This window comes from Arachis hypogaea, chromosome 20 (genome assembly GCF_003086295.3).
Source record: "Arachis hypogaea cultivar Tifrunner chromosome 20, arahy.Tifrunner.gnm2.J5K5, whole genome shotgun sequence".
In the NCBI taxonomy this organism is placed as follows: domain Eukaryota; kingdom Viridiplantae; phylum Streptophyta; class Magnoliopsida; order Fabales; family Fabaceae; genus Arachis; species Arachis hypogaea.
Genome location: NC_092055.1, coordinates 14,736,060 through 14,808,148, shown reverse-complemented (window position 1 = coordinate 14,808,148; position 72,089 = coordinate 14,736,060). Strand labels below are relative to the sequence as shown.

Here is a 72,089-nt window from a genome sequence, read left to right as displayed (position 1 = left end):
GGACAAGTCAATTAAGAAGTCAATGGAAAAAAGGAAGAGGAAATCACAACCAGTATGTGTCAGGAGTGACGTCTATGTTAAATTTTTTATACCCAATGGTGTTCCTGATTCATATATGTCGTTCTCTTCGTGTTGTGGATCTTGTAGGATGTTGTTGACCTTCAGACAGATAATGATCGTCATGGTTCTGTAAACAACAGACTTGGGGATTCTACTATATGGAATTCATCAGATGGTGGCAGATTCATGGACCTGTTGAACTCTTTTAGGCATATATAGTCAGGTTTCTTGGCATGAGTAATTTGTCATTCTTAGCTAGATTTATTGTTCCTTTAGACACAACTGAATAAACTCTTAATTTTTCTGTTTTGTCACTTTCATTTATCCTGTTATGAAGTATTCATTAAAAGAATCAAAAGTACAACTGTTGTTATTGTTCCCCAATCTTTGGTTAGTATGGTTTTAAGAAAATGAGGTTTCACTTATTTGTTCGCAAAAAAAGAAATGTATTAAATTAAGCCCGAAAACTGCCATTTAGAAAAAAATAAACGCCATTCATATCTCAATGGAATGCACACTGTCGTTAATGCGTAACATATGAAACATAGAAATCATATCCAAAACCATCCAATTTACAAGAAAAAGAAACATCTGTGTGTCTATCAGTAGCAACATCCAATTAAAATCCTGGTTAAAGTCACCAGTGCCACCATAAACGAACGGGCCGTGTAGACTGATTATGACTGAAGTCCGCGCAAAGCTTATACTTCCAGCAATGTCACAATTTCAGCAACAGAAAATATTCAGAAAAAAATATTTAACGCCTCCACTTAGTTAACACCACGCTAGTGAATGGAAAGAAGTGCCACTTAAGCATAGGCATGAACAAAAGGGTTGTATACACCAATCAGAGTATCCTGAAAACTAACTGTTTGATAATCCTGAAATACCTAACATTTGAAACCTGCTCAGGAGTATATAACAAAACACGAGCCACACACTTCTAAATGAAGTACACACAAGTTCAAATGCCTAAGATATTATAGTTGACAAAACAGATTCAGAACCATCCAATTTACAAGAAAAAGAAACATTTGTGTGCCCACCAGTAGCAACATCCAATTAAAATCCTGGTTGAAGTCACGGAAGCCACTGTAAACGAACAGGCCGTGTAGACTGTTAACGACTGAAGGCCGTGCAAAGCTAGTACTTCCATCAACGTCACAATATCAACAATAGAAAACAGTGATAAAAAAATAAATAAATAATGCCTCCTTTTAGTTAACACCACGTTAGTGAATGGAAAGAACTGCAACTTAAGCATAGGCATGAACAAAAGGGTACTGTACACCGATCAGGGTTGACGTTGTAGTATAAATATGAAGTGCATTTCTTAATGAACCAGTGATATCCACAGATTGAAAACTAATTGCTTGAGAATTGTGAAATACCTAACTTACGAAACCTGCTGAGGAGTATCTAACAAAACACGAGAAACTCACTTCTCAATGAAGTATATGCAAGTTCAAATGCCTAAAATATGATAGATCAAAAAATAAATTCAGAACCATCCGATTTACAAAGAAAAGAAATATCCTAATGCATAGCATGAGCACCATCCATTAAGAGGTTTTGTCTTGATTGTCACCATCAACTTGACAAAATCCGCAACATGAAATCATGAACCTGCAGTGAAGCAGGCTTTATTAGGCTCACACAAAACGAATCTAAGTCGTCAAATGGTTATATGAACGCCTATAACTCTATCAGGAGGCCATGGATAGACTAAGGTATGTATATTGATTTTTTCTTACCAAGGAAACTGTCTTCTTCCGTTGTCTCTCCCCTTGTTTGGCTTTCTAATCGGTAACCCCGCACGCTGCAGCATGCTCTTCGTGCTTGGTGCTGTGAATGGTGATTTCACAGCCTTAGTCTTTTTCCTTGGCTGGTTGTGGCGCACAGGAGCGCTGTTCAATGCCTGCAGCGTTGTCCCAATTTGTGAATTATGAGGACCCAAGACTATGTCTAGTATGATCTCCTTCCTAAACTCCTGTACAACGTCCTGCATGACAATTTCGTGTTAAAGGGTAATTTTAAATCCGAGAAAGAAACTGACTAGAAAGAGTTTGAAATTAATTGTTATAACATATTTAACTTCACCTTGTCCCAATGCTGCAAGGGTTTATCTAAACTCCAAAACTGCATGAACTTGATGACGAATACACCACAATCACAGCTATATGTACAAAAAGAGAATATTATTTCCAATCATGTTATCATTATCAAGTGAAGTGCTGTTAAGAGTATTCTTAGGTGGCTTTTTAACTGACCCGTTATCTTGTCTTGGTACGCTGGGATAGAAACGAGGTAGACCGTCCTTCGTGTGCTCATATGCGGGCATCGTAACTTTTGCCATGTCTTCAATGATTCTCCCCTGGAAAGCAGCAACACGTTAGCAATGATACATTTTGAGTTACCCAGGCTAACGGTGATCTAATTGACTGAGGTATACTTACCGCATAAGCATGTATTTTTAATCTTTCATTACTAGGTTCTCCTATATACATACTATCCAGTACCCACAACCTTTTCTGATATATCTCAAAGGCATACAGCCACCAATGACGATCGATACAGACTGGGGCAAACCACTGTGATGGAAACATAGATATCAAATCAGTTACACGATCAATGGAGTCACCAAATACAGATATAAGCGAAATTTCTAAAACATTTAGCATGTTGAGGAACATATAATGAAACGAAAGCCAATCACATCTCAATTAAGTACACGCTGATTCAATTGCCTAAGACGTGAGAACTAAAAACCAAATACAGAACCATCCATTTGGCAATTAAGGGGAACATCCCGTTGCCTATCACAAGCAACATCCAAGTAATAAACACGGTGTTGTAAGCACTTAAACCAAAAAATCAACCTTCAACTAGCGCATTAACTTACCCATTTTCGCTTGGAAGCTGCTATCTTGTCAAAAAATATAAAATCATCACCGAAGTGAGGACCCAACCCCACATAACTAACAGTAGGAACCTCCCTGAAGGAATCCAAGTTCCTCTTTTGCAACACAGTTTCCTGTATAAAAAGCACTATTTAGGATCAGACCTCAAAGATTGATCGATAAGAAGCCACAAATTCGTGCATACCAAAATTTCTGGAGGAATACAGTAAAAGTCATTCTTAAACCGCAACGATTCTGGGTCATTAAAGGTTGAACACATCCAATGAACGATCTGCATAAAAAAATTTAAATTGCGTTAGGGTCATCTGTTTGTGCCACGATATATATTAAGAAACATATTCATTCTATAAATGTGTTAGTGTGTTCTACTTACGTTGCTGGTGACCCAACGCCAGGGTAGCAATGAGCAGATGTCCTCTCGGACCAATGATAGATGTTGTTTTCCTTCATATGCCGCCACAACCTGACTCTGCTCCGACGAACGATTGGCAGCCCATCGTCGCAATCGCTCCTCATCATCCTCGTCCAGCTTCCGCCTTTTTAGCAGTGGATGCACCTTTATAGGAGTACATTGGGTAAAGATTTGTTCCGTCCGAGTCATGCACGGTGAAATCTTCTTGCTTGGTGGGCTAGGAGTCTTACAAGATGGAGATGCTGGCATCACGGTCTGCAGTGGCCTCGTGTTCTGCAGTTGCTCCAAGTATTGCCATATTCATTCACTCTCGGGATCTCGGTTTGACAGAAAATTGGGATTACTGCAAATAACTCAACCTATGTTAGAGAAAAGGCAGTTGTATACGGATGCAATCCCTAATTCATTAAAAAGCAAAATAGACCACAAAATGAAATAGTTTTGCTTAGGAGACTTACCCGTCGAACTCCCATTCTTCATGTTTCACCAACGCAACCGAGAGTGTTCCTGCATCGGGCAAGCTAGAGACAAGTGTTGCTTGGGGAGCGTTATCCTTATTGAGGTCCCCTTCGGGTGGATCAGCACTTGGTTTGTGTTGGTCAAATCTCGGGTTATACAGTCGGCACATCCTCTTGGCAAGAGGCTCATTCTCCTCATCATCATCTGTGCTAATTGGGGGATCCTTTTCCTCAGATTATTTTCAGTTGGACCTACATGATCGGTCCTTCTTAGCCCCTCCATTTTTTTGCGCACCTCTCCTGCTAGGCTGTTTTATTCATAACGATTATGTTGGATAAAGAAACATCCAATTACATTGAAAAGAACCTAATAAACTTATGCAATGCTAGTCGATATACTCATTCTCGGGCTAGTTTTTTATCTGTCAGTGCGGCGTGAAGTTCTTCTAATTGGAGGTGTTGTGCATCCACTTGGTCGTCTTTCCTTTGATACCTGCCTACTCTCTCCACCGATTGAGCTCCCCTGTTTGAAGTAATAGCATGAACCATATTAACCATAGCGAAGTAAATTTGTTAACATGCTAAAGCATCGTGTTTACCCTCGACGGCACCGAATCCGTTCGCCCACGCTTCTGTGGTGCTTTTTTTCCCGTTTTTTTCCTTGCAGCTTGCGGTGAACGACCCTTTATGTCCTCAACTTCACCCTGTCTTGTCAAAAGGCGCCCCTGATTTAATAAACGAAGAGAATCAATGATCTTAGTCGAATCTCAAGGCACCACCAAAAGAGAAACCAGAAACAGCATGATAAAAAAAGCAAAAAACATACTTAGAGTCAACCAAAAAAGGAAAAAATAAAAAACATCTTGACTCATTTGATAGGCATTTTCGACTTTCATAGTGGCATAATTTAACCGTTTACGAGAGTGAAATGAGTACCTCGGATATAATATACTGCGCCTTCTTTTCTAGCCTCTCCGAGCTCCACGAATCGAGCCATGGCTCATGCTCAAGACAGTTGTCGAGCAGACCGTATTGCAATCGCTGAAAATAGAGGATCTACACAGAGGACGGGCACAAGTCATGTTATGCATGAAAGAAAACCAAGTTGAATATATACTATTAAGTTGAACAGTTAGCATGAGATATGGTACAAGATTCTATAAGGCTGGCAGTCAATTGAAATATATCAGGCGACACAGAATTAGTTATAGGAAACATTCAGATGAAATCATACACCGAAGCATCTAAAATTAGTAAACAAAGATTCAAGTAAATCATCAACATATCAGTAAATATCATACAAATAACATTATTAGAGCCTGAACTCTCCAAACTAGTGTAACGCAGATAACTCTTATACAATTTATTTTGTTCATAAAAAAATGGCATACTGAATTCGGTAATGGTCATCGCGTCATACCAAAATGACGAACATGCAGCCTTCACACGTTTTATTCCCTTTCAGCTTATACTTCTCGACTGCCTTGTCAAACCACTTCAAAATTTCCAACGGCCAGTTGAATCTGCGCAGATCAGAAACATCTAACACGGGGTAGATGTGCCATGGAGAGAGAACCTATTGAGTGGTGGGGCACAGGAACATTTTCATCACCACCAGTAGAAAGCATCTCCTGAACTCCATCCTATCTGATTCGGTGGCTATTGGACAACTGTAAACTAAATCCCGAAGTTCGGTTGTTGTCCGTCTATGGAACCTTTTTTGAATGGCCACGTGGGATGGATTACTGTCATCGAGAGCTGGAAATGGATCCCCTACAACATGTTAATGTGTTATTGCATGGTAATATTTCCATACCCAAAGATATTTATGCCAGCACGCCTATGCAAGACTAGGTAATTAAGATATCGGAACTTACCTCGAGACGGAAGGCCGAAGACCTTCCCGATTAACTCGGCATTGAGGCGGATGTTGCCTATGTCGAGTATAAAAGTTCTCTGCTTTACTTGATACGACTCAGCTAGGTGAACCATGATGGCTTGCTTTACAAACCAATTTGGAACAAGCCTCAAGAATCCGAATCCGATTTCATCAATCTCCATAAGCTTATCAACGGAGTTGTTTTTAGTTAGCGTTCTCATCATGTTATGTATGTAGCTGGGCGAGCATCGGGACTTTAACAATTTCTGTTAATTGTTACACAAACGGTAAGTCACACATACGATATTATGGAATGGTAATCTGTGAATGGTAAACATCATGTTACCTTTTTTCCCATGTTGGTTGGCTTTGCTACAAATCAATCCTGCTACGGTCTCACAAGAAACAGCCCCTAATCCTTTAACGGAAACTGCCAATAACCATCATGGGCAACATCAAAAGAGTTCTCAATTAAACATGGTTGATGATGCAACATGAAACCAACATCAATTAATACCATATCAAACCAACATTAGAAGTAGTAATTCTAACTACAGAAACATCCATTCGCTAGTTATAGCAATTCAGCAACATCCAACAAAGTAGCAAAAGTAAATTACATTGACTACAAGCATAGTTCCTGAAGATAATCATAGATTACAAAACAAGAATAAACCATTTCAAATTCTACGTTCTCGGTAACTAGTAAACACCAAGAGATGTAGTAACACCACCAACAAATATTAGCAGAAAAATCAAATTTTCTTGCTGGTGGTTTATAAAATCAGTTCAGACCCAATTTTAGTTAGAAAAAAAAAATCACAATTACCAGTGCAGTACGTATCTTACCCCCTATGAATTCAAAAAGAAAAAACACTGCTTAACCAAGGATTACAAAAATAACACCTGCTAAAATCACAGTGAAGACATGCATACAGCAATGTGTATTGTTCCTTTAAGAAGGCCATGCTCCATAATAGGTTTGTATAGGCATATATATCTATGCTTTTTTGGCATAGCTGTGCTCCAAATATAACCATTACCTTTTTGTTATATTATCTTTTTAATTAATTATTACCTCTGTTTTTCTTTAGGCCTTTATTATATCAACGGAGGAACACTACTTTTCTTGCTTCATAATGCTTATCACTTTGGAAAAAAATAGATTTGAATGGTATCTATTAGCTTTTTAAACTGCTACACATATATACAATATAAAAGAAGTATAATGTGACTTATGTATATACCATGCATTAAATGGGGAATATAGGAAGAGAGGCACAGAACACTAATTAGAGTAGGTGCTTGAAAACATACATAAATTTGTGTCTGTATGTATAGTGTTTACTTATAATGATACATTTTAATATATGGGGTAAAAGGAAACATGTATGGTTCAAATAAGCCCATAGCATAAAGCTCCAAGGAAGAAACACCGTTCAACAATAAAACATGTATAAAGAAAGACATGGTCTTTAAATAATTGATCCACTTGGTAACGAACAACATACACCCAAAAAGGGTCAAACATAACAATTTCAAAAACAACAATAGCACCATTCACGTGTTCCTCATCAGCTTCTTTGGATTATCATCAAAGTTCTAATTTTATGATTCTTGGTAACTTACAAACTCCAAAAGATTTCATCTAAAACCTCGTATAAATGTTAATCAGAAAATCAAACTTCTTTCGATTGGGTTTCATCTATTAAGAACAGGCCCAAATTTAATTACGGATAAAAAAAATTACCTGTGATCAAAATTCTGAATAACAGGAAAAGATGCAGCTGATACGCTTGACAACCACCTGTGATGCACCGAGATTATATTACCTGAGCAAAAACAACATAGAAGAAACACCCACTCAATTAAAATTCACCATAACCACTACACAAAAAACCACGTCCAATTCTGTTTTTAAAACATGCATAAGAAATCAGAGGAAACATCTACTATACCTGATAATTGGTGAGACGATCAGAAGATGCTGGGCTGGAGAACTGGAGGAACACCGGCGGAAGGCGCAGCTGCAACAGGAGGCTTCCGATGCTCCGGGGATACCTGCATGCAGTAGCAGATTTCCCAGAGGCGTGGAGGCGCGAGGCGGGTTGATGCTTCAGCGCGGCGTCGCGGCGGCCGGAGAAGACAAGGAAGAGGGTTCCGCGATTTTTCCAGTGGTGTGGCGCGTGTGAAGATGTTTTTCAAACTTTTGGTAAAACTGTGAAAGTAGGGTTTTGGGTGATGGTTAATCTGGTTTACCGTGGATTAATTTTTTGGATGTTGGAGCCAATTGGGCTTCCGGTTTCAAGCCCAACTGCATTTAGCTTATTCTTGGCTTATATAAAGTTGGTTCCCTGGCATTATTGTTTCATATATCATAGCTAAAAAAAAGGTTTTTACATCAATAGAAGCAAAATAGATGATTGTAAACATTTTAAAAAAAAAAAGAAAAAAAGAAAGGAATTGTCACAACAATGGCAATACTTGGAAAATAGATTACTTTTAAAAGAAATATATATATATATATATATATATATATATATAATATATATATATATATATATATATATATATATATATATATAGTTTCAGAGATAGATTAACATTCAGTATAAAATGTTTTTGGAGTATAAATAAAGCTATGGAGTAGTACCTGAATTCATAGGAAACAAAGCTTTGATTTTGAAATAAAAGTGGAAGTATCAGTTTTTAGTAGCAGCGTATAGATAAAGAATGGGATTTTTTTGAGTTAAAGGAGAGAATGGTGCATGAAAGTATTAAAAGAGGAATTAGAGAGAGTCGAAAAAACCTTTTTTTTACTAAACGCGAAAAATGTAAAGTTGAGTTGTAATTCAGTATCTATAAGTAAAGAAGCTAAAGAGATGAAGCATTTTATTTTCGTTTTGAAGAGAAAGAAAGCGTGAAGTTAGTGGGAAGATGTGCGTGATGGGATGCGCACTTAAAAGACATGATAGTAAGAGCGGTTACCAAGATAATGTCAGTTGCAGAGTTTTGATTTTGCGAGATTTGGTTAGTAGTGGGTCGAGATTTTAGAATCGACAAGTTCATTATATAGACCAAAAAATGAATTGTCAATTCAAGGGGGTATTTGTTACTTGACCAACAAAGTATTTGTGGTATATAAGTAAAAGTTAATTACATATTTGAAGGAGGCCGAGAGAGGGATAATCAAAAGAAGAGTTCGAAAAAAAGATTTCAAATTCAAGGAAATTGGCACGAGGTTATTTTTTGGGCTGATGAACAAGTCCACAAAAGAATTGAGATAGTTTCGACAGCATGGTATTCGAGCAAGGAGTTTCGATTGGTGGCCTTTTCGATTGAGGGCGAGACGAGTATCAAGATTTGGTGAACATAGTGTATGAGACAATTATCATACATAAATTTAGCAAGAACAATTATTCTTGAGTCCGTTTTGAGGTCGACACATGACACCACGAGATTGGTGGAAGATGCCTATATATAAATAAAGTAACAGTGACGAACAAAGGGTTAGAAATTCTCTCTAGAAATACACTTTTATAGACTCTCATATCCCAGTGATTTTTTGAGATTGTCTTGAGTCAGTTTTTTGTAGGTTTTCTTCCATCTTCTTTATTTCCTCTTTACAAATTCTGTACTTTTCATTCATGGAATTTATCTTTATTGCAAAGTTAATTTCTTTTTTTTTGTACTTTATTAATTTCATCATTTTTATTTGAAACCTTTGAGATTCTGTGAAAGTCTCTTTATTTTATGTTTATAGCAGTTTTATTTTTTGAAAAATATTTTCAGTAAAGTCAGTTCAATTTTATGTCATTTATTAATTCTAAGAAATTCTTCTTTTTTTTATCATTGACAAAGTAAATATTTTGATACATATAAAACTGATATTCATAAAAAGGAGTAGGTTTCGCTCCCAAATATTAGATTTCGAACCGCTTGAATTAACTGCAATTATTGATCATTACTTTGATTGCTAAAAATCTGCATATCATCTATGATTTATGTGAAAAAATTTTACACTAAATTTATGGTTATATTCCATATTTATGTGTTTTTTTTTTAAATTGTAAATAGAAGAGCATTTTACTTGAATAAAATGAAAGGGAGAATTTTTACTCAATTGCAACAATTACAATTTCTTTACTTGTGTATCCTGATTCATTATTATATAAATCGTGGTAAGTTACTACGTTTTACTATTTACACATAAACCGTGGGAGGTTGGTACAGTTTATGACTGAGACACAATGAACATAAACCGCGATAAGTAATCACAGATTATGCATGAAAAACTTGGGTGAAAAACCATTCTAGGTTACCACGGTTTATGAGTAATCTGTGTGATCATAAAACCTCCTAAGTTACCACGATCTATGCTTGGAGGGATATAAATAATAACAATAATCTATAACAATATATAAAGCCAATACAAAAGGTTGACTATGATTTTGGTGTCCAATTTTTTTAGACTATATTAACCTTATAATAAACCATTTCATAAAGCAAATTATAAGGATAAAATAGTCATAAAATTTGTTTTCAAAAATTCAATAACTTCCCACTCAAATAAGAACCGTTTTGTTACTCCTATAACTATAATAACACATTTCCAAAAAAAAAATGCAGACAAAAATGAATATCAATATTTTCACATTCTTCACCATCTTCATACTTTATTGTTTAATTCTATGTTAGTTTGGTTTCTACTTTTTTGTATTTTTTTTGCTGTTCGTTCTTCTCATTTCTTCAATACCCTCGCCTCCATCATCTTCTATTGCCTTCAGTTGCAAAATTTTGGACGATTTTGCAGCCGTTACTGTTTTGACACGCATAACATTCACTTATATTTTTTTTCTCTTTAATTTATTTATCTCATCTATATTCTCAGTAATTCCTCTGTCTTTTTAATTTATTCTGAACTTTTTACGTATAAAAATAGTACTATGTCTTTTTTTATCAATTTAACATAAAAAGAAACAATTTTTTTTATCTTATCAATTTGATGTAGAAAGAAAATGGTTTTTTTATTTGATATGTGTTTTTATTTTTTTGATATGTCTTTATCTATTAATCATTGAATGAAAAAAGTCTCATAAATATTTTGTTAATTAATTTTTGTTTTTTAAATTACTTTGTAATAATTTTTTTTATCTTCTAAAATATTGATTATGTAGAGTATTATATTTGATATTTGAATACATAAATATTTACTTTGAAACTAAATTAAATTATTAATTTTGTCTATTACAATATTATTTGTTTTGAATATTGGCTAATTTATTTTATTGGCATATATATATATAAGACACAAGAAAGTTCGCTTAAAAATATTAATATGTTAATTTCCTAAACTATCTAAACTATTAATTATGTAGAGTATTGAATTTAATATTTAATTATAAAGACTACTTGATTTGACATTTATTAATTTTCTAAATTATATTACAAAAAAATTAATTAATTTAATATTATTCGTTTGTCACATGATTAACATATAAAAGATACAAAAAATCTACACCTACCAATGGTAGAATAAAAAATTTTCACGCATATTTTGTTAATTTTTTTTTTATTTGTAATCTATTTTACATTGGATAATATTATTTTTTATTGATTATTAGTTCAACATATAACACAATAAATGTAGCAATATAAGAACTTTGTTAATTGATTTTTCAAATAAACTGGTGACCTAAGATAAGAAATTTGTTAATTGATTTTGTTAATCTCTTTTTTTATTTTTAATCTATTTTATATTAAATAATATTATTTTTATTGATTATTAGATAAATATATAATATTTAAATGTAGTAAGATAAGAACTGTTTTATACATTTTTTATTGTTTCGATCTTAATCTATAACAATATATAAAGCCAATACAAAAGGTTGACTATGACTTTGGTGTCCAATTTTTTTAGACTATATTAACCTTATAATAAACCATTTCATAAAGCAAATTATAAGGATAAAATAGTCATAAAATTTGTTTTCAAAAATTCAATAACTTCCCACTCAAATAAGAACCGTTTTGTTACTCCTATAACTATAATAACACATTTCCAAAAAAAAATGCAGACAAAAATGAATATCAATATTTTCACATTCTTCACCATCTTCATGCTTTATTGTTTAATTCTATGTTAGTTTGGTTTCTACTTTTTTGTATTTTTTTTTTTTGCTGTTCGTTCTTCTCATTTCTTCAATACCCTCGCCTCCATCATCTTCTATTGCCTTCAGTTGCAAAATTTTGGACGATTTTGCAGTCGTTACTGTTTTGACACGCATAACATTCACTTATATTTTTTTTCTCTTTAATTTATTTATCTCATCTATATTCTCAGTAATTCCTCTGTCTTTTTAATTTATTCTGAACTTTTTACGTATAAAAATAGTACTATGTCTTTTTTTATCAATTTAACATAAAAAGAAACAATTTTTTTTATCTTATCAATTTGATGTAGAAAGAAAATGGTTTTTTTATTTGATATGTGTTTTTATTTTTTTGATATGTCTTTATCTATTAATCATTGAATGAAAAAAGTCCCATAAATATTTTGTTAATTAATTTTTGTTTTTTAAATTACTTTGTAATAATTTTTTTTATCTTCTAAAATATTGATTATGTAGAGTATTATATTTGATATTTGAATACATAAATATTTACTTTGAAACTAAATTAAATTATTAATTTTGTCTATTACAATATTATTTGTTTTGAATATTGGCTAATTTATTTTATTGGCATATATATATATATAAGACACAAGAAAGTTCGCTTAAAAATATTAATATGTTAATTTCCTAAACTATCTAAACTATTAATTATGTAGAGTATTGAATTTAATATTTAATTATAAAGACTACTTGATTTGACATTTATTAATTTTCTAAATTATATTACAAAAAAATTAATTAATTTAATATTATTCGTTTGTCACATGATTAACATATAAAAGATACAAAAAATCTACACCTACCAATGGTAGAATAAAAAATTTTCACGCATATTTTGTTAATTTTTTTTTTATTTGTAATCTATTTTACATTGGATAATATTATTTTTTATTGATTATTAGTTCAACATATAACACAATAAATGTAGCAATATAAGAACTTTGTTAATTGATTTTTCAAATAAACTGGTGACCTAAGATAAGAAATTTGTTAATTGATTTTGTTAATCTCTTTTTTTATTTTTAATCTATTTTATATTAAATAATATTATTTTTATTGATTATTAGATAAATATATAATATTTAAATGTAGTAAGATAAGAACTGTTTTATACATTTTTTATTGTTTCGATCTTAATGATTATTTTCTTCTCTTTATTTTTCTATCTTATGGACCACGTAAATTTTTCATGCATAATCCGTGGTTACTTACCGCAGTTTATGTTCATTGTGTCTCAGTCATAAACCGTGGCAACCTCCCACGGTTTATGTGTAAATAGTAAAACGTGGTAACTTACCACGGTTTACATAATAATAAATCAGAACACACAAGTAAAGGAATTACAATTGTTACATTTAAGTAAAGAATTCTCTCAATCATTTTATTCAAGTAAAATGCCCTAAATAAAATATACAAAAATGTAAGCAAATTTATTTTAAAGAATTTATATAATTTTCTGTTTTTTTATTTTATTTGTGAAAAATATCCTAATACTTTGTGTTTGTTTAATTTTGGACAACATGCTTCGTTGATTAGAAATATAGGCCCAGATTGAGACAAAGACGTGTGACATAGTAAAACTTGTGTGTATGTGTGTTTATTTTTTTTTTTTTTAATTAATGTCTGATGATTGTTTTATATGGATTTTTTTAAGAATACACATATATAATATTTTTAATACATTCTACTATTTAACAAATTAAATATTAATAACATGTCAACTAATCTATTTTATATTATTAAAATATAATCTATTTTACTCATGTATAACAATACTAAATCTATAAAAATGTCTTAATTATAATTATATACTCAATTATTTAAAAGAGGAAAACAATAATACTAACCTGAAAGTCGATCGTTCTTGCAATGTGCTAAGTTATACTAAGGCGGTTGATGTCATTGTCTCGTACATCTGCATGCACCATAACATCTGAGTATCTCAAAAATATATAAAATAAAAAAAAAAGATCCGACAAAGAGAGAAATGAAGGTTAAGAGGTAATGAGAGTGACACTTGAGGCATTGTAAATGAATTCTTTATATAGGCCTGTCTAAGTCTTATCTCGCTTACACTATAAACGAGATAAGACATGTGTCATAACACGTGTGCAAATGCGATACTTAAAACACGTGTCTTATCTCATTTACACTATAAACAAGTTATGTAATGCAATGCAAATCGATAAAATATTCTAAATTATCTATAATCATAAATAAAATATTTATTTATTTATTTAAAAAAATCAAGTTTTATATCTGTATAAATATATAAAAATAATATTAGATAATTAATATTTTTTAATCAATATCAGTTAATTATTTTAAATTATTTTATTTATCTTAAATTTAAATTTTAAAATTGGTTAATGATAGTTAACTAAAAATTATTCCCATATTTTCTCGATATATAAAATATAAGAGTTTGACCAATTTCAATTATGATTGATCCATACACAATACTTTATTAAGAACTTCCATAGTTCCATGTTAGATGTTACATGCCTTTCAGAATAGTCACTAATTATTCCTCTGCTGGCTTATATAATAATAATAATAATAATAATAATAATAATAATAATAATAATAATAATAATAATAATAATAATTAACGTAACATAACGTGAAAACTGATGTCAAGAATCATGCTCAAACCTAACATTTCTTCCACGACAAAAAAAAAAAAAAAAAACTAGTATTTCTTTATAGAGAGTTGGACATCGTTGGTCAACCAAACAAGTGATTAAAAGAATAAATTAAATAAATAACAGGTAGTACGAAAGAGATAAAATTTAGTTTCACATTTTCACACGGAAGCTAATTTCCAACTCAACTGAATTTATATATAGATAAATAAATACGAATTTTGAATCAGTAAACATGATAAACATATATACGGGTAAAAATGAACTTTGAACAAAAATAAATATACTCTCTTTCTTTTATATTTGTACAAATTAAATTAACTAACATGATATACATAAACAAGTAAATATGATTTTTCTTTTTTAAAAAAACATGTTTTACTTATATACATAAACAAATAAACATTTTTTTCTTTGTACTTGTAAAAATCAATTAACATGTTATACGTTGGAAGTAAATAACAAAAATAAAAACGTTTTTATTTTTTATTTGTACAAAATAATGGTTAGACAAAAAATATTATTATTTAAGAAAAAAATGTTATTTAATTAAGGGTGTATTTGACAAATGCGTTGAAAAGGAAGAAACACATTTAAACTTCTTAAGTTTCAATTTTTGGTTTGACAAACTTTTTTATTTATGAAGGTAGAAGTAATTTTACACTCAAAATCACGTTTACAAGAAGCAACCATTCTTATTTTCTGTGTTTTACTAACGGACTTTTATCCATTAACACTAAATTTTTATTTACCTTTTACCAACTTTATCCTTTATGCATGTTATTATATTACTTATGGAATTCTTATTATTTTTGTTTATATGAACTCTCTTCTTCTATTATTTATTATTTTTATTTTTTTTGTTAAATATTTGTTTGACATTATACATTTTTATAATTGTGATTTTTGTATATTATTTTTTTATTATCTTTTTATAATATAATTTATTGATCTCATTAGGTAAAGTAAATTAAATACAAAATTAATCGTAAATAATAATAATAGTAAAAAATTATAACATACTAAAAAAGAGTACTAAGAGTACTAAAAATATACTATATAAAAAACATCATAAAAAATTTGTTGATTTATTTCAATCACTACCAAGATAAATATTTAATTTTTTTATTATTTTTAATACTCTCTAAAATTTATAATTTTTATTTTTAATTAAAAATATATTTTACTAATTTTTATGTTATTTTTATTTTAGTAAATAAATATTAATTTTATTATAAAATTAATTTATAAGTTCTATTCAAATATCTAAATTAAAATTATAAGATAATATATAAAAATTATTTAAGTTGATGTCTATTTTACTAAATTTTTCATCTAAAAGTGATTTTAAATATTATAATTTAAATAACATTTATTTTATTATAATCTATTTTGATATAAAGATTGTCAAATATAAATCACTTTAACACAAACTTACTTTTTATTAAAATTAAATTTGCAAAATCAATTTTATAAATTTTAAACTAAATTCGAATTATGGAATATGTTATATTTAATATGTAACTGTCAAATAATAGCAGTACAATGTCAAGGCAAAAGAAATGAAAACATCTATTAATTGAGGTTTGAAAATTGACTAAAATATCTGAGGAGTAATAGTTAATATTATATGCGTTGGTTAGACTTGACGCTAAAAGCAGTTTGTTGTTTGTAGAGTATTAATTGATGAATAAGTGAGTTATGCAGTTACAATGTCTAGTCAGCAATACATGTGCAAGTTGGTAATTATCATAGGGGAATAGTGTAGTATATAAGTAAAGTTAGTTAGTAGTAGCGAGTGTGATTTGTTCCTGTAATGTTCATTTTTTATCTCTCAAAAAATTATTAAAAAAATGTTGGACAAACTATTTTTCTCTCTTCTCTCAATCTATTTTTTACTTAATATTTTTGTGTTTTTTATTCTCTTTCACTCTTAGAATTTATCTTTTTACATAGGGCGGTGAGCGTAGATGAAAAATTGAAGAAATCACATACTATTGAAAATTTTTTTTCGAGCGTTGAATAGATCCAAAATTTTTTGAGAATTCGAACCAATGGAGTACATTCATGCCTCATTTTCTTCAATAAATGCTAGCACATCTAGTGAACCATATCAATTGGATGTAAATGAATCAATCTAAAAATCCAGTTAATCCAGCACTAGATCCACAACTCCCTACCTCCTTCCTCCTGGAGAAAGTCCAAGAACTTCATTAATTGCAACCGTTCTTGAAGTAAAAAATTATCATGCATGGGAGAAAGTGATATCGTAAGTGCTTAGGTCAAAGAACAAGATTCAGTTATTAGATGGATCAATTCATTTTTCATAATTGTAATTTGTAAAGAAAAAAAAAGTCGAATTTCTTTAACTCTATTGAAGAATGATATTGATTTGTCATTGAAAGTCATTGCAGTTGCAAATTATTATGTGTTTTGAGGTTAAAATTGTTAATTGTTATAATTGTAATACTATTTTAATTTACAGAAATGTTATTTTTACACTACTTTTTAGCCACCAATTCATCCATTCTCACTAAAATACAATAAAAAATACGTTACGTATAAAAAAGCTAAAAAAAATACAGTTACAGTAACACAATGCACTGGGAGTGGGGTTTCCAATACAAAAGGTTGACTATGACTTTGGTGTCTAATTTTTTTAGACTATATCAACCTTATAACAAACCATTTCATAAAGCAAATTATAAGGATAAAATAGTCATAAAATTTGTTTTGTAAAATTCAATAACTTCCCACTCAAATAAGAATCATTTTGTTACTCCTATAACTATAATAACACATTTTCAAAAAAAATGCAGACAAAAATGAATATCAATATTTTCACATTCTTCACCATCTTCATGCTTTATTGTTTAATTCTATGTAATCTCTCGCGCTTTCTTCTCTTCTCGCAGAAAGGGTTCCGTTGCATGCACCTTAATTCTCTTCTCTTCGATTGCGACAACCTCACTCCTTACTTCTCTTTGATTGTGCTAACTGCACTCCTCACTTTCTTCTCTTCTCCACGATTCCCTCTGCTTTACTTCGTGCCATTTTTTGTTCTTATTATCTTAGGGTTTTGATTATAACTTTTGATTCAATGGAATCCACAAGCTCGAATGATGAGGTTTGTGTTTAATTTACTTCATATGTTAATTTTTTATTCTTAATTTGATTTTAATTTGTTTATTATCCATGTTTTATTCCTGATTTGATTTTAATTTTGTTGATTATCTAGTTATGTAAATGCTTCTGATTTGGCTTATGCTTCTGATATGTGGCTTCATTATGTCATTTAGATCCTTTTACATTATGTACGTTATGTGATTATATCCTGAAAAAATTATGTTATAAATTTGTGTAATGAGAAATATTTTGGTGATAACAAGAAAAGATGCCTTCCTGATAATTCGACCTATGCAGCTTTAATCCATGCTAATGGTGAGAGGAAGAACTGGAAAGTTGAATATGACTTGTTAACTGAAATGTTGGGATTCGGTTGGATTCCACATTTTCACATTTACAATTTAGTAGACAGTCTTTTGAGAGATATCAGTTGGATCTGTGTTGTAAATTGGAAAGAAAATTAGAGAACAAAAAGCTGTAGAAGCTGTGTAAGATTGGCCAACTTGATGCAGCTTATGAGAAAGCAAAATCAATGCTTGAAGAGGGTATTTGTTTATCACCATCTGCCAGAGATACATTTAAGGATGTGTTTCAAAAGTGTGGAAAGTTGAATGTTGTGCGGCAATTACTGGAGACAACTGATAGAGCTTGATTAATTTTGATTGAACAAAATGTACAGTCCTTTATTTTAAGAAACATTTTTATGAATGTTTGCATGTTTAAAATTTCTGCATTTGCTTAGATCAGATGATGATGCCGATTCTATGAATGTGTTAGGGTTTAGTGCTATATTTTATTATTGAGTTTGATTATATTCAGGATCTGTACTATATTTGACTACTGAGTATGATTATACATGTTTACTGAGTTTGATTATACTCAGGTTCAATGCTTGACTACTAATTTGTCTTGTTCATTCATAGAAAATTGAGAGCGTTTTTATACCTGATTTGATTTTAAATTTTTTATTATTTATGTTTTGGGTTGTTCCAAGCATAGGAATGGCATTCTCCTCTGTAAAAGATTATGAAAATTTTTATACCAATTATGCAAAAAGGGTTGGTTTTCATGGAATATAAGAACTACTAAGTGGGATCAAAATAGACAAATTACATACCAAATCTTAGTATGTTCTAGAGCTGGTTATCGAAGATAAAAAATTGATCAACTAAAGAAGACAAATCCAACTTCCGAGCAAAATTGTAAAGCTAGGACTATTGTGAAAAGGATAAGAAGATGGAATATGTGTTAACCTTTGTGAATATCCAACACAACCATGCTATTAGTCCTAGCATGGCAAAGACTAAGAAAGAACAGGGAACTAAGCTTGCATGCCAAACGGATAGCTAAGATCAATGATCAAGCTGGTGTTAGAATAAGAAACACCTATCAAAAAGCTTAGCAACTGCTGCTGGTGGCTATGATAAATTAACTTTTACTGAAAAAGATCTTTAAAATTATGTAGCAAGAAGTGTCAGAGTCATAGAAGAAGAGGGGGATGCGCAATCATTAATGCAGTATTTTCACAGGATGCAACAACAAAACCGTAACTTCTTTTACGAAGTTAAATTGGATGAGCAACATCGCATAAACCATGCTTTTTGGGCTGATGCTAGAAGTCGTGCTGCTTATGAGTACTTTGACAATGTTGTGAGTTTTGATACGACGTACCTAACAAATATGTATGACACCACAATTATATATTTCAGGTTAATTATATGCACTTTGGTTTTTGCATGTGTTTGATGTATAGGGACAGGTAGAATAGAATGAATTTGCAGCTGCTGTACATGATATATTGAGTTTGATTATGTAGTCTTATTTTTGCATATATTTGATGTATAGGAATAGGTAGAATAGAATGAATTTGCTGCTGCTGTGCATGATATATTGAGTTTGATTATGTACTCTTGTTTTTGCAAATGTTTGATGTATAGGGATAGGTAGAATAGAATGAATTTGATTATAGGTAGAATAGAATGAAACTGAGTTTGATTATGTACTCTTGTTTTTATTATAGGTATGATATGCCTTTTGCCACATTTGTTGGGGTTAACCACCATGGCCAATAATTGCTACTTGGTTGCGCTCTTCTTTCATGCGAACAAGAGAATTTCTTTGTTTGGTTATTTGATTGTTGGATACGATGTATGGGTAGCAAGCTGCCTATTGGCATATTGACGGATCAATGCAAAGCTATGCGGAATGCCATTAAAAAATCGTTGCCAATGACACAACATCGATAGTGTATTTAGCATATCACGAAGAAAATTTCAGAAAAAATAGGAGCATGCAAGCAATTTAAAGAGATTTGTGCTGATATGTCACATATTGTGTGGGATTCTAGTTCTAACGAAGCATTTAAGAGCTCTTAGACTGATTTTATCAACATATTCAATTTGCGTGATAATAATTGGTTAACAGGTATTTTATGAGTTTGAATATCTTATATCTACTGTTTGATTATTTATCATTTATTAATCAATATGCCTTACAAGTTTGATTATGCCCATTTTATAATTTTAGGTTTGTACGAAGAACGTGACAGATGGGTCTCTATTTTTCTTAGCAACAATTTTTGGGCAGGCATGAATAGCACTCAAAGGAGTGAAAGTATGCACGTATTTATGAAGGCCTACCTAACCTCAATGAGCAACTTGCAACAATTTGTAACACAATATGACAACTGTCTTGCAAATAAAGCTCAACAAGAATATGAATTGGATGCTGCCAGCTTCAATACCATTATCCCTTGTGCTACTGCTTCTACTATTGAAAAACAGTTTCAAAAAGAATATACTCATGCGAAGTTTAATGAGCTTCAAAAGGAGTTTAGAGCAAAGGCTAATTGCTTTTCAACAAAAGAGCATGAAGAGGGATATGTTGTTACTTACAAGGTTATAAAAGAGATTGAGAATGGTGATAAGATGTTTGATGTTACTTACAAGGTGTTGTTTGATTCTTCAACTTCAAATGTTTCTTGCCAATGCCATCTTTTTGAGTCAAAGAGAATCTTATACCGGCATGGTCTTTCAGTCCTTGGTCTTTAAGAAATTGCCAAATAAATGCATTCTTGATCGGTGGAAGAAAACTTTAAAGCGCAAGCATAGTAGCATCAAGTGTAGCCATGATTCAAGTCATTTAGAGCCCATAAAAAAACGTTATGATGAGATGTGCAAGCAATTTTACAATATTGCTGAAGTAGTCGTTGCATCCGAGGAGCTCACCGAGACCGTACATCGTATACTAGACTCGGTTTGGGTTATGTTGGTGAAACCAAAGGCCTCTTCAATGGATAATGTAAATAATCAAAATTCAAATGAGGTAGATAAAAATGCAAATGATTTAGATAATCAGTTTTTTTGAGAGAAATATAAACGTCCAAAAAAGACACATATTCAATAAGTGATAATAAATTATATTTTTAATTAAATGTAATTATATTTATTTGAATTGTTTTTTTAAAACCAAAAAAATTAATAAATCACATATGACAAATTAAACAACTTTCTACATATCTTTTACATTTTCAGCTTCTAAAATTGATGGATATAAACATTGCCCTTAAATTAAAAAAATATGCTCTTCAAAACAAAACCCTCAACATTCAGCCCAATTTCTAACCCGTAACCATGATATCTTCATTAAGCGCTAATACACATAATTACACAAGGAAAATGTCATTATCCCAGCGTGATAAAAATTGAACATGCTTTGCACATCACCTGTAGCAGGGGAGTGAATCCTCTCCAGTGAGAAAAAAACTGGATGGTATCTAGTGTTCAATCTAACCATTCATTGTTCTCTCTCTCTCTCTTATTTATTTCTGGTCCCACTTATAAAATTAAATGTGAGAGATCATACTGTATTCTATCAATTGTTAAAAAAAACTGGAGAGGATCCTTTTCCCCTGTAGCAGCACAAGTTGTGTTCCCTCCTCAGGCACGTGTCTTCAACTTCATCCGCCACTGCACTTCTACATGTGTAGAAGCCATAAGAGCTTCTACACGAGAGTCGCCGCCTAATAATAATAATAATAATAATAATAATAATAATAATAAAATAAAAAATTAAAATAATACTGTTTATTTATTGGTATATTTTTTTAAAAGTTAACTTTAGTTTTTTAGGAACAATATCAATTAAAAAATTAATATTTTAATTTATTGATTAGATAATTTAAAGACTAATTATATTTTATAATAACAAAGTATAATTATAAAAATTATTATCATATTATGTATACTTTGCCCCACTCATAAAATTTTCTGAATCTGTCACTAAATATACATATTTTAGAAAGAAACTTACATTAGTCCATTTTGGCATAACTTTGAATGGTTCCCACAATTCCATCCATTTCATTACAAACAAACTACAATAATGCAAATTTGGTTGTTTGGGAACGTCCAGATATTCAATTGTTGGAGTTGAGGAGGGTTTGAACATATGCAGAATCCGCAATTCCTAACATGTTGTCAAGATAACTTACCTGTTAAAAAGTGTCATGAAATTATCAAAGTTATATGATAATCAAATATCAAGACATAAATAAAAGTTGTTATAACAAAATAAACTTACAACATATTGATCTATTTCATCCCGTTTAGCAGTCATCACCAACAACAGTAACAGGCGGCAGCTTCCATCATCGCCATCATTGGCACTTTCTCTGTCTCTCTGATATTTCATTCTTATCAGTCTCTCTCTGCTTGAAATTTCTCTTTCTCTCTCTATTCAACGGCGGAAACGACGAAATCTCTCATCGCCGCCATCGTCGCCTCCCTCTTTTTCTTCTTCCCCTCGTGCACTTCTCCTCTTCTTTGCCTTGTTAAATTTCTTTTTGTCCTTCTCTTCGCCCTTCTCCTTTTTTTGTGCGTGTAAGAGCGAGAATACGAGTGTTTAACTTTTAGGATTAGGACTAGAGATAAATGAATAAAAATAGAATAGAAATTTTACTAAAATTTAAAGGTAAATTAGTAAATAAAATTTTAGAATACTAAAATAAAATAAATGTAAAATTATAAACTATTGTCATTAATTTACTATTATGTCTAAATAATTTCCTTAATTAAAAATTTTAAAAGTTTCATTAATTTCTTTTAATTTATAAAGTTGGAAACTATTGTCATTAGTTTATTACTATGTCTAAATAATTTTCTTATTAAATGTTTTAAAGGTTTCTTTAATTTATTTTAATTTATAAAATTGGAAACTAAATTTTAAATTATTCAAATTAAATTTCTAATTTTTTATTTTTCAATTAATTGAATTTTTTTTCTAATTATCAAATTTAATAGGGTAAAGTATATATTTTATCCTTGAAGTTTGTTAAAAATTTCAAAAATAACCCTAAGTTTTACTTTGTTTCAATTTTGTCTTAGAAATTTTTTATTTGTATCAAATTTACCCCTACGACTAATTTTTTAAAAAAATTATGACCAATTTAGGAATAAATCCACAAGAACTGTAACACTCTACCACACAGAGCCTTACGCTTAAGTCGTAAAGCAGAGGTGGCAAGCTCACTACAAGAAAAAGGCGTATTTGTAACAAAAAAAAAATTGTTACAAAACGTCAAAATTTTGAAACAAAAGTTTTTTGTAACAAAAAAAAGGGGTCGTTGCAGTAAGTCCCGTTACAAAAAGTTTTTGTAACGAAAAATGAAACTGTTACAATTCAATATGATGTTTTGTAACAATTTTTTCTGATACAAAAAACCAGAAGCCGTTACAAAAGTAGTAACAAATTTTGATCTTCAAGGTATTTTTCGTGACAATCTATTTTTTTCTATCAAAAAATTTTGTTACAAAATGTAACATGATTTTGTAACATTTTTTTTCTTTAGTTACAAAAGCAAATTAATTATTTTGTAACAACTTTTTTTAATACAAATTGCATGCATAATTTACTAAATTATTTTTTAAATTGACTAATATATTAACTATTTTAATAAGCAAGTTTACATCTATATAATATGCAAAAACATACATAAGTCAAACAAGATCCTTTTAGCTAAAATTGTTTTCGAACAAAATAACATTAGTGAGTACATTGATTAGTTCTACAAGTTATATGTCTTGTATAAGTTCAACCAAAACATAAAAGTTCTAACATAGATTAGTGTCTCTATGCATCAAAATATTCTTGAGCCCTCAAGATAGCATATGGTCATCATTTCAGCACTCCTGTAAATAAGAAAAACCGAAACAAAATTTTAGAAACAAGATATAACACTAATTATAATTTTTCCACTAAGTTTTATCCAAAATGTTTAGAAAAATTTTGTCAGAACCTCCCCTAAAACTTGGATATTTCCACCGTCTACGGTTCCAACAAAAACAATCAATTCACAACTTATGTCTCAGCCAATACCCAACCAAATTTATCAAAGCAAATAATAGGACATTTGTCATTTTTCAACCATGACACAAGTAAAATGTGATAAATAGATTCATATACAAATTAAAGTATACTAATATAAAATGGGAATCATCTACAAAAATGTATTAAAACCATAAGCAATTTTAGAAGTACCTTTAGGGTCTAGTTTGTTTCATTGTCAAAGCGCGCTATGAGAGAGTTCACAACAGCTTGTTGAGCATCCAATTGAGCTTTCATTTGAGCTAATTCTTCCTCTTGCCGTGTTCGTTGCTCTTCAAGTTTTTCTTTAAGCACATCTATTTCCTTTGTTAGCTCCTCACGGTCTTGCATTGCCTCTTGAAGTTGTGCTTGAATCCTTAACTTAGACTTTGGAGCCTTTATGCCATAACTTGCACCACTTTTCTCACCTCTCACAAGTAGAAAAGCTTCATTTGGAGTGAGAGGATTTTCCGAATCATAGGATTCATCGAGCATATAGCTAATATCATCCTGCACAATCTAATTTGTGATTTGAAAATGAAGATAAAATTTAACTTCCATGCAACAGAAAAAGGAAAAGGTTAGTAATGTTACATCAATTTGTTTAGCTTTTTCATTGACTCATTCTCCATTATTATTTTGATGAGTAATTTGCCACAATTCTTGAATGTCAGGCTCGACACCGGTTCTAGGATGGCGCTGCAAATTTTTTGGAAGTTTAAAATATAACATGTAGTTAAGTGCAAACGTGACATAGCAAAAAATATAAGACCAAATTAAAACTTTAAGATTATTTACCCGATCACGTCTAATAACTTGAAATGTCCTTCGACCAACAATATGTGGTACAACATGATGCTTTCTATTATCTTTGTTTCTTAAACTTTTTTCCTATAGAAGACCAAACTCACAAAAGACAAAAGGAGTTAAGTTATAATTATTTCATTGACATAAAATAGCAAAACAACATAAGAATACCTCAATGGTTGTCACAATGAAAAATTCAAACCTGAAAAGGAGGACTTCGAAAGTAGGACACCAAATTCTCCCATGTCTCCGGCAGAACATTATTTGGTGGATTTTGAAGGCGCTCCTCATCAGTTTGATACAACTCATAGTGCTCACGCAATCTTGAGCGCCAACTTCGATAACATATATTAGCCTTAGCTAAAATTATTTTGCGCATTACTTGCGTATCTGCTATATCAAACTTTTCCTACATAAGATTTGTCAAAGTTAGTTAGCAGAAATAAACCCTATAATATACATAATAGCATAAAATATAAATATGTATTACCAAAACAAGGTCGCATATTTTTTGCTTGACATCATCTCCAACTAGGCTCCATTTCTCTACATCCAAAGGAGCATTTTGTCTTGTAACAATACCCACTTCAGATGCAAATAGATTAGCATAGATGCCATTCGGAGCTAAGTTCTCCAAAGAGATCGGCAATTCCAATTTCCCATTTGTCTTTGTTTTGATAACCCTATTTGTTGCAATCACACGCGAAGGTCCCCTTTTACCAATATGCCTATCAACAGGGGCAGTGGCTGGTGCTAAAGTAGAGTCTGCCGGGGCTGCCGGGGCTGCCAGGGCTGGGGTAGGGGCTGTAGGGCCTGACAGGGCTGGGGCAGGGGCTGCAGGGGCTGGTGCTGGGGCAGGGGCAGGGGCTGTCGGGGCTGCCGGGACTGGGGCAGGTGCTGGTGGTGTAGAAGTAGATGCAGTAGCCCTTGTCAATCTCCGTGTAGCCATTATGTTACGCAATCTACAATAAAGTTAAATGAGATAACATTAAAAAAATGAAATAATAAAATATCTACATCATTTAATACACAATTACACAAAAGAAAGCACATCAATCAAAGTTGGACATGATTCAAAATATATTATACTTTTCAAAAAAGTTAAACAAATGGAACAAAGAGTGAATAACTTAGCAATTGCAAATATGATGTGAATTCCTAAAGTTTAACTACTTTAAAGTCAATCACCATCCTATACAAAAAGTGGATAATTTAGCAATTGCAAATATCTTGTGATCCCCAAAATAAAAATACTAAGAAGTCAATCACTATCATTTGAATCTTCTCCTTCTCCTTCTCCTTCTCCTTCTCCTTCTCCTTCTCCTTCTTCTTCTTCTATAGACATAGGCACGTCCACACTTGATCCATCTATGTCACCTCTGCCCAATTCCATCAACAAATTGATATCACCCGAAGATGGTACTTGATTAAAGCTTCTCATTTCAGCTTGTTGGTATGCCTCTTCTCGCATGATATCTTACTCAAGCACATCATATGTATTGCGAGGCTTTACTCGGACCACAGTACACCAATTAGGCCTTTTAATTTCCTTTACATAGTATACTTGCTCAGCTTGACATGCTAAAATGAAAGGCTCATCCTTATATCTAACATATGTGACATCCACATTTATGAATCCATACTCATCTTTACAATATCCCCTACTTTGATTTCGTCCTACTGGAGGAACATTAAACCACTCACACTTAAATAAGATCACTTTATGTTTTCCAACATAATCTAACTCAATAATATCAGTCAACATGCCATAATAATCCACACCCCCAGTCAATTCATCTCCCTTCACAACTACTACACTATTTTGAGTCTTCAAAGATGCTTCATAGTTTTTGCTACGAAATGTAAAACCGTTGATAGCACGTGTTTTGTAGAAATGTGCACGTCGATCAGGACCTCTTGCTAGAGAAAGTAGTTGATTATTCACCCGTGCACTCCTTACTTTGTGTAGATCTGAAATCTACATTAATGAATAGCGATTAAAACTACATACTACCAAGAGACTCTTCAATTCTACAATTATCAAAGTTTAATCATTTACCTTCCTTTCAAACCATTTCACAAATTGATCCTTGTGCCTTTTCTACAGATTTCTTGGATTTTCTCTTGTTAAATCTGCCATATGTTCATCAACCCATGATTGAAGTTCTTCACAATTCTTCAGCACATAGAATTGAGCTTCTTTATGCTCTAAAATACTAAGTTTCTTGTATGCCCCTTTACAACTAAACTAGCCAAGTACTTTGAACACAGCTATGCCTCACATAGGTTCATTCTCGCCATGGTCAGAAATCTTAGAATTTTCATCCAAATATCTCCCCACAAGGGTCATTGCTTCTTCAGAGATATAACTCTCAGATATTGACCCCTCAGGACGTGCTTTGTTTCCCACATAACTCTTTAGTGTGCGCAAATATCTAAAATTGAATTTTTAAGGAATGTTAGAAACTTACATATAGAATACTATAAGGCAGATTCTAAGTTGTTGTCAATTCTAAAGGGATAACCTCTCAACAGAGTACATCCAGCGATATTGAACTGGTCCGGCTAACTTAGCTTTATGGGAAAGATGAACGGTTAGGTGAACCATCACATAAAAAAAAAGCCGAAGAAAAAACCGTCTCTAATTTACAAAGTGTTATTGTAATATGGGTTTCAAGTTTGTCTAGAACGTCCACCTTCAATTCCTTCGAACAAAGCTCTCCAAAGAAAATACTTAGATGTATCAACGGTTCACAAACTTCTTTGGGTAAAAGCTCACGAATTGCAAGTGGTAGCAACCGTTCTATTAGGACATGGCAATCATGGCTCTTCAAGCCATAAATTTTGCAATCTTCAACGTGCACACACCTAATATTTGATGAATACGAATCAAGGAACTTGAGTTCTTTCAAGAACTGACAAAGAAGTTTCCTTTCATTCTCCTTCCTGGTCTTTGACAATGTATATTTGGCTATCGGTATCACAAACTTGTTGCCCACTCTACGAGGATGAAGGTCTCTCTTGATACCCATAAGTTGAAGATCAGGTCGTGCATTAAGATTGTCCTTTGTCTTTCCATCTAAATTTAACAGTGTACCCAGTATATTATCGAAGACGTTCTTCTCTATATGCATTACATCTAAATTATGACGTAACAATAATGTCTTCCAATAAGGCAACTCAAAAAAAATGCTTTTCTTTTTCCAATTTCCAGCCACCTTGTCATGCTCAGACTTCTTTCTCTTTTTAGTCTTGTTCACAAACTCCGTTTGTTCAAAAGTCTTGAATTCTTCTAGGACATCATAACCAGAAAGTGGCTTAGGTGCTTCGCCAAGTTCCCTGGTATTGTCAAAAGAACTCTTATTCCTTCGCCATGGATGATCATGCGGCAAATAGCGGCGATGACCCATATAGCAATGCTTGTGTCCATGTTTCAGCCTTTTAGAACTAGTTTCTCTGTGACAACACGCACATGCTAGTGCACCTTTAGTGCTCCAACTGGATAACATGGCATAAGCTGAATAATCATTTATTGTCTATAAACCTACAGCAGACAACTTAAAATTCCGTTTCTGAACCACATCAAATGTTTCAACACACTCTTCCCACAATTCTTTCAACTCTTCAATTAACGGTTCTAAGTATACATCAATAGAATTGCCAGGGAATTTAGGGCCTGGAATAAGTAGAGATAACATCCAATTTGAATGTTTCAAAACCATCCATGGAGGATAGTTATATGGAATGAGAACAACTGGCCAAGTACTATAGGAAATGTTCATATTGCCGAACGGATTGAATCCGTCACTAGCAACTCCAAGCCTGATATTTCTAGCATCACGTGCAAACCATTTGTGCTCCTCATCAAATGTCTTCCACACCATCGAATCTGCTGGGTGTTTTAGGACTCCATCATCAAGTCGTTTCTCTTTATGCCACCTTATTGCTAGCGTTGTTTCTTCACAGATGAAGATCCGTTGAAGCCTAGGTTTTAATGGAAAGTATCTTAGTATCTTCTGGGGTACCTTCTTACGAGGGTCGTCCTTTTCATTCCCCTTCCCCTTCACCCATCTAGATTGCTTACACTTTAGACATTCATCAAGATCAGCATATGCTTGCCCCCAAAACAAAATGCAATCATTCACACAAGCATTTATCTTCTCGTAATTTAATCTCAAATCTCGAATCACTTTTCGAGCATCATAAAATGAAGTTGGACAAGAATTTTCCTTTGAAAATATGCTTTTTAGAAAGAGCAACAAAGCATCAACTGAATTGTTGCTCCATCCATAGCGACATTTCATTTGAAACAACTTGACAATGAAAGATAACCTTGATATCCCACTGTCCGAATATAGGCTTTGCTCATAATCCCTCATTAGCCTCTGGAACCTCTTTGCCCCCTGATGAGGTTCTTCTTCTATATTGTCATCTACGTTGGTAGCGAATCTCTCGGCGTCTCCCCTAGTGTTTCTCCTCTAAAGATGTTATACAACATCTCATAAGTGGCAGAATCATTCTCCCTTTCACAATCAATTTCATTTAGATCAGACACATCTATAGTGGATGTATCTTGAAGTATCTCACCATGATGCACCCATGTTTTATAAGAGGTCACTATCCCCATTGGCACATATGATGATGAACTTCATTTCTAAATTTGAACATAAAATTGTTGCATTTGGGACAAGGACAACGTATTTTATTTTTCACACCGGGTTGAGAGAAGGCAATATCCAAAAATAATTCATTGAGGCACTTCCTAAACTCAGGAGTACGCCTATCAAAATTAACCCAATATTTCTGATAATTGATCATTGGACTAATTTCTGCAGGAGACGAGAATAGATAGAAAGATGTAAAGAGTGAAAAAAAAGAGGGTAGTATGACATAACATAGCATCACAACAACTATCACTTTCAAAATCACCAAAAAAAGTACAAAAAATAGAATCAAAATAATAAAACCTAGAAACAAAAAATAGAATAAAAATATCAACTCTCCAAATAACCAAAAAATCAGATAATCAACCATGTTACACACCAATACTTTCAACCACAACAAAATCAGCATAATCAACTAACAATATTTTCAACCACAATATCAGCAGAATCAAGGTTCAATATTTCAGCTAAGATTTTCAACTAACAACATATTTAACAATACTCAAATAAACTGAAGTTACCTTTAGCAGAGACGTGACCAGACCAGACCAGCAGGAGAAGAAGGACAGCCGAATCAGACCAGCAGAGGCAAAGGACACGCCGGATGAGCAGAGCAGCATAAACTATCCTAAATCAATGCAATGTAAAATACACAAAATTAATAACAAAATTTAATCAATATTTCTATGTTACTAAGGATTACGTAGTTACCTACTTTACTCAATTCACAAACACAAAAATATAAAATAAAAAAAAAGCTGAATCAAAATCACTGAAAAAGAAAGCAAAAACTAGAATCAAAATAATAAAACACAAAAACAAAAATTAGAATCAAATATCAACTCTCCTAATAAGATAAAATAAGATTATCTAACAGATATAACACTAATATTTTCAACCACAACATCAACAGAATCAATGTTCAATATTTCAGCTAAGATAATCAACTAACAACATAGTTAATAAGGATAATGTAGTTACCTACTTTACTCAATTCACAAACACAAAAATATATATATATATAAAAAAAACAAACAGAATCGAAATCACTAAAAAGAAAGCAAAAGCTAATAACACTAATATTTTCAACCAGATATAAATCTAAGATTTTCAGTCACAACATCAGCAGAATCAACGTTCAATACTAAATTAAACTGCACTTACTTTCAGCAGAGGAGATGATCGGAGCATACCGACAGCAGACGAACGAAGCACGGCTGAACTAGAAGAAATTAAAGAGTGCTAGACAACACCAGAAGAAGACCTTTTTATTAAATCTTCATCATTTCACTATCAAGCTAGGAGAAAAACTTTGTAGTGCTAATAAAAATGTCTTCTGCTTTATTATCTCACTCAGTTTTTCCAACTTTAGTATACAAGCCTCAAGAAAGGAAAAAGAACAAAGAGAACAACAAATTAAATCATTTAGTTTTACATACAAATACAATTAGGAATTAGCATCAATTTTTCTCTTCTAAAGCTACAATAAAACAGCAAAAATAAAGTTCACAAAATTAATATAGAATAACTATATATTACAAAAAAAAACTCACCTCTACACTGCAGAATGTCAGAAGCAGAACCAAAGTCAGCACTCAGCGACGGGTTAGGGCTGTTCCACCGTCGAAGACGCAGGCCACCGGCGAGGAGAGGTGACCGCACGAGCAGAGCTTCGGCACGAGCAGAGCTTTGGCACGAGCAGAGCTTCGGCACGAACAGAGCAGAGCCAGCAAAGGAGTGAACCAACAAGAGGACGACAGAAACGGAGGTAGCAAATACAGAGGAGGCACGATGCGGAGGCAAAGAAGGCGGAACACGGTGGAGCCAAGATGGCCAGGACGACACAGATAGAAGTGAGTAGTGGCGCAGACGAAGCAGATTCGAGTAGCGACTGGAGGCGCTTGCGACGGAACAAACACTAAGGAGGACCACGACGCCACCGCAGACGTTTCCCAGTGGCTACGCCGGTGATTCTTCTTCCGGCAGTAGTAGCATTTTCCCTCGCAGATAGAGTAGACGGCGCTGAGGGGTTGAGAGTGACTGAGTGTGGCTTAGAGTGAGGGGTGGGGACTTAGGATTTTTTTTTACAGCTTTACATTCACTATCACCTTTTGGTTTTTACAGATTTACTTTAGTATTTTAATTTTTTTGGGATATATTTAATTATTGTTACTTATAATTATAAATTAATAAAAAAATTTAAATTTCACAAATTAGTTTTTAGTTATTTTAAAAATATTATTATTAACTAAAATTATATACTAATTTTCTAAAGGCATATGAATTAATATTTACATCATTTAAAATTAATGAATATGTAAAAAATAATATGTAAAATATATTTTAAAAGAATTATATGAACAATTTTTTTAATTTCTGAAACAAAATAAAATTATTTTAGAAAATTATATAAACAATTTTTTTATTTTTAAAGTATTTAACATTTTGAAAAAAATTATAAAATATACATATATTTTGTGACACAAAATTAACTTGTTACAAATAATGTTAAATTTTGTGACAAATTAATTTTTTGTTACAAAATAATTTGAGTTTTTCAGACAAAAAGATATTTTGTTACAAAATATTTGGAGTTTTTGAAACAAAAAAAATATTTTGTTACAAAATACTTCGAATTTTTGTAACTACTTTACTTTTTGTTACAAAACATTATAATATTTTGTAACAATACACCAACGCGTTACAAAAACTAACATAATTTGTAACAAAAAAATAGATTGTTACAAAATATTTGAATGTTTTGTAACAACTTGTAATGTTGTTACAAAACATAATTTTTTTGTAATAATCACCAATTATTATTACAAAAAATTCTTTTTTGTAACAATTTTAAATTTGATACAAAATTTTTGTACAAATATTCTATTTTCTTGTAGTGAAGGTATTACGATCTCTAAAAGAAAAGGATATGTACATAAATATAGTTGGATGAAATCATGTTGAGTTGAGAAATTAACTAAATTAATTAGTGATGACAAACATTATTTTTGGCAAAATAAATAATTAGAGTTGTTTAACTAATAAGTATACATTGCTAATTATTTATGTTATGCTGCAGGCCATAATTCAATTTAAGCAGCCCAAGTTGAATGAATGACAAAACAAGGCTAATGGGCTGAATGGTAAGGATGAATAGATCAAGCCCAAGCCATTCAACTCAAACAAATTCATCAAAGAAGCATAGCAAGGCACCACGGGCTAAAGAGAGAAGAACCCGATCCAAGTTCAATTGTTTTTCAATTTCCCACCATCTTTTGATGAACCAAGAGCAACGTTCCTCTCCTCTATAATCAAGTCACATCAAGACTTCAGAAAAAGCAAGAAAGAGAAAGAAAAGAAAAGCTTCTTCCATAAGTCATTAACCAAAGAAGCAAGAAAGAGAGAGTTGAAGCTTGAAGCACAGAAGCTAAAACAGAAATCCCAAGCTAAATCAAGCTTAAGAAAGGTAATCCATATCATCTTGCATGCATCAGATCTTCATCCTTTCTTCCCTACTCTCTGCTCTATCCGAAAATGGCTTTGAAGGGAAAGTTGTTTTCTGCCCCATTCTGCTGTGTATCTACGGACCTAATCAAAACTTGGGGACCAAGTTGCATCTCTATGGTTCAGATTTGGTTGACCAGTGAAAAACAATTCCGGTTACTTCTTCATGGCTTTCGGTCAAGTTGGAAAAGTCAGAAGCAAAGGTTCTACTTTGATGCTTGAGAAGAAAAAGTAAGCTTGTGGGTTGGTGAAGCTCAAGGCTCAAGGTGTTGACCTTGGAAGAAGAACTTAGCCACATGCAAGGAGATATAAGAAGTTTGCTGTTCATTCAGAAACCAAGGAGAGAAAACCAGAGTGTGTGAACAGTGTTATGTTTAGAAGTTCCTCTACTTGGATAATGCTTTCTTTCAAAGAAGCATTCGGCCAATACTGAAGAACTGCATCTGAGGTTTGCGAATCTGGTTTTGCATATAGCTAAGAGGCTGCTGATGAAGTCAATCTCCTTCATGTTTTACTGATTGTAATGTACTTTTCTAAGCTTATCTTTCTGTAATTTCTTGAGAGAAAAGGCATTGTGAGAAAGCTTGAGAAAAAGCATTGAGTGGAAAAAAGCTGAGAGATACACTTGAGAGAAAAGCCTAGAGTTATTTTCTGATTTCTTTAGGTTGATTAAGTGTCTTGTATCTAGTATCTGAATGGTATCCCTTTCTTAGTTGGGTTAGCACTAAGAGGTATAGTTAGGTATTAGCATAGCCAATGTCAAGTTAGGTTAGAACTTGAGTGTGAAAGGATTGGGTCAATCCTGTGTTATTGGTGTATGTAATACTGTTTACTATAGTGAAATTCTTCCACAGTTGTGGAGGAGACTGGACGTAGGTTGCATAGCACAAGGCAACCGAACCAGGATACATGCTGGTATTAGCTTCTCTCTTCTCTGCTGTGTTCTGTTTTCTGATATTCATGAGACAAAAATAAATTGTCTCATAAATTTCTGCTGCTAAGTTAAAACAGAATCAGAATTGCAAATCTGTTTTAAAAGGATAACAACTGTAATTAAAAGGAAGGCATAGATTCAACCCCCCTTCTCTAAGCCTACCACAACCTTCAATTGGTATCAGGAGCTAAGGTCTCAAGAATCAAGCTTAACCGCTTGGAGCAAAGATCCAATGGCGAACAATCTGGGCACAACCACAATTGCCTACACCCTCACTGAAGGCCAGTCAAACAACCGGCCACCTTTCTTTAACGGAAAGAACTATTCCTACTGGAAAGAAAGGATAAGGATCTTCATCCAATCCATTGACTACAACTTATGGAAGATCGTTGTGAGTGGTCCCAAGATCCCAACAAAAACAAGTGCTGATAGAGTGGTGACTCCGAAAGAAGAAGCTGAATGGAATGAAGATGACAAGAAGAAGATAGAGCTGAACGCTAAAGCAATCAACCTTCTTTACTGTGCTATCAGCTTTGAAGAGTACCGGAAGGTGTCTAGATGCAAGACAGCCAAAGAAATCTGGGAAAAACTCCAGGTTACACACGAAGGCACTAAACAAGTCAAAGAAACGAGGATTGATATGCTGCGAAAAGAGTATGAGATGTTTAGCATGAAGGATGGAGAAAGCATTGATGAAGCATTTGAGAGATTCTCAATCATAATCAACAACCTTGATGCTATGGGTACAAACTATGCAGAACAAATCTTGGTGAGAAAACTCCTTAGAAGCCTCACAAAAGAGTGGGAAAACACTGCCACTGTCCTAACCAAGAGTAACAACATAAGTCCCATAACCTATGATGAGCTGAGAGGAAAACTCCTTGCCTATGAAGCCACACACACAAACACAGACTCAAAGAAAAAGGGAATAGCCCTCAAGTCACAAATAGAACCGAAAGAGAGTGAGTCTAGTGATGGTATTTCAGATGACGAACTTTTGTTTTTTGCTAGGAGATTTAGAAGGATGATGAAGAACAAAGGCAAATACAAGGGTGCAAGTTCAAAGGAGCACAAGATAGACTTGAGCAAAGTGACGTGCCATCATTGCAAGGAGGCTGGACACTTCAAGTCAAACTGTCCAAAGCTCAAAAAGGAGGACAAAGGCAAGAAGGAAAAGAAGAGAGTACTCATGGCAGCTTGGGAGGATCTTGAAAATGACTCAAATGAAGAAGAAGAATCTGAAGGAGATGACAAAGACTGTTTCATGGCTGGAAACAACAATCTTGATGAGGTAAATTATTATGATTTGACCATTGATGACTTGCATGTTATTATTGATGATCTCACCTTAAACACCTCAAAACTGCTTGATAAATACAATGGATGCAGATCTGAAAGAGATGTGTTAAGAGCTGAAAATGAATTTTTAAAAGAAAAAGTGAAGGAAACTGAATGTGCTTTGGACATCATTGAAGAAAACAGATTTCTAAAATCTGAACTTGAAAAATTAAAAGGAAAGCACATTGTGGATCCTTCACATGAGTTAATTGCTGAAAACAAAAGATTAAATGATATGATTAAAATGTTAAATAGTGACTTAGCAAAATTTGCTCAAGGTTCTAGCAACTTGGACAAATTACTTGCAAGTCAAAGACCATTGTTTGAAAAATCTGGTTTAGGCTACATAGCCAAGGAAGATGTAGTTTCTAACACATCCTCTATAAAATTTGTGGCTTCTTCATCAAATACCAAATCCATACCAAACAAATCAGGTATCGGATATGTTTCAAAATGTGAAGAAAAATCTGATGAAGAATACACAAATGTAGCTGAGCCTTCACCAAGAACTGGTCCAAGTTCAAACCGGCCAGGTTTGGGTTATATTTCGAAAAATGAGGCTGCTTTCAAGAAACCAACTTTTCACAACAAAACCTCATTCTCGAAAGGCAAAAATATTCAAAAAAATTCTGGTGAAAATGCTTTTGCAAAGAGGAACAACCTTACTAAAAATCAGTTTGTCAAAAGAAATGCATCTCCTCCAAGAACCAGAAAATTTCAAAACTTTAATCATTTCAAGCAATATAACTCACATCAGTTTCAGCAACACACACCAGAAAATCATTGTGTTAATTGCAAGAAATTTGGTCACTCATATGCACAATGCTTCATTGAAAAGAGAGTTGTAGGAAACAAAGTCTACAATGTTATTTGTGATTTCAATGCACTTGGGCAACCAAGATGGATTAACTTCAAAGGATCCAAATTAATTTGGATACCTAAGGCTACTTGAAACTCATCATGCAGATTTGCCTAGCATCCAAGAACAAAAAGGACATGCGGTACATGGATAGTGGATGTTCAAGGCACATGACTGGAAGGTCAACCTACTTCATCAAACTAAATAAGTATGATGGAGGTTTTGTGACCTTTGGAGATGATGGTAAAGGTAAAATCATTGTTGTTGGAAAAGTAGGTAATGAGCAATCTACTTTCATTGATGATGTACTTTTGGTTTGTGGTTTAAAGCACAATCTTTTAAGTATAAGTCAGCTGTGTGATTTGGGATATTTAGTTGTTTTCAAAAGGCTTGAATGCTGTGTTGTCAATGAAAAGACAAATGAAGTGATGTTTGTTGCCAAGCGTTTCAATAATATGTATGGACTTACTCTTGATGAACTAAAGAATCAAAATGTAGCTTGTCTTCACTCTAAAGAATCTGAAAAGTAGTTATGGCACAAGAGATTGGGCCATGCAAGTATGTTTCAAATAAACAAACTTGTAAAGAAAGAATTAGTAAGAGGTCTTCCTTTGATAAAGTTTGACAAAGACATCACTTGTGATGCTTGCCAAATGGGAAAACAAACAAAAAGTTCTTTTAAATCAAAGGAAGACATCTCTACTAAAAGACCACTTGAGTTGCTACACATTGATTTATTTGGTCCAACAAGAACTCAAAGCCTAGGTGGTAAGCATTATGGTTTAGTAATTGTGGATGACTACACTAGGTTTGGTTGGGTTTTATTTCTTGCACACAAAAATGAAGCCTTTTCGGCCTTTGAACCTTTTTACAAGAAAATTCAAAATGAAAAGGATTTGAAAATCTCTTCTATAAGGAGTGATCATGGAACTGAATTTGAAAATAATTTGTTTGAATCCTTTTGTGAGGAATTTGGAATATCTCACAACTTCTCTTGTCCAAGAACACCACAACAAAATGGTGTTGTGGAAAGAAGAAATAGAAGCATACAAGAGATGACAAGAGCTATGCTTTGTGAGAGCAATGTTCCAAAATTCCTTTGGGCTGAAGCGGTTAACACAGCTTGCCACATTTTAAATAGAACAATCATAAGGAAATTTTTGAAGAAAACCCCTTATGAACTTTGGAAAGGCTACCCACCAAACTTAGATTACTTGCACATCTTTGGATGCAAATGTTTTGTTTTAAATAACAAAGAAAATTTGGGAAAATTTGATCCAAAGGCTTATGAGTGTTTGTTTGTAGGATATTCCACGACTAGTAAAGCATATAGGGTTTATCATCAAGATGCTAGAATTATTGAAGAATCCATACATGTTACATTCTGTGACACTAACTTGGTGCAAAGCATTTTGGAAGATGGTGATGCAGGAAATCAAGCTCAAAATGATGATGAAACTGCTCAAAATCATGGAAAAGAAAATTCTGGACAATCTGAACCAGAAACAGCAAATGCTGAAAATTCAAGAGACAATTCCATTTTGTCTCATGAATCTGAAGGAAATTCTGCAGACAGCAGCACACAGAATCCCTTGGTGATTGAATCTTCCTCCAAGTCCACCAGACCTCGTGAATGGAGATTCTTGAAGAATTATCCTGAGGAATTTGTCATTGGGGACGTCTCTCATGGAGTGCAAACAAGGTCTTCCACTAGAAAGGCAAATGAAGGTTCAAACATTGCTCTTCTTTCACAAATAGAGCCTCAAAACGTCAAGGAAGCACTTAGTGACCCTTCTTGGGTTAAAGCTATGGAGGATGAGCTTCTTGAGTTTGAAAAGAACCAAGTGTGGACGTTGGTTCCAAGGCCAAGTGGAAAGAAAGTGACCGGCACCAAGTGGATATTCCGGAACAAGTTGGGAGAAGATGGTAGCATTGCAAGGAACAAGGCAAGGCTGGTGGCACAAGGATATGACCAAGAAGAAGGAATCGACTTTGATGAATCCTTTGCCCCTGTTGCCCGAATGGAAGCCATAAGACTTCTCTTAGCTTATGCTGCATTTTGTGGTTTTAAATTATACCAAATGGATGTGAAATGTGCATTTTTGAATGGAGTGATAGATAGAGAAGTGTATGTGGAGCAGCCTCCTGGTTTTGAAAACAAAGAGCACTTTGATCATGTTTTCAAACTATCTAAAGCTCTCTATGGTTTAAGACAAGCTCCTAGAGCTTGGTATGAGAGACTTAGCTCTTTTCTTTTGAAAAATGGTTTTCAAAGAGGCACCACTGATACAACTCTATTTATCAAGAATTCTAATGATTCTTTTATCCTAGTCCAAATATATGTTGATGACATTATTTTTGGATCAGCCAATGAATCCCTTTGTTCTGAATTTGGAAAACTCATGACAAGTGAATTTGACATGAGTATGATGGGTGAACTTAATTTCTTCCTTGGGCTGCAAATTAAACAAACTGATAAAGGAATTTTTATTCATCAAGAGAAGTATGCCAAGGAATTAGTTAAGAAATTTGGTATGGAAAATGCCAAACCCATGGGAACTCCCATGCATCCTAATTCTAAATTAGATAAGGGAGAAACTGAGAAAGATGTTGATGAGACTAGGTATAGAGGAATGATTGGCTCTCTTATGTACTTAACTTCCTCTAGACCCGATATTGTGCAAAGTGTTGGATTGTGTTCTAGGTTCCAATCCAAACCAAAAGAGTCACATCTTTCGGCTGTTAAAAGGATCATTAGATATGTTCATGGCACATCCAATTTTGGTCTTTGGTATCCTAAGATTGATGATTTTTCTGCAGTTGGTTATTGTGATGCAGATTTTGCTGGTGATAGAGTTGATAGAAGGAGCACTTCTGGTTTATGTTGCTTCCTTGGGAAGTCCTTAAATGTATGGTCAAGTAAGAAGCAACCAACAGTGGCCCTTTCCACTGCAGAGGCTGAGTATATAGCTGCTTCTTCTTGTTGTTCTCAGCTTTTATGGTTAAAAACACAGCTTGCTGATTACAAATTAAAGGCTGAAAATATTCCCCTGCTGTGTGATAATATGAGTGCCATAAATATTTCTAAAAATCCAGTTTTGCACTCTAGGACTAAACATATTGAAGTGAAATTTCACTCAATAAGAGAACATGTCCAAAAAGGGGATATTAGCATTCAATTTGTTAAATCAGAGGAGCAATTAGCAGATATTTTTACAAAACCATTAGCTGAGGATAGATTCTGCATGCTTAGGACTTGTCTAGGAATTTTGAGTTATGATTCCTTGTTTGAAAAATACTGATGTATTTGCTGGAGCTTTTTGTCTCATAAACAGGTATGAGACAATTCTGGGCAGGTGATGAACGTTTCTATCAAGTCAACGTGTTCTGGGCTTGTTTCAAATGAATCTCAATTTGGGCCAACCTCAATATTCAGATCAAGAGTGGTCCAAATATGTTTCATTAATTTCTTATCACCTCAAGGCCCAAATATGAATGTTACAATCTTGTGTGTTAGTTTTTTGATGACTTGTGTGTTTCATGAAAGGTTTTAAATAAATGTTTTGTGGCCCAAAAGGTTTTCAAGAGGATTTAATTTTGGCCCAAAAAAGGTGTTTCAGGTTAATATTGTTGTTTTTAAAAAAAAATTTAAAATTAATTTTTAAAATCAAATAAAATCTTTCTTGAATGAGGTCATGTCTTTTCAAGTCTTTTCAAATGGTGATGCAGTTGCATGGTTTTGGAAACTTGCTTTTTGGGTACGGTTACCAACACTCCCTCTCTTCCCTCCATAACTCCTTCTCCATCACTTCAGTTTTCACCACTACCCTTACTACTCTCTCCCCTTCTTAAATTGAAACTAACCAAATGAGGAAGAAAACCATTGCAAAAAGGGCTCCTCGTGAGAAGGTTTTCAAGCTACCCACAAAGCCATCCACTCGCTCTCAAGACCGCACCTTTACCCCTTCTCCTTCTCCTCCTACCTCTCCTCATCGTTGTGACCCCATGGCTCGGACCAAAAACACTCCAAGGTTTCCTGCCTCTGCCAAGCCGACGCCACCACCAAAGGCCACACCTTCCAAGCCTGGCTCCTCAAAACCAAGTTCAGCAAAGCCTGGCTCCTCCAAAGGCAAACGTCAGGCGACTGAGGAACCCATACCCGAACCATCTCAACCAAAATCCAGGTCGGTTCCAATGCACTCTCAACGAGGTAACACTCGAGTCCCTCTCCAGAATGTTAAAGAACCAGACATTGGACCTTTTGATCACAAAGCTCACTTTTTGACTTCTCATTCGAACTATAACCCTTATAGATTCAAATCTGCCATGAACAATGATTTTTATGAGAAGGTTATCCAGTATCGTACCCTTTGTCCCTCTTTTCTCGCTGATTTGCCATCTTTGAAAAGCAAAGGTTTTCCTTTTGTTGATAACTTGATTTTTCTGGACTGGAATCACCTTTTTGATATCAAAAAACCTGTTTATCCCTTGTTGGTCAAAGAGTTTTATGCAAACATGACTTATCATGAGGGCACTGCTCATTCGTATGTCAAGGGCCGAGATATCATTTTAAACAATGAGACCATCAGTGATGCTTTGAAGTATACTGATGTTGGGCCCTGTGCCTACACGTCAGTTAAGTGGGATGAAGGAGTTGGTGTTTCTTACAATGATGCCCTGGCTAGTATTTGTGAACATATCTCCTTGATAAATGGCATTACACCCACACACAAAGCCCTAGGATATGAACGTGCTCAGTTGCACCGCATGGTCAACCACATTATACTTCCTCAAAGTGGTTCATATCAAAGGGTTTCATACACTGACACTCTTGTTTTATATGTCATTCTCACCAAAACTGAAATTTCATTTGCATATTTGATGGTTAGATACATGTTTGATTCTGTTAGAAGTGAAAAAGACAAAGCTCTACCTTATGGCATGTTTCTAACTTGTATTTTTGAGTATTTTGGTGTTGACTTGACCAATGAGAAATATGAGAATAGACATTCATACCTAAAGGGGGGTGGTTCAGTGAAACAGAACAAAGGACCCACTCGATCTGAACGAGTCGTCCTAGATGATGAAGATGAGGATTTTGTCCCTGAGGATTCCACTGCTCCTTCCACTGAGGGTACTTCCATTTCCACTGGGAAGAAATCCACTCTGCCGAATGTGGTCAGAGATGTTGCTCAAGAGTTTGTCTCCCAATCGAATCACTTGATTGAATTGAGCAAAGAGAAAAGGAAGCTGGCTAGCAAGCATGAGAACTTTCTGAAGAAATCAAGGGATAGGGTGGCTGTACTTATGACTTTCATTGACAACCTTCAAAATGATGAAGATATTGCCAGTGATGTTGAAGAGGATGCTGTTTCGGAAGGGGATGGCTCTGATGCCTAGGATTTGTCTCATAACAACTGCTGCTGCTCTCTTTTTGTCTCATAATTTCTGCTTCTTTTGCTACTTTTGAACTATTTCATTTTGGATGACTGTAATAACTCTTACTACTGATGCTCTTTAGACAGCTTAATTAGTACATTGATCTGTGCTCTAACTCTTTTCTGCAGGATGCAAGACTTTGTTTTTGTTGCTCTTATCCGCCCTTGATGACAAAAGGGGGAGTAAAATAGCAATAGCAATAGCAATAGGATAGGATAGTAGACTTGTTACTTATCTTTGCTGCATTAATACTTGTTTCTCACATGCTGAATCTGTTTGCTGATGGTAATAACTTGATGTTGGGCTGATTATGTGATGTTGCTCATTTGATATCCCTTGTACAAGATATATTGTACATAACTCTTTATTGTGCTTTCTTTAAGTACAATGTGAAACAGGGACAAAGAGGAAAGCATAGATTCAGGGGGAGCAACATAAAATCAAAGGGAGCTTTTCTAAACCTGACTCAAACTCATTTCCTTTTGATTATTGCTTAAATTATGTTTGTCATCAAGGGGGAGATTGTTGAGTTGAGAAATTAACTAAATTAATTAGTGATGACAAACATTATTTTTGGCAAAATAAATAATTAGAGTTGTTTAACTAATAAGTATACATTGCTAATTATTTATGTTATGCTGCAGGCCATAATTCAATTTAAGCAGCCCAAGTTGAATGAATGACAAAACAAGGCTAATGGGCTGAATGGTAAGGATGAATAGATCAAGCCCAAGCCATTCAACTCAAACAAATTCATCAAAGAAGCATAGCAAGGCACCACGGGCTAAAGAGAGAAGAACCCGATCCAAGTTCAATTGTTTTTCAATTTCCCACCATCTTTTGATGAACCAAGAGCAACGTTCCTCTCCTCTATAATCAAGTCACATCAAGACTTCAGAAAAAGCAAGAAAGAGAAAGAAAAGAAAAGCTTCTTCCATAAGTCATTAACCAAAGAAGCAAGAAAGAGAGAGTTGAAGCTTGAAGCACAGAAGCTAAAACAGAAATCCCAAGCTAAATCAAGCTTAAGAAAGGTAATCCATATCATCTTGCATGCATCAGATCTTCATCCTTTCTTCCCTACTCTCTGCTCTATCCGAAAATGGCTTTGAAGGGAAAGTTGTTTTCTGCCCCATTCTGCTGTGTATCTACGGACCTAATCAAAACTTGGGGACCAAGTTGCATCTCTATGGTTCAGATTTGGTTGACCAGTGAAAAACAATTCCGGTTACTTCTTCATGGCTTTCGGTCAAGTTGGAAAAGTCAGAAGCAAAGGTTCTACTTTGATGCTTGAGAAGAAAAAGTAAGCTTGTGGGTTGGTGAAGCTCAAGGCTCAAGGTGTTGACCTTGGAAGAAGAACTTAGCCACATGCAAGGAGATATAAGAAGTTTGCTGTTCATTCAGAAACCAAGGAGAGAAAACCAGAGTGTGTGAACAGTGTTATGTTTAGAAGTTCCTCTACTTGGATAATGCTTTCTTTCAAAGAAGCATTCGGCCAATACTGAAGAACTGCATCTGAGGTTTGCGAATCTGGTTTTGCATATAGCTAAGAGGCTGCTGATAAAGTCAATCTCCTTCATGTTTTACTGATTGTAATGTACTTTTCTAAGCTTATCTTTCTGTAATTTCTTGAGAGAAAAGGCATTGTGAGAAAGCTTGAGAAAAAGCCATGAGTGAAAAAAGGCTGAGAGATACACTTGAGAGAAAAGCCTAGAGTTATTTTCTGATTTCTTTAGGTTGATTAAGTGTCTTGTATCTAGTATCTGAATGGTATCCCTTTCTTAGTTGGGTTAGCACTAAGAGGTATAGTTAGGTATTAGCATAGCCAATGTCAAGTTAGGTTAGAACTTGAGTGTGAAAGGATTGGGTCAATCCTGTGTTATTGGTGTATGTAATACTGTTTACTATAGTGAAATTCTTCCACAGTTGTGGAGGAGACTGGACGTAGGTTGCATAGCACAAGGCAACCGAACCAGGATACATGCTGGTGTTAGCTTCTCTCTTCTCTGCTGTGTTCTGTTTTCTGATATTCATGAGACAAAAATAAATTGTCTCATAAATTTCCGCTGCTAAGTTAAAACAGAATCAGAATTGCAAATCTGTTTTAAAAGGATAACAACTGTAATTAAAAGGAAGGCATAGATTCAACCCCCCTTCTCTAAGCCTACCACAACCTTCAAATCATATCTAGGAGCCTTGAAGGATAAGCTAAACAAAAACGATAGACAGTAAATCGTGTCACACTTGCATGGATATTCGTAAAACAGACAGGTAAGATCAAAAGGAAGCTGAAAACATACATACATATCAGAGTTCCAAAACTCATATAGCAAACTCCAGACTCGACCTGCGAAGCTAAGGCCGGCCAGAGTATATAATTATATATATACATATACAACCCAAAATAAAACTCAAACCACAAAATAAACACCTGTATCTCCAAGTTAACCTCTAGGAGGGACAAAACACAAAATGAACATGCAGAGATTCTATAAACATATATACATAGTCTAAAACAAAATATGACAGTCCAAAAGGTAGTTCTTCGCTTGTAAGGAGGGTCTCCAAACGCTCAACGAGGTGCCTCTCGACCTGCATCTGAAAACAACGACATAGTATATGGGGTGAGAACTAGAAGTTCTCAGCATAGTAAAGGTACCCGCATAGTTAATATAAAAGGTCCCGGGAGAGCCAAAGGCATTCCTAGCATAGTTATCAAAACCAAACCGGTAATCAACCCAGATATATGACTAGGTCACTGGATTACTGGTTCAACCGGTAGGTCACTGATTCACCCGATTAACCCGGTCATAAATAAAAAATATAAAATTATATAAATAAAATTAAAATAATGTCTTAAAACTTAAAATACAAGTTTTTACAAACATTAATAATCTAATATCATTTTTAAACATAACTAATAATCTAAAAAAAATAATAATAAACTAATTTATAATTATAAACACGAATGGCTAACTTCTGTAAATTTAGTATACATCATATAATGAAAAAATAAATTGTGAATAATAAAATAATTATTTGTTTATTTTTTAATTTATAAGTATTTAATAAAATTTATATTTATATTAATAATTAATATAATTAAAACTAAAATTAAATAAAAAAATTTATGTAATGTAACTGAATGTTATTAGCACTTATTATAACAACACGCAATGTAGCTTAACGGTAGAGAGGTTATTTTGCATGGATAAGGTCCTTGGTTCAAATCTTGAGTATCCACATGTTAAATTTATTTTCTTGTAGCCCACTGGTACATCTATAGAACGTCTCTTCCACGCGTCTGCTGAGGGGGCGGTGCACCATAAGCCAGGCGGGTCAGAACGGTCCGGGTGATCCGGGTTGACCGATTTTCGCGGGTCATATCGAGTTTGACCAGTTTGATAACGAGAACAGTCGTTGGCTTGGACCGGACCGGTTAAGGGTCCGGTTCACTAATTTTTCGATCGAACCGGCCGGTCCGATCCGGATTTGATAACTATGATTCCTAGAACTTCGACACTCAGATTTCAGTTTAAGGATTCAACTAAACCAGAAAACAATGCACACTCAAACAAAGCAAAACAAATGCATATGATGTATGTCTGTCCTGTCGGTTATACAGCCAACCCGACATGTCCTAGTAGTTAATCATTGGATAGTCCCTCTGTGCGCGCATCTCCAAGCTCAATAATATAGTATTTCATGGAGTCAAACTCCAAGCTCAAATATAATATTCAATATTCATATATATATATATATATATATATATATGCATGCCCATGGAGGAATCTGGGGAGTTAAAGTGCCTGGTCACATCTTGCGACAGAAGGTCAACAAATAGTCTCAAATACACAAGCCACATAATAATCTCTTTCCTTTTTAAAATAACACTTCAAATCAAAACTCCAATTCTTATAGAAATTTTGGTAGTATCTCCTCTAAAACTCAAATTTCTGCCACCCTTCAAGGGTCCCAACTACCAAACCAAACACCTCTCAGTCATTCAAATCATTTCCAGTAACAAATTATTTCAAAATCAATCAAATACCAATATTAAATCTTTCTCCAAAGCCAACCAACTTCAACAGCAAATTATTAACAACAGCTAAACCACACATTTTATACCATATACACAATCCATCAATTATACATTCAATTCATTTCTATCTTAAAGTCTTCTAGCCTAAGTTTTCACGTGACATTAAACATTAACTACGAGAAACCAAAACCATACCTTCGTACAAAATCAAAATATTCGAAGCTCCAGAGAAGCTTTCTAACCGAGCTATCGAAGAAGAAGAAGAAAACATCCAGAATCGTCTGTGTCTCCTAAAACTCCCGTTGGCCGAAGCCAAAGAGTAGAAAAATTACGTCACCGTCAACTTTCATCGATCAAAAATGGTACTAACATGTAGAGGAGGAGGATACAAATACTTTTACCAGATTAAATTTTTAATTTGAGTTACGGATTGTAAAAAATCAAAGTCAAAAATTTGGTGGGAGTTTACGTTCTCTCTCGATCACGCTCTTCTCTCTCACCATTTTTTTTCTTTTTTCTACTCGCATACGCTAATCATATATATATATATATATAACCGCCTTGGCTTCCTTATTGTATATAGGCCTTACAATATATAAATGATGTAATGTATAATGATAGTAATAATATATATATATATATATATATATATATATATATATATATATATATAACATAATCCATAATAATCGAAACCGCCTTTTGTTTCCGTGCTTTATGATTATTAATAATAATAATAATAATAATAATAATAATAATAATATAAGGTTGAATGTATATGAGTTACTAATATAAATGATATTAGTAACTTAAGGACTAAAGATATTTGGTGAAATATTAGTAAAGCTAAGCTCACCTAAGAGTATCGATATTTACTCATATTATCGAATATCAAACTTGATAAAATATTATTATCTAAACTCTATTTTTAAATTAAAATATTAATTACTCAAATTAAGATATACATATAAGTTTCATTACTTATAAATTACTAGAATTATAGCTTTAATTATGTAAATATTTCATCATAATATATATATAAAAGAATATGAATTTAATTGAATTCAAATTGTTATAAAATTAGTTCAATTACTGATAATAAAATAATTTTTTAAAAATAAAGAATTCTAATTTTATAAAATAAATTATAATTTATTTATACTTATATTTTTAAAATTGAGGGTCGCTACAAGAGCAACCTTTAACATAAACAAATTAAACATATTTATCATGTATTATTGTTAGATTATTTCTAAATTTTTTTAAAATTTAGTTGTCAAAAATATATTTGATGTAAATAAAAAATTTTTGGGATAAAATTGAAACAAAATAAAGGTTAAAAATATTTTTAAAATTTTTAAAAAATTTTAGGGACAAAAAATATATATTATCAATTTAATAATCTTGATTATAAAATTTTGGTTGATATTGTATTTTTTAATTTGTATATTTAAAAAAATTTTGTATTAGAATATAATTATATTTTTGTGTGTTTATTTATAATTTTATATATTATTTTATTATATTACAATTATTTCAATTGAACTAGTTAAACCACTAAATTAATAAATTAGTAACTAGAGTAGTTCGATGATAGTACAGTTTTCAGAACTTTGATTATACTTTTGCAAACCGTCATTATGTATGAAATAACAAAAAAAAATAAATAGATATTCCGATACAAAACTCACATTCTATATGTATTTAGTATAACTTCACTATTTAATATACCTGTAAATTTACACTATCGTTTGTCACACCACCAAAATACTGAAACAACTCCAGTCAAAATGAAGTAAAATGGTTAACGAATTTGATATTTATCGACAAAGCTTTGGGATAATAGATAGAAATAACTATAAATTGTCTTCACCAAACTCTTTTTTTCCCCTCCTTTTTTCACGTAATCTAGGATAGCGATATGTCTTCTAGGACCTGACTTTCGTTCCTACCATTTTATCTTCCATTTCTTATTTGACTTTATTTATTTAAATGAAAGAGTAGCACGCTGGCATGGACGATTACGCCCACTAACGGCTACTTTTCTAGACGGCAAATACAAATACATTATTGGTCATGTCAATGATCTCAAGCCTTTGATAATTGATATATTCTTCTTTCTTGTTTAAACAAGTGATCGTCGTTAGAACAAGCTGGAAACTTTTCGGCTTTTATTCCTTTTTCTGTTATATATTAAATGTATTATTTGTCTGTATGAAATTTTTTAGTATTTACTTTTGAGAATAGAATAAAATAAAATACTAAAAATAAAATACATAAAAAACAGAAAAATAAAATTTAATATTTTTATATTTTATTTAATAATAAATTAAAATAATTATAAAAATTTAATTTATTTTTATTTTTATTTTTTATTTAAAAATTTAAAATATATATATATAATAAAAAATATAATTATAAAAAATTAACAAAAATAATTAAAAAATATATATTTTTTATTAGTATTTTTATATTTTTAAACATAAAATACATTAACTTAATATTTTTAAATAAAATATTTTTATTTATATTTTATCTGATAAATATAATTTTATATTTTTATATTTTTATTTCAATGTCCCGTCGGATGCAGTCATATTGTTGGCGAATACCAATAGTCAAAATAACTCGTCAAATAGCTTTCGATAACGTAAAAACCATAATGCATACGTAAATGTAGAAGCTTCTAATTTCTATTACTAATAAGCACATCATTTTATGCGCAGAAATTAGTTTATCCTCCTTTGGAATTGGAAATAGATGATATCATATTAGAAAAATTTGGTCAATTAGTTTTATTTTATTTTATTTTGATTTTAGAAAAATGTTATGCTCAAGAATATTTTATAATTAATAAATAAAATAGTGAATAAGTCGAGATTAAAAGAGAAAAAAATTTAAAAATATAAATATTAACTAATTATAATTAGTTCTTAAAAAAATCTTACGCGGCAAAGGAATAAGATTCATGATATTTTTTTAAAAATTAGCGTGGCAGATACTAAATTATCAAGACAAACGAACTAATAGTTCAAATTATGTTTTAATAAATATATCAAATAACCTTTAAACTTTAATTTATTTGTTTTAAATAATGCATCATGTTGTTGAAAGAGCATTATATTGTGACAGCAATTTAGTGTCTCAAAGAAAGATTGGCTTGGAATCCTAGTAGTATAGATCAATCAGTATGGTATGACCCTTGGCACCCAAACAATAAAATTTGTGATTACCTTCCTTTTGTGCACATCTCTGATATTAATTTGAAAACTAGAGATGTTTCGAACAATAATGTCTGGTTGTTGGAACCAGTACTTCATATGTTTCAAATCTCTAGCCAGCTCACAACGAAACCTAAATAAGTTTAGAAGGAGAGCTCCAGCAAGCTTATTCAACTAAATGGCTACTGAGAAAAAAGGTTCACTGAGATGAAGGGCAGATACTATAAAAAATACACTGAATACCGTCGAATTTATTGTCGGATTTAGCAGTAATTTTTGCGTTAGATAAGAGCTAGAATTAGTTTTCCGAATTAGCTAGTTACCGTCGAATTTTATGTTCGGACACTAAATCCGATAGTAATCAGTGGCACGAAATCTTATTTCACTGGCACCAACTTTACCCGTAGATCTTCTGTCAGATTTGGCTGCCGGTATATCGATTTAGTGAAACGCTGTATTTACCCAATCTACTGTCAGAAGTTTTACCACCAGCTGGAGCCTCTGCTACCGCCGCTGTTAGATGTTGCTGCTGCTAGAGCTATCGGTTACCGTTGGAGCCGTCAAGAACACTGCCGTTGTTTGCATTTGAGGTCACTATCCTCGGTGTTGGTGACGTTGTCGTCTCTTGTCACCATTATGCTTCCACCATCTTGCAGCCACCATTAGAAGTAATTTTGGCATGTTTTTTTTATTTCTTTTAAATTTTTATGTGAATTTAGGGTTTTGTTAAATATTTATGAAATTATTGATTAAATTAGTATAATAAAGTTTGTGATTAAAATTTGGTATAATTTTTTTTATTTTTTTTAGATTTTTTTGTAAGTTTAGGATTTTGTTAAGTATTTTATCATTAAGTTATTGATTAAAAATGGGTGCGAACAGGTTTCCTCTCGGTCTTGACAACTTTTCCTAGTCCAAAACGTGATAAAAAAAAATTATTACTAAAATTTCATTATGAAAAAAATTATTATATATTTATATATATTAATATAAAAGTAAATTATAAAGAAATATTTGTTTTTTTAATCCATGTAACAATTACCTACATATTGCAAATTATTTGGTAACGACGTGAGATTCATTTGGATATTAAATACTTTGGTTTTCTCAATAGCAGCTTTTAATTTTTTGAGATTTTTTAAAAAATAAGAGAAAAAAATAAATAGGTCTCTAATCTTTTGCTTTGCAGATATTTTTGTTTTTGGCCATTTGAAAATATTTTTAAGTTTCTCACCTCCTTAAAAATTGAACGGATTAATCTCTTTGTGCAAATGCCTCCGTCAGACCCAATAGAAAAGTCTTACGTGGCTTCCGTTCTGATGATCTAGCGTTACGAGTGCACATGTGGCATATAAGTGGAAAGATAGTTTTAAAAAATGGACAAATAAGTCCTTCCCCTCAAAACTACGTCGTTTCATATGGTAGCCCTTTACATACACTTTCATCCCTTCTTACCAGTGTTGTCAGAACCGGACCGAACCGGCCAGTCGGACCGAAAAATCGGCGAACTGGTGCCATAACCGGTCCGGGCGAGCTTTCTAACCGGACAAAGAATCGAACCAGAATGACTCGGATTGAACCGGCTGAGTTTGATTAGAACCAGTGAACCGGCGGGTTTCATTTAACCCGGACCGGTCGAACCCCTTTTTTTTTTTACCTGCACTTGAAACGACGTCGTTTTCATTAAAAATTTAAAAAAAAAAAAACTAAAGTTGCTTCCTGAAAGTGAAACCCTCAAACCCTAGCCTCCATCGTGCATCACTCTCATTCACTCCATCCCCTGTTTCCCTTCCCACGAGACACCACCATGAGAGCTGAGAGATAGAGAGTCTACTTCAGCTTCAGCCACCTCGTCGCCAGCGCGGAGACCCGTTCAGCGTCAGCCAGCGCGGCACTCACTAGTCACCACCACAACCACACCAGTGCGCCATTCACCACCACCAAGAAGCACATCCATCGAAGATTCAAGTCGCCTCCTCGTCGCCTACTGCCTCCTGCTCGTCAGTCGTCAGTCGTCACCTCCGGTCTCCCTCTTCTCTACTCGTCCCTCCATCCCTCCAGGGTCCAGGTATGTATTTGTAATTTTTTTATTTTTTGAAGTTATTCAGGATATTAAATTTTCAATAATTTGGTACTGATAGTTAGAATTAATTGATTATTGTAGATTGATTATGTATGTTGGTTTCTGTTTGATTTCTGTTAGAATTTAGATTGTTGAATGTTGATTGTTCACATATGTTTGATTTCTGTATGTTGGCAGATGAGAACATGAATACTTCCACATGTTTTTCTGTTTGATCTCTCTTGTTTGATTTCTATATGTTGATTTATTTTTTATTTCTGTTTAGTTTGTTGATTATCCTTTGTTGTTACTTGTTAGATTGTTGATCGTTGATTATCTGTTATAGTGTTATATATGTTGGTTGTTGTTGTATATTATTATTAGTAGTTAGTGGATTGTTGTTGTGCATTATTCTTGGAGATTAGTCATTTAGTCCTGGTTGATTAGGAATTTAGGATGGCTTCATCAAATACACCATCAGAAACACCAACTTCTCAGGAACAAGGATCAATCAGAATGAAACTACTCAGGATAATGCAAATCAGAATGAAACCAATCAAGATGTAGCTCCAGATTTCTCAGATGAAAAAAGATATCCAGACTTTGAAGTTACTCCTTGGATATAATCCATGAATTGTTATTTTTATTGTGTTAAATTGAGTTGTTTATGTAATAGACTAATAGTACTAACAAATTTTATGTTTATTTTCGTATTACTACTTATTTTTAGGATTTGAGACTTAATGTTTATTAAAATGTTATTGGAGATATGTTTTTTAACTGTTAATTTTTAAGTTTTTAGCTATTTTATACATTTTACATATGTGAGACCGGGTTAACCGGTTTAACCAGTGACCCACCGGTTGAACCAGTGACCCAATGACCCAGTAGCCTGATCGATTCGATCACCGGTTCGGTTCTGACAACTATGCTTCTTACTAGCTGATATATGAAATGTTATTACTCTCTTCCCTTCTCTTTCCGCCAATACCCTCCATCCTTTGGTGTGGATCGCCAGTTAAATGGTGATTGATTTTTGACGCTACTAGTTATGTTCGACAGTTGAGTCCATTCAGATGTGAATGCTTGTCAAACATATTTATTCATATTTCTAGTTAATTGGATTAAGCAGTCGAGCTAATTTTAGTTCTCTTCCATCAACTTGATGTTCTTTATTTGAACAAACTCCATAATCATACTCCAGTTTTGAATAGTGAATAATCTGTGTGTAATTAAGCATTCTTGCTATCTGCAACTTTTTTACCTTTCTTGATGCTTTTCTGAGACAATTTGATTGAGTTCCTCTGTTTCCTTGGTTGTTGTGTATGTAGGATTAAGGAACGGTTTTAAGCAGTCTTAATTAAATCCTAATTATGCTGAAAGCTCTCGTTCAATCATGGTGGAGTTATTTAAGCACAATGCTACAAGTATTGAATTCGTAAGCCATCATCTTATTTGATTGTTATCTTTGTGATCAAATATAAAAATAATTGAACCATTCTATCTTGTATTTAGGAAAAAAATAAATACGAATTATAGTATTTAGCTCTTTTTTTAATGATAATGTTTAGAAAAGTTACTAATCAAATGAATGAGTGAGCCTATGACCTATCACTCAAAAAAAAAAAAAGTCAAGGAGTGTTGGTGTTTTGGCAACTGACAAAGTGACATATATGAATGATATCTATTGTGGGTACTAAATAAATGCATGTACTAGGATCTTTCACTATGGAAGAACATAGTCCCTTGCTTGAAAATGAATTAGAAAAGGCATTTTTTTTAGATGTTTATTTTGTTATTTATAGTAAAATCGAAGAGAGGAAGACATGTATTATGAGTATTTTCTATAGTTAATAGAATGTGTATCAGATGCATAAATTAGATTAATATTATTGGTGTATTGCATATGATCATTGCTTAGCAAAATGCGTATATAATATTTACTTCTGATATATGTTTAGTTTTCTATTCCAACAATATGATTTAGTTTTAAAGGAAGATGTTATTGTGGTTAATGTTCATTCTTTGTTTTTTTTTCTTCTAAAAATAACTTTTTTAAGTTTTACCTGACTACACTTATGTGACTCTGTCCTAATTAGCTTTTTTAGAGTGGATGCTTAGAGTTGACCACTAATGATCCCATTAAAGTCCAAATAATCCATTATACTTGGTCATTTTACCTATTGTAATTGAAAATGTGAAACTTTACTTCAAACTATATTGCTAAAAGTGTGCGGCAGAAAAATGATTCCACAAAGCTAACTCATTCTGCATCGGAATGTTCTGATGATGAGAATTTGGTTGTTGGGAGAGAAGAAAGGTTGGAATGCCCAATATGCTGGAAATCTTTTAACATTGTTGAAAATGTGCCCTATGTATTGTGGTGTGGCCACACCCTTTGCAAAAATTGTATCATAGGACTGCAATGGGCTGTTGTGAAGTTTTCAACACTGCCAATTCAACTTCCACTCTTTATCTCCTGCCGTGGTGCAACCTTCTATCTTTTCGCCTGGTTTATCAAGGGAATATTAAATTTCCTCGCAAGAACTACTTTTTACTTTGGATGGTTGAGAGCATGAATGGTGATAGAGGAAAATCGCACTGAAATTGTGATGGTGATAAAACATTGGCCAATTAAAGACAATTTAACCATGGGAAGCTATGTAAGTTATGAAAACGTTCGGAGGAGCCAAGTTCACCACCTATGTATGTAAAGAGCTATCACACGAAACGACGCAGTTTTGAGAGGAGGGACTTATTTGTCCAATTTTCAAAACTACTATTCCACTTATATGTCACGTGTGCACCCGTAACGCCAGGTCATTAGAACGGGAGCCACCTTAGATTTTTTCGTTAGGTCTGACGGAGACATTTATACGGAAGGACTAATCCGTCTAACTTTTAAAAAGATGAGGGACTTAAAAATATTTTCAAATGGTCATGAACGAAAATATTCACAGGACAAAAAGTCAGAGATATATTTGTTCTTTTGTCAAAAAATAATTATTGAGGATATCAACAAAATCAAAGCACTGAGAATCGATATTTGATATAAAACTAGAATAATTTATAAACTTTAAAATGAAAAAAAAATAATAAAATAATAAAAAATTAATTATTATTAAATTTATAATTATTATAAAATATGTGACTTATTATTTTAATTTAATAATAATTAAATTTTTATTTTATTATTTTATCAATTTTTATTTTAGATGATTTTATTCAAATTAAAACAATAAATTAAATATACAAAACAAAAATTATAATATGATTTAAAACATAAAAATATATAGTTCTTTAAATTATTAATTTATTCCAAATTGTAAATTTAGTTAATTTAAACAAAATCAAATTTCCACAAAAAAAAAAACAAAATCAAATTAAATGAGTCAAATATTTCATAATAAAACTGGAACACGAATGGTTAAAAAAAAACTATGGACTACTAAATCAGCGGTGAGGTGAAAACCACTAAAGCAGTGCCCTGGGTTATTTCTTTCTGGAAGCCAAACCGAACCCAAACCGGCGGCTCGGCGGGTCCAAGCCAGTTTTTCAGTTTTCTTTTTCTCCAAGCCAAACTCACGTGACTGAGACACCCTTCAATTCAGAGTTTGAGACACAAAACCCTTTTAAATAGCCACCCCCTTAACCCCTGTTTTTCTCACCAAACCACTCTCTAATCTCATTTCTCAATCACAACTTTTTCTAAACCCATTTTCTCAACTCTCCACTCCTCATGGGTACTTTTACTTTCATTCAATCACTCTTTCATTCTCTGTTCCAAATCAAATCCATGGTTTCTAATATATTTTGCATTTCTTGTTGATTTATTTGTGCAGCATCTAAGAAGATTAAGATTGGAATCAACGGTAATTGGTTTTTCCTTTTTGTTTTTAGTAAATGCTCATCAATTTGTAAAACCAGTCAATTTAATTATCTTGAATTTGTGTGTGTAGGATTTGGAAGGATTGGGCGTTTGGTTGCGAGAGTTGCTCTTCAGAGGGACGATGTTGAGCTGGTTGCAGTAAACGATCCTTTCATTTCCACTGATTACATGGTAACAATAAATAAATAATAATTTGATTATATGGTTCTATTAGATTTGATTTGATTTTTCTGAGAATGTGATTGTGGTGGCAGACATACATGTTCAAGTATGACACAGTTCATGGCCAGTGGAAGCATTTTGATATCAAGGTCAAGGACTCTAACACCCTTCTCTTTGGTCAAAACCCAGTTACCGTTTTCGGATTCAGGTATTTATAAAGAAAATGTTTTTTGTTTTTAGATATCTGATTATTACTTTTTTTGTTTATTAAATAACCATGTTCTATCCGACTATGCGAATGTATCATCTAAATGAATTTGATTCAATAACTCGTGAAATGTTTCGTGTTTTTGTTACATCAAAATTAAACTCAACATTTCAATTTCGTTGTATGAAGTTAGGCCAATGCTATAATAATTTTTGAAACTAAGATGGTATAAATCGATTTACCAACATTTATTTTGTTATGTTAGGAACCCTGAGGAGATTCCATGGGGTGAAGCTGGTGCTGACTATGTTATTGAGTCAACCGGTGTGTTCACTGATAAGGACAAAGCCGCGGCACACTTGAAGGTTTGTGTCCATTCTCATTCTCAATGTTTCTTATTCGATCTTGATGTTACTATGGAACAAAGACACTTTTCCTGACATGCCACGTATCTATTTGTGTCGAACCGTATCTTAATCAAAATAAAAAAAAAATTTGGACACGTTTGAACATATCTAACTACCTTTAAAAAAAAAATTTGGATACGTTTGAATAAAAAAAAAATTTGGATACGTTTGAACATATCTAACTACCTTTATGTGCGAGCGTGTCCACTTTATCTTAACATATATTTTTTAAATGAGTTTAGAAATAGCATATATTATTAATTATTAAAATAAAAATTATTTTAAATATTTTAATAAGCAAAATAACATTAAAAACAAGTAAAAAATTAATTTATATTTTAATATTAATAAAATACTAAAATATCATTAAAATTAATCTAAAACATATTTTATATTTTATAAATTTTATAAGAATTGTCCTGTGTAATATCATGTTCGTGCATCAAAGTGATGTAATGAATTTGATGTTGCTTTTGAAAATACTTAACTAAATAGTAATCATTCTTGATTATTGTAATGTGTATAGGGTGGTGCAAAGAAGGTTGTGATCTCAGCCCCAAGTAAAGACGCACCAATGTTTGTTGTTGGTGTTAACGAGCATGAATACAAACCTGAACTTAACATTGTTTCCAACGCCAGCTGCACTACCAATTGTCTTGCTCCCCTCGCCAAGGTTTTTTATCTTTTAATGAATTTGATGGATCTTAAATCTTAATTTCAAATATTCTTGTGCTTATGCTTTTGTGTAATTATCTTAATTTCAATCTTGTACAGGTTATCAATGACCGATTTGGAATTGTTGAGGGTCTTATGACCACTGTCCACGCCATTACAGGTTATCAATTTACATATATTGTAGAGTATTAGAGTAAGAATCCAAATTAGTTCCTAACAATTTGTACTTTGGACAAAACAAATTGACAAATTTGTTTATGATCTTTTACAATAGAAGGACAAATTAGTCGGTGTCATCTTTTAAAAAATAGTATGATTGAGGGACTAAATTATCTAAATTTTTAGAAGATTATAAATTATTCAAAATTGTTAGGAAATTGGATTTTTCACTTATATATTTTTCAATTTGAATTTAAAATTAAGATTATTGTATTAATTATCCTTTTTTTTATGATTAATCAGCTACTCAGAAGACCGTTGATGGTCCATCAAACAAGGATTGGAGGGGTGGAAGAGCTGCTTCCTTCAACATAATTCCCAGCAGCACTGGTGCTGCCAAGGTACAAATTTGTTAATCGATACACATTCTTATTGGAAGCTGAAAATATATATTTTTGTAATTATTTAGGTTTTCAATTTTGTGTTTGTTTTGGTGTCATTAAGTTGATAAAAAATAATTTTTTTTTTAACGTGTTTGACAAATTTTTAATAAAAATAAAAACACTAAAAAAGATATTTTTTTTGAAAAATTATAATTTACATTTTTTTTAAAAAATTTTTTTTTTAAAAATAAATTTTTCACATAATAAATAAACAAAAAATATTTTTATATTATTATATCTAAATATAATTAATAAATATATAAAATATTCAAATATAAAATTATTTTTATTGTTCTAAAAATTTTTAAAAAAAAAATTCTTTTCTTATAAGTTTATCTAAACAAGCCTAATACTTGAATTTGTGTGAAAAACAACAGGCTGTGGGAAAAGTTCTTCCATCACTGAATGGTAAATTGACCGGAATGTCCTTCAGAGTTCCTACTGTGGATGTCTCAGTTGTTGATCTCACTGTCAGGCTAGAGAAGAAGGCAACCTATGCTGAGATCAAGAATGCTATCAAGTAGGTTTTTTTTTTTCTAGTTCCATTTTGATGTACCTAAATTAAATTATATTATATTTTTGGTCCAAAACCTAACCTCAAATTTTTTTTTTTATGTGGAAATTTAAAAAATGCAGGGAGGAATCAGAAGGAAAATTGAAGGGTATTTTGGGTTACACCGAAGATGATGTTGTGTCCACTGACTTTCTTGGAGACAGCAGGTATAAATCATTTGTGTATAAAATACCATTTATATTTAATTCCCAAAAAAATAAATAACTAAATGTATTGTTGTGATTTAATTCAGGTCAAGCATATTTGATGCTAAGGCTGGAATTGCTTTGAATGAGAACTTTGTGAAGCTTGTCTCTTGGTATGACAACGAATGGGGTTACAGGTAATTTCACTTCACCATCACCTTCTAGAATATATGAAGGTGTTTTTATCTTTGATTCTTCTTTGTTTAACCACATTCTTTTTCTTTTATTTATTTATTTTTTGCAGCTCCCGTGTGATTGACTTAATCGTGCACATTGCATCCGTGGCTTGAAGTTTAAAGCATTGATTGCAACATTTTCTAAATTTTTTCTTTCTGTGAATCCGGAAATAAATAAAAAAACACTTTTGTGTTAATATTTGAGTGCTGTTGTGTCACTTAAATACAAAGTGCTTGTACTTGGTCTAGTTAGTAAGAGGGACATTATCATAGGCTTTTTCTTCATCTTGTTTTAAGAGATGGATGTAACTATGTTACTTCATTATCATAATATTTCAATGTGCCCTAAAGTTTGTTTACTATGTTCTTTTTGCAAGCCTTTTTTTACTTGCCCTATTGTTTTATGTTTTATTAGTTGTCTACTAACTATATAAAAGTTTGATCTCAATCACTGCCTTTCTTTTTATTTTATTTTTTATTTGCGTATATCGTCAGAATATTCTGCCAGACAACCATTAGGCACATATAATATAATACAATATAATTAATATGAAGGAATTTGGCGAATTGGAACATAAAGTTTATAATTTTAATAGTAAAAAACTAAAAACAATTGATATTGTTGAGTTGTAAAGGATTTAATTAAGGCGGCATTATTTAGAAGCTGGTTTGTTGACGCATCACATTCAAATTGTTAGTTGCCCAATTTGAATGATTACTTTTAAAAATTTAGTTAATTAACTTATAGAGATTAACAAGAGAATTAAATATATTTTGAACCGACAAAAAACAAGTTACTTTTAAACAATTTATTTTGATTTTTCCATTCAGATTTAAGGATCGTGGTGGCACATGATGATGCCCAGTTTATTCGATGAGTGGAAAGCAGACAGCTGCAAGAATCGAGTACGCGATCCCATCAGCTAGATCTAAAGATAAGCATATCAAAATATGAACCAATTATGATATTGTGCGGTTGTGCTCATTTTTTTAGATATGGTAAAATGAAGGATAATGCACTGATATGGAATGGATTAATGTCAAAATAAATTGTGATTAACGATTTGAGTTAATGACAAAGGATAATTTTTTACTCAATGAAAATAACAGTAACGATTTATTTTGAAATCACTGACACAAAAAAAATATCTGACTTCTCTTTTTTTTTCTCTCTTTTCACTCATATTGTGATTCATGATTTCATTTAAATCATGTATAATATTTATGTAAAAATTATGGTGAATTATATATTAAAGATGTAAGTTTATAAATTTTTTCTTTAATAGAATGAAAGAGAGATTAATAAAGGTAGGATTTATATTTTGAATAATAATAAAATAATAAAAAATAACTATAAAAAAAATTATATTCTCTCTTTATACCACTCCAATGCATACAGTAGAGTGCCTCAAAAACTATTAATCCCATACATATAAAATATACGTTCAAACTCTTATTTTAACGTATTTCATCTATCTCATCGTCATATTAAAAATAAAAAACGGCACTTCGTACCCTTTTTTTTAAATATATTGTAAAAGAATAAAATTATATGGAGAAATTAAGAAAAAATACAACCTTATATTGGAATTTGGAAGCACCTCCACAAATTTTAAAGAGTTACTTTTCAACTAATTTTTTTTAGTTGAATTTCATGGCCAACGTGTCATTGTTATCATTTAAGGTAAAGAAAATTATATCGTACAGATCTAAATCTGTACAGATTTAAAGATTTGCTTACTTAAACCACACTTTTTAAAACCATCATTGAAATTATGAATATTGAAAAAAAATTAGAAGAAGTTACAATACTTTTTAAACAATTAAAAATGGCTCAAGAAAATAATATTATGGAATACGGTTTTCAAATAGAAGAAGAATTAGTAAATTCTGAAAATATAGAAAATGAAGAACACATTCTAGATTATTCAAGTGACGAAGAACCAGCAATTCCAATACAAGTAAAAAATGAAGCTGGAACATCTAAGGATAATCAATCTCAATTTAAATGGGAAACAGGTTTTGATAATTATGCTTTTAAAAAAGGGTTTACAAATAAAGATTCAAAATATACAAAAATACCATCAAAATATGTTCCTAAAATCCAGGAAATGGAAGGAGAAAGAATGCAAAAAGAACGAAAAAGAAATTTTCGAAAATTAGTTGAATTCCTTTTTATTAGAAGCCTTTACTAATCCAAAACTTAGTGAATTGTCTGGAAGAGATATTTGGAATTACATAGAGTTTCATACTAAAGGAACTATAAGAGATTATATGACATCAATAGAAAACCAAATAATAGAAGAATTAGCAACAAAAACTACAGCTTATGATAAGATATTATATATAATGATGATTCTATATAAGGAATTTTTTGGAAAAAATATTATAGATCATAGACAAGAAGTTTATAATAAAGAATATCAAGAAGCAAAAAACCATTTAGCTAATATTCATATATATGATCTATGTAATGTGGAGTCTTATATATGTGAATATAGAATACATTATTACAAATTAAAAGAAGAAGATAAAAATCATTATCTTAGTATGTATATAACAAAACTTCCATATCCTGCTAATGAATTTATAATGGGAAGATTTATAAGAGAAATAAATAGAGGAACAATTGAAAATAACTTTGGTGGAGCAACCTCTGCAATAAGAGAGGAAATAAAAGAACGTTGTATGCAAGAAGCAACTCAAAAAAGATTTGCAAACATAATTAGAATTTGCTGTCAAGATAATGAAGAGATACCTCAAAAATATGGTCTTAATAAAAATTTTCAAAGAAAAAGAAAATATCAATTTAGAAAAAAAAAATACTATCCAAACTGGAGAAAAAAGAGATATTTTAGAAAGGAAAATAATAATAAAAACAAAAGACAAAGAAATAACTATTGCCCGAATAAAAAAGAAAATTGTAAATGTTGGTATTGCCAAGAAGAAGGACACTATGCAAATGAATGTCCGAAAAAGAAGGATAAAAAGGATCTTACTAAACAAATAGAAATTGCTAAGTCTTGTTTCATGGAACCTTTAGAGGAATCTGATGATAACTTAGACTATATTTTTGAATATGTCTCGGAAACAGACTCAGAGACTGAGTAATAATGCTACATTTATTACCATAAAAATAACAGAAAAGTTTATAAATGTTTTCATAGATTCTGGAGCAACACAATGCTTTGCTAGTTCAAATATAAAACTTGATTGAAAAAAATTAAAGAAACCATTAAGAGTTAGAATAGCTGACAAATCAATACATAAAATTAACCAAAAAGCAGAGATGGTTGAAATTTTTATTCAAAATTATAGGTTCATTGTTCCATCTATATATATGTTAGATTTTGGAATGGATTTTATCATAGGAAATAATTTTTTAAAGCTATATCATCCATTCATTCAAGAATTAACATATATAGTTTTAAAAGCTCCACACGATTCTTCAATAAATCAAAAATCAAAACGTATAAAAATACCGACTACTACTATAGATAAGATCTTAAAATTTAAAATATTTTCTATATTAGAGACATGTTATTTAAATTTATACTTTCAGATAAATATCCCAAAAAATAATTTTAAAATAAAGATAGAAGAACTTTTGGATGAAATTTGTGCTGAAAATCCTTTAGATATTAAAAATACAAATAACGAATTAGTAAGTATTAAATTAAAAGATCCTACAAAGGAGATAAATATTCCAAATAAAATTCCTTATTCTGCAAGAGATAGAGAAGAGTTTTCACTAGAATGTAGAGATCTTTTGGAAAAAGGAATTATAAGATTAAGTAAAAGTCCTCGTGCGGCTCCAGCCTTTTATGTCGAAAACAATAATGAAATTAAAAGGAGAAAACGAAGAATGGTTATTAACTATAAGAAGATGAATGAAGCAACTATTGGTGATGCTCATAAACTTCCAAGAAAAGATTCTATTTTAGAAAAAATCAAAGGAGCAACTTGGTTTTCATCTCTTGATGCAAAATCAGGATATTGGCAACTTCGTTTAGACGAAGAAACAAAGAAATTAACTGCTTTTACTTGCCCAACAAAAGAATCAACAAGTGTGTTGCTCTATGAATGGAATGTATTACCATTCGGATTAAAACAAGCCCCAGGTATTTATCAAAGATTTATGGAAAAAAATCTAAAAGAGTTAAATGAATTTGTTTTAGTGTACATTGATGATATACTAATTTTTACAAAACAGGATAGAGAAGATCATCTTCAAAAATTATTAATAGTTTTAGAAAGATGTAAAGAAAAAGGATTAGTTCTTAGCAAAAAGAAAGCAAGAATAGCAAAACAAGAAATAGAGTTTCTTGGATTAATTCTATCCACTCAGGAAAAGCTAAAACTTCAGCCAAATATCCTAGAAAAGGTAAATTTATTTCCTAATAAAATAGAAGATAGAAAACAATTACAAAGATTTTTAGGGTGTATAAATTATATTTCTGATCAAGGATTTTTAAAAAATATAACAGAATACACTAAAAGCTTATTTCCAAAAATAAGTACTAAAAAAGAATGAAAATGGGATGAAAAAGATAGTATGCAAATTCAAAAGATTAAAGAATTATGTGAAAAACTTCCAGAACTTTATATTCCAGAAGAAAATGACTACTTAATAGTAGAAACAGATGCTTCAGACATAACCTGGTCAGGATGTCTAAAAGCTAAGAAAGCTATAAAAAGTTTGGAACAAGAAAAAGAATCACTAGATTCTAAAGATTCCCCAAAGGAATTACTTTGCAGGTATATTTCAGGGACTTTTACTCCAACATAACAGAGATATACCACTCATGAAAAGGAAACTCTAGCAGCAATTAAATCTCTTAAGAAATGGAAAATTGATTTACTACCCAGAGAATTTACATTAAGGACAGATTCAAGTTACCTAACAGGTTTCATACGATATAATTTAAAAGTTGATTATAACCATGGACGATTGGTAAGATGGCAATTATTTTTGTTACAATATCCAATAAAAATTGAATATATTAAGGGTGACAAAAATGTTATTGCAGATACATTAACAAGAGAATGGAGTTCGTCTACAACACATTAGATCAAGAAATTCAAAAGTATGAGCAAGAACTCGAAAAATGCAAGCATTGTCAGCAAATAAGGACACATATCCAATCTCTCAAGAAGGCCATCGAAGCAATGAAATCAACACAACAAGCAAAACCATCAGAGTTCATCCAGCTAAGCGTGGTGGACAAATCAGGTGAAGGAAAAATTTCAGAAAATAAAACGATTGCTGAAATTGGAAAAATTTCAGAAAATAAAACGATTGCTGAAATCATTAAAAAATCCACCCAAGATAAAAAATATTATGTAATTTATAATGGCCCCATGAAATGAGTATATGATGCCTGGGAAAAAGCAGCACCATTCACACATCAATCAAGGATAATTCATAAAGGAGGTTTTCTAACACTGGAAGAGGCAAAGGAATCCTTCAGGGAATATGAAGCTCTCCATCCAGAGCAAACCTTAAAAAGAGCAGATAAAGCTCCAGTTCAAACCCAGAGAACAGGGATAATAAGAAACATTCCTACAAGGGCTGAAATCAAGGAAAAGAAAAGAGTCTGTAGATCAAATCTCAGAGAAACCCTTAACATAGTCCTGAATTGGACTGAAGAAAAAAGGGCAATTTTGGGATATTATCCTATTGCCAAAGAACAGCTAACAAAGCTGGTTATATTCCCAGATGCTTCCCCATCTGATACCTATCAGTTTTTCCAATATGGATTAATTGATACAATTTTAATTTTTAATGATCTAAAAATTATTAGTGAGTTTCCTGCAGGATTCGTTGATGCAGTAAAGAGATTTAAAAATATGATTGACAATGTAAATCCAAGGGATATATCCCTAAAATTTACAAACAGTCAACCTATTTTTAATGAAGAAGAAGAATGCTTGGTTCCAGCACACCAAGTAATATTCATGTCCGTCTTCCCATAAAATTTTCAACCAATTGATCAGATTCAAGATTTAACGATTTACAATCATGAAGGAAAGTTAGCCAGCACATTAGTAAGGGTCTTTGAAAGAACTCAAAAAATAACGAAGGAATCTCACACAAGGATTAATTATAAAAGTAGAAATACTCTGCTTGTGTCCAGTAAAAGAAATGAAATTGAAGAAAGAGAGATGAGACTCTTGGTGGAATTTGAATCAGCATTCTACAACTTATCTGGACTTTTAGAAAAGCTCCCTGAAGGGATAAAGAGGAATCTCTACTATTTAATAAAAGACAGAGAAGACCACAAGTGCCAGCTATGTGCCTCAGAGATATCTGAAAACGGAATCAACTCACATGATGAAGGAAGGAGACAATGCATCTGAGGGTCACATGATAAAAGAAGAGGACAGTGCATCTGAAGCATCTCTCAACATTATTGCATAGTGACGTAAGCACTTAGGTCATAGAGCACCAACAATGTAGCTGGTGCAAAAGAACAAACAATGACGTAAGCAATGACGTCATAAGAAGGGTAAGGATGGGAATTGTCCATCAAACCCAACTATTATAAATAGGTTGCTTAGGCAATTGTAGAATCATCAGACAATAGAAAGCAGGAGGCTAAGAGTACTCATATGCTAAGAGAGCAAGGAGGAAGCTGCCAAGGCGATTCTATAGTCTGAAGAAGAATTCCCTTAGGGAAAAATAATTCTAAACTCCCCTCTGGAGTTAGCATCTACAATCTCCCCTATGGAGATAAAAACACCTTATGTAAAATATACTAAATAAAGGAAGTTTTTCTCCAGAAAGGTACATCTTCATCTTAATCTTTAAATTATGAATTATTTAGAAAGTTTAGAATTAACAGAAGAATCTGATTATTATAGATTAACTGCTTTATTAGATAATGAAAAACAGGCTGTTCTAAAAACAGAATTAAATCTCAAATCAAATGAAAACTTTAATAAACAAAATCTTTTAAAAGAAATTTTTAATAGAAAAAATATAATATACTATGGAAAAATTCAACTTGAAGCTCCTATAAAGATAAAATCTGCCAATGGAGAACTTGAAATAGCTTTGATAAATAATGAAGAATTAAGTAAACATATTGAGAAAATTAAGGATCAACAAAAAAGATCTAAAATTGGATGGATTCATATTAGTACTATACAAGTCTTAATCAAATCTACATATATGAAAGGAATTAATTCACCAATAAGTTTAGCAATCTGTGACAAAAGAATTACTGATGACCCGATAGATCAAATAATTGGAATTGTTCATAGAAATTTGGCAAACGTAAATGTTAAATTTAATGCCCATCTTGGATATGCTATACCTTTATCAACTGAAAATCTTGGAAGATGTATAAGTTTGGCTTATAAATTTCATAGAAAGAATCTAATGGAACAAGATGATGAACCATTTTCAATAACATATGCAATAAATTATGCTTTAACAAATAGCCATCATAGTATAATATTTAAAAACAGAGAAAGAATTTATGTCAATGAACTATTTCAGAAAATTGTAAAAACAGAAATACCAAAATATAAAGTTATTGAAAACTCAGTTCTATTATTAAAAGAACCATCAGAAAAATTGGTTTCATCAAATTTTCAAATAAGAGAATCTAAAATTAATAGCCCTTTAAGCTTATCTAAGTTAAAGATTAAAGAAGAAAATTCTGAAATAAAAGAATTAACAAAAAAGGTCGAAAAATTAAATGAAACCCTAAATACTAAATTATGACAATAAATAAAGAAGAAATATATGTAACTTATCAAGATAAGAAACAAGAGCTCTTTGAAAGAGAAAATCGTTTGAATTATTTACAGTTTTCTGAAATAAATCAAAGAGCATTTGAAGCTCTAAAAATAATCTATGACAAGTTAAAAAGAGAAGTTGAAGAGTTAGAAAAATTAATAGAATCTCTAGAAAATAGTGATGAAGCGATGATAGAATTTGCAGAAATTCTAAAATAAATAATGAAGCATACAAAGATTGAAAGACCAGAAAATAAAATAAAAAGAAAAAGAGCGAAAAAATTAAAAAGTAAAATAAAGGAGTATAAAAGGGAATTAAATAATCTTCAAATCGAAATTGATGACCTTATAATAAAAAGGATAGAAATAAGAATAAATATAAACAAGTTGGAGTTAAACTTAAAAAATTTATAAATATCTGGAAAACCATATTATGACTTAAAAGAATTAAAGCTGTTAAAAGAAAAAAAAGGAGAATGAGGTTGAAAAATTAAAAAGATATTTAGAAACAACAGAAAGTGTAGAAATAAAAGAAGTTTTTGAAGATTTGAGAAATTATATTAAAGAAAAAGACAAACAGATAAAAGATTTTATATACAATAATCCTTGCAAAAAAGAATATTATAAACTAAAACAAGATTGAAAAACTATACAAATGAAATCAGAATTATAAATACTAGTAGAAATGGTCAACATTTTTTATGAATTTGCAAATTATACAAATTATAAACTTATTCGAAGTAAAATATGAAGAGTAAAAATTGGTATCAGAACCAAGTTAACGATTAAGGGTAACACTTTCTCTTTTAACAACACTTTTAGTGATACACTTTTAAACCAAATAAAAACTAAAATCTGTACCAAAATGCATCTGTACACTAGATGGACCCTTAAGGTAAATATCAATATATCTTATTCTCTTTGATTTTTTTTCCATTTTATTTGTCTTAACTATTTCAATTTTCAAATATAACTTAATATAATCTTTTTGTTAATAAAAAATTACTAATAAAAATAATAACATATACCGTGAACGTCACATTTTTATTGAGTTATCTATGAAATAATATTTAGTCACTTTTAAAATATCTCAAATACAAATAAGACAAAATATTAAAAATAACATAAATATTTACCCAAAACATTTGGGATAAAAGTAATATTTGTTTTATCGAAACTTTATTTTAGGGTTATTTTTATGTTTACAATTATTAAAGTTTCATGACAATAATATGAGTAATTAAGATAACAAGTCTTTAAAATAATAAAAAAATTAGGGACATTGGCACTAGAAATACCTTTGTATGTAAAAATATTATTATTACTTTTTGACAGGAATTTCATTTATCCCATGATGATTAAGCAAATAGGATTAAAGTCCCTTTGTGTTGTAACATTTGGTGCAACTGTAATTCACATGAATATGATTGTAAGGGTTGCACCAATCTGGTAATACACTAAACTAAAGTTATGTGCCTTCCGCATAACACTTGTGACCTTTTAACTTTGGTTAACATGAAAACTTAAGATTGGTGTGCAGTACTTGACACAGAAGCACATAGAGCAACATGTTACAAATTCGAAGATTGTCGCTTACATGTTACATCTAATGTGAAGCCTTAAACAAGAAATAGAGATGTGTTATTTGGAGCACCCTTGCATCTTAAGATTAAGCATTCCTTTGTGCAGGTTTCTTCGAGTTATTTTTCCGGCGAATCTTCACCAAAGCATTTTGTAAATGTAAATCCTAAGACCACAAGAAAATGAAGATCATCACAATCAGCCATGGTACTTAATTATCCTTGAGGCAACAAAATAAAAAATGTAATTCCTAAGATTAATTGATCCAGAAAGGTCACTTTCAAATAAAGGATTTAGGCTCTCTATCTTCGTTTTGAATGTGTTGGTATTACTTGTACTGTAAGAAGTAAGAACTCCTATGCTAAAGGGCTAACTTTTGGAGTTTCGTTCTCAGAACGAATTGTACTCATTACCGCAGAGAACGAATTGTACTCATTACCGCCAAAATGTGACTCGGGGCTGGCTATCATCATACAAATCTAAGTGTTGAATCAAAGTGACGATGCCCTTACCAAATGCCAACCAAAGAAGTAGAAGCTATATTAAAATTGTGCATTCTCAGATAATGGTTTCCGAATTTGACTCACAAGTCATAGCCAACACACAAGGCCAAATTTCACAAGTGAAAACTTCCATGTCACAAACTTTATCGATGGGAGTTGCATATTGATTAGTTCATGATTCTCAAGATTTATCTAGATATCCAATTGATAAAATAATAAACAGAAGATCACTTAGCTTAGATGTAAATCAGTTGCTTCAAAAAATGTTTCAGAAACTTCAAATATATGGAATTATTAACTTACTGATACTTCAAATGAAAGCTAATTCCAATTTTCTTTCCTCAAAACAATTCAAAGCTAGACACAAAGTTACCTCAATAGGTTCGTTTCGCAATCTCTCTGGGCTTGTCCAAAGTCCTTCCAAATTGTAGTAAGCTCTAGCCTTTTCATCAAGTGCATGAACTATCACTTTACCTAAACCCCAAAAGAAAAGAAAAAAAATGTTTAGAATAAGAAAACCCAACAAATAAATTGACATTTACTTTTATAACAAAAGTTAAAAAGGCAAAGATAAAAAATAAAAATAGAAAACACTATGCAAGATAAAAGCACATTTCTTTTTCTTAACCAATATGGTAATGTACTTTGAGTGTTGCATGTCATTCTGAATATCACTACCTGTATGCAGACTTAGATTTCACCTCGGTTTGTTGCATTTCTAAATTTGACTGAAAAGAGACAAAGAATGATGGAAAAGAAACAAATATAATAATAATAAATAAGTACCAGAGTCAATTACAATCCACTTTCCTCCTGCTTGACCTTCCACACTAGGTAGCATCATTCGGTCTGCACCTTTTTGCTTCTGCTTAGCCTGCTTATAACAAAAACGAACAAAATGAATAAATAAATAAATAAACAAACTTTTAATTTCTTTCAAAAATAATACAAGGCAAAAAAATGCATCAGCAGTTTTATTCATAAATCATAACATAGCAAGAACTAAGCCTAGAAACTACAAAATAATAGACATGTTTGGTTCTTATTTGGCAGCATTATACCCATGAAAACGGCCAATTCAAGTATCAAAATTTTCAGGTTTCAATACCAAAAACCTTTTACTTTTCAACCTAGTGAAAAGTAAATAGGGATGAGAAAAAAGAACGAGCAGACCTACCTGGTAAATTAGAGCTTGAGCAATGTTCTTGACATGCCACGTGGACCTGCCGGTTGCTAGAACCATGAAATCAGCCCAATCACAGTGCTTGGGAGACGGTATAACCTTAACGTCGTCAGCTTTAACATCCATTAGAACCTTCTCAATCTCGTGAAGATCAAGGGTGCATTTTCCAACGGCATCAACGGCAGAAGAGGAAGATGAAAATGCTAGCTTCCATTGCCGTGAAGAAAGCCACCAGGACGAAACCGATGCTCGAGCTTGTAGGGCTGCCCACATTGTACAGTGCACACTGATAGGGTGTTTGGAATGTCTATATGTGGGCCTGTGATACCATTGAATTGAATTCCATACTTTAGTATGAACCTTTAATGATTTTTTTTTTTTTTGCTTCAACAATTTTACCCCTTATTAAAAATATATTATATTCTAAATTTCTAATTATAGGATTATATGCTCAATTATTCATCAAATTATATGTTATAATGGAAACCAAATCAAAGTGCTCTACAATATAAATCGCACTACAACATTATATTTCCCCAGAAAACACTAGAAATAAATTAAATTACGAAACTCCAATTTCATTTTCATGATAACAGATCTCTAAAAAATCACAGTTTCCTTTTAACTAGTTAAAAGTTTGCATGTCTTTTAGAACTAGACATGCCTTTTAAGTTCCTCTATGGCTCTAACTTCAAACTTCCCTGAAAGCTAACACAGCAAACTTGACTACTTTGACATATCAAAATCTATTATATATAAAATCTATTTCCCAATATTGACACTGCTCTACACACAGGATTTTAAATTATTCAAGTTTTAAAAAGTGCAAATTGATTTGAATTGGAGAAATCAGAGGGAAAAAATAAAAAGGAAGTGCTGGAATGTAATCGAGCTTGTGTATTCCTAATAGAACAAGTAATTGTGGATGGAAAGGGAAGCTTCTTCATCAATCATCATATACAACAAAGCTTTTCACTCAAAATCCATTCACAATAGACAATAATAACTGAACCAAAAGGTTTAGTGTGACTACTTAAGGGGAAAAAAATTATAAGTATGTAAGAAGAGAACAAAAAAAAATTCCCCAACCCAAACTCGTAGTTACTACAACATCATCCAAGTCTGTCACATCCTCAATCTAATTTCAGATACTATATAATGTCTCATATCAAATTTCAGAACCAGCTCACTAATCAAAAACCATTACCAAAAGTAAAATTTTTCATGGTCATTGAAGCGAAGTTTTGGGGATTACTGGGTTAAGCATAGTTGTCAGAACCCACCCATCGAATCGGTCAGGCTGCTGGTTAATGGGTCTCAGGTTCACTGGTTGATCAGGTTGACCCGATCTTATTTAAATAAAAATATAAAATAGTCAAAAACTTAAAATTAAAATTTAAAATTTAAATACATGTCTTGGTGTATTTGATTAAACCATCTTAAAAGCAAAAAAAAAAAAATCATCTAACCATAGTATCACATTAGTACATCACCTAATTGATTGACAGAGCCTATCATCTAACCATAGCATCAGCAGATTCAAATCATCTAAACAGCAAGCATCAATCAGAGAAAAACCAGCAATCACAAAAAAAACAGCAACAGTAAGCATCAATCAACCTATACAGCAAGCATCAACCAACGCTAAACAGCAACAATAACAAAAAACAGCAACAATCAGAAAAAAAACGAGCAACAATTAGAGGGAAAAAAACAGCAAAAAATCAACCACGGGAGCTACATTAAAACAGGATCAGCAGCAACAATCACCCAAAACATTAAACAATAATGATTGAATAACTAAAAAAAAATTTAAAAAACTCACCTTAGCCGCACGCAGAGGGAGAGAACCGAGCCAGAGAAGAGAAGAGGGAGGCAGAGGAGACAAGAGAATAGGGCAGAGGGCGAGTAGAGATGGAGGCAGCAGTGAGCAGTGAGGGCGAGCAACGAGACGGCGCGGTGACGCAGAGGGGCTGGCGAGCGGCGGCGACGAGATGGGCCGGCGAGACGCGCTGATAGAGAAGGTTGAGGAAAGCTCTGCCTCTGTGCTGTGAGTGTGAGAGAGTATGTTGGGGGGCTTCTTCGAAGATTAGGCTTAGGGCCTTTTTTTTTTTTCCTTAAATCCAAAACGACTTCCTTTGGCCGAGGGGTTAAAAAACTAAAAAAGAATAGTGTAATCTTAAACTAAAAAAGCATTCTCCTGTTCTATCATCATATGTGAATTATTTGCTGTTTGGAGGGGATTGATTTTAGTTTGAAATTGTGGTTTGAGGAATATTATATGTGAAATAGATTGCCTTGAGATTCTGCCCATCATGCATAAGCTTATAAGTGGGTATTCATCTGAAGTAACAGATTTGGTTTACAAGATTCAGGAAATTTTATCTCGTTCTTGGCTTGTTCACGTTGAGTGGGTGTCTCGAAAAGCAAATAGATTGGATGGCTAGATATGGTGCCAAGAGTAACTCTAATCATATTATTTGGTCTGAGCCTTGTGCTGATCTCCAGCAAATCATCTGCTCGGATATAGGATAGTGTTTGCTTTATTTCTTTACATGTTTAGACACAAAAAAAAATCTTTATCTTACAGCTTGTTTGAAAACCATTTAACATGAGAAAAAAATTCTATTTCCTTTAAAAAAAGAATTCATTTCTATTTGAAATTCAATTTTATGATTTGGAATAACTATAATATATTAATGGAATAGAATTCAAGTTTAAAGAGTGTGAGAGTTGATTTGGAAATCAGACCCTTTTTGGTCTGATTTACAAATGAAGAAAAAATGGAAATTGGAATTCTCAAAGGAATTCAAATCATTCATTTTTAGTTATTTCAAAGCAAGAATCATAATTCAACTCTTGAGTGAATTCTAATTCCTAGCATTCCAAACAAGCTTATAGTAATACAAATCTTTATCTTTGTCTTTATAGTAATACAAATGGGAAGCTCTTATGCTGATGTGGTGCTCATACATTGAGTGTATTAGTTTATTTGCTTAAGTGTTATCATTAGAAATTTTTAGAATTTTATTTATAAATTATAAATTATAAATTATTATTTGCTTAAGTTGTTACTTTTTAAATGTTAAATTAGGTTGTTTTACTTAGGTTGTTATTTTTTAAATTTTAGGTTGTTTTGCTTGGGTAGTTATTTTTTAAATTTTAAGTTATTTGTTTAGGTTGTTATTTTTAAAATTTTAAATTATTTGCTTAGATTGTTATTTTTATTTATAAATTATAAATTATTTTTTTCTTAAGTTGTTATTTTTTAAATTTAAGTTATTTTAC

At 32.1% G+C, this 72,089-nt stretch overlaps 2 protein-coding genes and 1 pseudogene across 3 annotated transcripts; 2 read left to right on the top strand and 1 right to left on the bottom strand.

Annotated features, from left to right (window-relative positions):
* The first annotated feature begins 53,105 nt into the window (after positions 1–53,105).
* Positions 53,106–53,624, top strand: LOC112785488 (E3 ubiquitin-protein ligase KEG-like; annotated as a pseudogene).
* An 891-nt stretch (positions 53,625–54,515) lies between these two features.
* Positions 54,516–58,150, top strand: LOC112783667 (glyceraldehyde-3-phosphate dehydrogenase GAPC2, cytosolic). Of its 2 annotated transcripts, XM_025826704.3 has the most exons (12): positions 54,516–54,653; positions 54,753–54,782; positions 54,870–54,970; positions 55,054–55,169; positions 55,435–55,534; positions 56,103–56,249; positions 56,351–56,411; positions 56,714–56,811; positions 57,231–57,373; positions 57,490–57,573; positions 57,660–57,749; positions 57,857–58,150. In XM_025826704.3, exons 1-12 carry the CDS (start codon positions 54,650–54,652, stop codon positions 57,900–57,902), a joined length of 1,020 nt encoding a protein of 339 aa, XP_025682489.1. In that variant the 5' UTR covers positions 54,516–54,649; the 3' UTR covers positions 57,903–58,150. The 2 variants fall into 2 exon arrangements, with proteins under 2 accessions (XP_025682489.1, XP_025682490.1); XM_025826705.3 differs by lacking the exon at positions 57,660–57,749 and having other exon boundaries at positions 54,518–54,653.
* An 8,683-nt stretch (positions 58,151–66,833) lies between these two features.
* LOC112784334 (protein Iojap-related, mitochondrial) lies at positions 66,834–70,939 on the bottom strand. The gene is made up of 5 exons (XM_025827488.3): positions 70,627–70,939; positions 68,796–69,120; positions 68,405–68,492; positions 67,992–68,092; positions 66,834–67,281 (listed from the first exon to the last, which is right to left on the bottom strand). Exons 2-5 carry the CDS (start codon positions 69,072–69,074, stop codon positions 67,204–67,206), a joined length of 546 nt encoding a protein of 181 aa, XP_025683273.1. The 5' UTR covers positions 69,075–69,120; positions 70,627–70,939; the 3' UTR covers positions 66,834–67,203.
* Positions 70,940–72,089: the final 1,150 nt, after the last annotated feature.

What these genes read in the sequence shown, in the direction of transcription:
- LOC112783667 (XM_025826704.3), top strand. An exon ending in GTCTTGCTCCCCTCGCCAAG is followed by an intron (nt 56,250 to 56,350) that starts GTTTTTTATCTT and finishes AATCTTGTACAG; the next exon opens with GTTATCAATGACCGATTTGG. An exon ending in CACTGTCCACGCCATTACAG is followed by an intron (nt 56,412 to 56,713) that starts GTTATCAATTTA and finishes ATGATTAATCAG; the next exon opens with CTACTCAGAAGACCGTTGAT.
- LOC112784334 (XM_025827488.3), bottom strand. Translation starts at nt 69,074, where the DNA reads ATGTGGGCAGCCCTACAAGCTCGAGCATCGGTTTCGTCCTGGTGGCTT. An exon ending in GTGGATTGTAATTGACTCTG is followed by an intron (nt 68,093 to 68,404) that starts GTACTTATTTAT and finishes TTTGGGGTTTAG; the next exon opens with GTAAAGTGATAGTTCATGCA. An exon ending in TGCGAAACGAACCTATTGAG is followed by an intron (nt 67,282 to 67,991) that starts GTAACTTTGTGT and finishes TTGTGGTCTTAG; the next exon opens with GATTTACATTTACAAAATGC.